General features: G+C 61.8%; 1 protein-coding gene across 2 annotated transcripts; it reads right to left on the reverse strand.

The window, feature by feature from the left end:
- Window positions 1–4,465: 4,465 nt before the first annotated feature.
- JPH3 (junctophilin 3) lies at window positions 4,466–51,785 on the reverse strand. Of its 2 annotated transcripts, XR_013760550.1 has the most exons (6): window positions 51,022–51,785; window positions 35,636–36,413; window positions 14,844–14,968; window positions 10,305–11,185; window positions 5,760–5,938; window positions 4,466–4,709 (listed from the first exon to the last, which is right to left on the reverse strand). XR_013760550.1 is itself a non-coding variant. In XM_079119603.1 (5 exons), exons 1-5 carry the CDS (start codon window positions 51,401–51,403, stop codon window positions 5,858–5,860), a joined length of 2,247 nt encoding a protein of 748 aa, XP_078975729.1. In that variant the 5' UTR covers window positions 51,404–51,785; the 3' UTR covers window positions 4,466–5,857. The 2 variants fall into 2 exon arrangements, 1 of the variants encoding a protein (XP_078975729.1); XM_079119603.1 differs by having other exon boundaries at window positions 4,466–5,938.
- Window positions 51,786–69,221: the final 17,436 nt, after the last annotated feature.

Genomic DNA, 69,221 nt, shown 5'->3' on the forward strand with positions numbered 1-69,221 from the left:
TGGAAGTGCCAGCAGCATAACAGGTGGCATGGCTGGTGCAGGGACCAGGGTGATGGCTTCCTGGATCCACTTGTCTCCACCCCAGGGCCCCCATGGCTGCAGAACTCCCAGGGGCTGGCCAGTGCCGCAGGCAGGATGCAGAAAGGCCTGGGTGGGTCCTGAGGAGAGGTACTGAGTAGCCCCAGAAACCACATGGTCTGAGAACCTTTAAGTTGGTTTAAGAGACTGCCTGCCCTGCTTGGCTTTTGTTCTCTGCTCACAGAGGAGGCCCATGCAGTGGCCATGTCACCTGTTGGTGCCAGGGAGACCTGGGCATCCTGCATCCTCATCAGCCTGTGGAGAGTTGAGCCAGGCTTGCCACCCAGAGAAGGGACAGAGAAAACTCTGGGGTGGACAGCGGTGGTGGGCTGAGCCTCAGCCTCTCTCCCCATGCTTTTCCTGCTCAAAAAGCAGTCCTCCAAGCCACCAGGAGCAAGGTCGTCGGGTAACAGAAGCACAGTTCCTTGAATAGGAATTGGCATTTATCTAGCCTGCAGCTTTTGCATTAGAGGGAACTTCAGTAAAGACACCGGTTTGTAAAGGGGTGAAACAAGTTCTCCATAGTTTCAAATGGTGTCTATTACTAAAAGGAGCAAACTTTTCCTGTGATTCTGGTAATGACCTTGCTTTCAGGTGGTGAGATACATAGCAGTGGCATGTTAAACAGTACATCGTTAGAGAAGGTTCGCTTCCATTTCATAAGTAACACACCATTTCCATCTAAAGGAAAGGAGCTGCAGTAGCCAGCTGCTCCTGGAGAACTCAGGGCCCAGCAGACCTTCGCCCGGCTGTGCCCATGGCAGTGCACTGTTAGCAAGCCCTATCCCTGCACCAGGGAAAGAACTGAAGACAGGAGATGCAGGGAGACTGTGTTAGGTCAGAGTTCACACAAAGGCATCACACCTGGGGCCAGTGGTTCCACGTCTGCAGTGAGGGCCAGTAGCCATGTGAGGCTCACCCACACCATGTTGATCTCAGGCAGGCTGCACAGGGTGGGTTTCTTTGGGAACATGAGTGGTGCAGGCCAGAGTCCAGCACAGTCAGGGGCAACTCAGTGGAAAGGCGGGGCAGCTGATGAGGGTCAGGCACTCCAACCCCTGGGGAGCTGCTGTCCGCAGGCTGAGTGGATGGCACCTGGCCCCGATGGCTGCCCACAGCCTGTGGCTGCAGCTTTTGGCGTGTGGCGTGCTCAGGAGGGTGGTCTCACACAAGGACCTACATATGAATAGTGGGGGGCTCTTGGGTGCTTGGCCTTAGAGGGACTGACAGAGAGTGCCCTGCACAGCACTCTCCCTGCTGTGCCTTCACACCTGTCTCCTCCCTCCAGCCTGAGCCCAGTTTCTGAGGAGCCACCCTGGGCAGTGGAGATCAGCCCTCCTTGCTGACCAGCATCTGCCAGTGGACCCAACTATGAATGGTCATTTGTGAACGTGAGCTGGCTGGACAGTGTGAAATAGATGACATTCTAGAGAGGGAGACAGCCCCTTGGCGTGAGCGTGGTGCCCTGTCTGAAGCTGTGTCTGTGGCATATGCCTCATGGGAAGCCCCTGGGTGCCACCAGCCCAGGTGCTGGTCTGACCTTCACCCCAGGTGAGCCAAGGTCACCAGGACAGGCAGAATGCAGGTTGCTAGTGGTGCTCCTGCAGGGAAGGTGAGCAGCACCAGCTGAGACCCTCCCTCAGCCACTGTGGGTCTGGGAGGCTTTCCTGGTTCGGACTGCAGCTGTCACCAAGCAGTGGCGGCACGTCCTGTGCACCCCTGGGTGCAGACCCAAGGGCCCACTGGAGCCTGGGTCCAAGTGGGGTGTGCCTTCTTGAGCAAGGGTGGCAAGGCAGGCAGGCAGGCAGGCCGGCCAGAGTGAGGTAGTGTAGGTTGCCACCCGCTCCCGGCCTGCTCGGCCCTCCCAGCGCCCAGTCTCTGCAGGGAGTACACCCGGTGGCCGCGCGCTCCTCTGAAGTCTGCACCTCGGGAACGTCCCCCCAGGCTTTCACAGAAGTGAAAGGAGCCTTAGTACCTCACGGGACTGGAGTTCCCAGTGTCCCAGCCTCTCCAAGGATCACACCCGTCGCCCTCAGGTTCTACCTGTCCTGCCGGACACCTGCACTTTCCCACTGCTTCTCTTCAGGTGCCAGCGTCCTGCAGCTCCCCAGGAAGGGCCAGCAGAGGGGCTTAGGGCTGCAGGCTATTGTCCTGTTTTTCAAACACCTCTGTCCCCAAGTCATACCTCAGGCACAGGGCTATACTCGGAAAATGCAGATCAGTGTTTTTTTGTTTTTTTTTACTTTTTCCCCCAAACAAAGGCTTCTTTTCTTGCTTCTTTTAAGGCTGAGTTAGCAACAGGGCTCGGCACTTGGGGACAGACTGTTTTCTCAGTCTGCATCTCCCATCCTGCAGGCCTGGGCGAGGGAACAGAGCTGGGTGCACACCTGGGTTGATGGGCAGCGGGGCTCAGTCTCACTCCCTCCTCCATCTGGAGTCCAGGAGGCGATCCTTGTCCTGCACAAGGTCAAAGAAACCACCTGAGAACAGCTGTCTGTTCACTCGGCAAGACGCGCTGCTGTGCCTTCCAGTTGGCTGGGAAGCTGAGAGCCACGTAGCACGTGGAGCTGTGGAGATGCTGGAGGGTCTCGTAGGCACCTTTATGCTGATTTTCAGACCAAAGGCAAGAAGGGTTGGAAGATGAGACCTGTGAAGAGTTAAAGAAACTGAGCTTCGCCTAGAAGAGAGGTGCCCTTCAGCTATTGTCTCGAAGTGTTTTATTGCACAGGGGAAGTGACATTTTGGAGCGAATCAGAGGTGCTGACCTGTGTGGCACTGTCAGCCCCCTGGAGGGCAGCCATGGGCCACTCCAGCCCGCAGGTCCACATGGGTACAGGCCTGCCTGGAGAAGCAATACTGCTGCTGACTCAAAACGTTGGTGTGTCTTTAAAGGATGGCCCAAGACCCTCACTAAACAAGCATGGAAAGCAGAAATGTTTTGTGTGTCTCCTGGATGCTCTTCTGCTTGACACCCAGGTGCCCTGGGCTCGGCCCCTGCAGGCTCGGGGCCACATCCCTCCCTCTTCATGTGGGGTGCCCTGTAGCCATTTGGCAGGTGAGCAGGAGCAGGGAGGGTTGGGACGATGGTGTGTGGCCACCCTATCCAAATGCCACAGCCTGAGGGGGTCGTGGGCCAGGGGAGCCAGTGCAGCCTTGCCTGAGCTTCACCGGGGAGTCTTGGGCTGTGTGTCCAGGGGGAATCCCGGGGTTCTGCGTGTATATGTCTGCTCACACCTTGTGCAGCAGGAGCATCAGGCTGTGTCCCTGTGGTCCCCACCCCTGAACAGTGACCACTGCCCTCGGGCACCATGCAGAACTTCCCGTGCCACTGCTGCCCTTTCTGTCACATCAGGCTCTGCGGCAGCCCTCTTCCTTGGGGAAACCTGTGTGCTAGCACTCGCAAAGCCTAGAATCCACAAGAAGGGGCGAGGAGCTCTCTGAAATGGCCCATGCACTCAGTATGCCTGACCCAAGCCCAGTGCGAGTCCTCAAAGTCTCCATGAAGGACACTGCTCAGCTGTGGGGACAGAGAGTCGTCCCCACTCTTGGCGGCCCAGTGGCAGGTTCTCTCTGCATCCGGTTTCCCCTCCCAGAGCAGCCTCAAGGCTGATGGGAAGAAAGTAGTTCTTAAGAGGCAGCTCTGCACTGGGAGCCAGTGTGGGACCCAGGGCTTTGCCCTGCCTGCTGCTGTGCTTGTCTGGCCTCAGGACAGGCCACCAGGACCCTGTGGGGGGAAGTGGGAGCCCTGGACAGGTGGGAAAGTGTGCTGCCATGATGCATGCTGTGGGGGACCATTTGGAGACCAGCTGTCAACACCCAGATCCAGTGGCTCTTGGCCTTGCTCACATCCTCAGGACATACCAGGAACAGGGCAACAGCTTCACCTACTGGTCCTGAGAATGCAGGGGAAGTGCTGTGGGGTCTGACCATGCCGGTGCTGTGCTGGCTGGGCGCCTGTGAGTGGGCGTGGAGCTGGCCCCTGCCCTGCCTGGCGTCTGCTCTGCTTTCCATGCACCCCTGGCATGGCCTCAAATTTGCACGCTGCATCTGCAGGTACCCTCATGTCATGTCACAAAAGAAGTCTATCATTCTTACAAAGAGTTGCAAACAATTACAAAACACATATCCCAACATGGATGATTCTTAGAGCTGCAAAGAGCAGGAATCTTTATTTGGTTCACTTCAGGTCTGCAGCAACCACTTGATATTAAAAAAGGAACGGAAAAGATGTACAAAAGATGTAATATCCCTTTAGAAAGCAACATTGTCAGAAATGGATCATCTGCGGAGCCTCCCTCCCTCTCCTGTGTCCCCCAAACCAAACTGTGCGAAGGAACGGGAGTGAATGGATAACGGAAAACAATAGAAACTGAATGTGACTGCAACATGCTCTGATCTTTAGTTTATTTCTGGTTAAAAATATAGCAATCCAGTGCAGTGTAGTAAAGAAGCTCTGCTCGAAAGGCAGCAGAGACGCTAACGTAAGCAAAGCAAGGCAGGGTCCATGAGGCGGACGGGAGTCGCCGGGCCCCCCAGGCGTGCGCGCAGGGCTCCTGCCTGCGGACACGCCTGGGCTGCTCTTGGCCACCAGACGCTCGGCATCCCTTGTTTGTTTGGATAATGGAACGACCCTGGTAGAGAAGGCAGAAACGTAAGGACCTGTTTTCGTTCGACCGGAACAAGTTGAACATTGCACATTGGGGAGGTGTTGGTATGCAACATCGCCTAGGAAACGTCAAGCCACTGGGTCTCAATGACATTCCTGTCCCGGGACCAGACTGCTCTGGAGTAGCACTGAGGCATCTGGAGGGAATGTGCATATCTGCTGGGGAAGTGGAGGCAGGCACAGTACAAAGATGTGAGAACCCGTGGAGGTAACAGCGAGAGGCCGTGGCCTCTGGGGCGTCACTGCCAGGGACGGAAGCCTGAATGTACATCCTGCATACTAAGTGCAAAGTGCCACATGCTCAGAGCCCAGGCGTGATGTCAGACTGTCCATGGCACAGTGGGCCCCAGCCTCACGGCCCTGGGGCACAGCCCCGCAGCACTGGGCTGTGCCAGCCGGATTGGGGTCAACCCCTGGACGCCTGCAGCACAGCCTCCCTGTGTGTGCTGGGCGGACGGCCGGGGGGCAGACAGTGAGTGAGTGGGGCAGGGCGGGGAGGACTCTGCGTTAAGACTCGGTGTGGGGAGGCGGCCTCGCAAGGAGGCCGTGGGGCAGTGCCGAGAGGAGGGAGGCCGTGGTCTGGTTCGTGGGAAAAGAGAAGCGTGGCTCTCCTTCCCCTTGAGGATGCAGCACAGATTTGAAGTAGAAAAAGGCCTGGGCTGCTCCTAGCAGGACAGGACACCCCACTCCCAGTGCCTGGTGCCCGTGCTTGAGGCCAGCTGTTCAGACAGGAAAGCAAAGTCACTCGGCCTTCCAGGTCAGCCTGGCTAGCTGGGCACCCTGCAAGCGCTTCCTCGGCCACCACCTCTGTCCACACCCAGCAGGAAGGGCAAGGACCATGACTTCTCTGCCACCGGTGTGCCGGGATCCCTTCTCTTTCCACGTCAAGCGGGAGGGTGGGCGTGCTGGCCGCCCTCTGCCATGCCACACAGCAGTGTTACACAAGCAAAGAATTTTGGCTAAAATCCAAAAAACATTACCCAGAAAAAAAGGCAAACTGTGAGTAATACCCAACCGTTTTGTTCTTCTGTGAAAAGACCGGAAGTCGCGGGGCGTCCGAGCTGGGCGTCCCGCTCCTGTTTGCATACCGTCACTTCTGCCAGCCGGACAGTCTCAGATGAAAAAGTTAATAAACAAGATGGCGACTCCAATGTTGAGCAGGATCACCATTACCACCAGAATGGGAGCCGAGCCCTGGAAGAGAGCAGAGGTGGGGGTGAGCAGGCATGCGGCCTAGGGGGCTGGGCACGCGCCCAGTAGTCCGCAGCAGCATGTCTGCTGCTGGCGCAAGGTGCATAGGCGCTGGGCTCCTGTGGCCTGAGGGCCTCGGCACAGCGCCCTGGCACCCCTCGTCAAGAGTCCGGGCTCCCTAAACACCCTGTGTCACGGTGGCCAGTCAACAGGTGCCTCTGGCTGCTAGGACTTGGAAGCATGGCGGGTCCAGTTTCACAGCACCTGCGAGGTTGCAGTGGCCAGCCAGCACCAGGTGGGCCCCACCCCCCAGCGGTCGTTAAGTTCAGAGCCCTTCAGCAGTCCTCCATGAAGTCACCTTCCCATTAATTCAGTCACACTGACTTGCCACTGCCCCCAGGCAACTGCGCTGGCTGACTTCAAGGCCACTGGTCTCTTCTAGGAGCCCCATCTGCCTGCCAGGCTGCACTTGGGGTGTGCATCTCAGGTGCCATCCAGCCCCTCCCTGTGCCCTGCATCGGGGCCTGGCCTTGGCCCTGAGCCTGCAGGCTGCCATGCTGGGCAGGACAGGGGGAGGTGAGGCTCCTGAGGTGGACTCTGGAGAGGATGCTGCCAGCTCTGTCCCATGAGCTGCTCCTCAAGACCAAGCGTGCTGCAGTGCCCTGCTGTGCTGGGGTGGGGTGGGCTGCCCCAGAGAAGACATCTGCCCATCACCCCACCCTGGCATCATGCTGCACCCAAATAAAGAAGTGGGCGGGAGCCCCCGCATCTCCCTGGAAGGGGAGGTGACCTGTGCTGGGGTCCCAAGCTGCTTCCCAGTCCCTCTCCCCTTTGCAGCCAAACGTCAGAGCCATGATGGGGTTGCCTTTCCCTGGCCGAGCGCCCTGTGGCTCGTGATCCCAGGCGAGTGCGGAGGCCTGGGATACCTCTCCCCGAAAGGGAGGCGCCTGTGCCTGAGTCGACACTGGCTCCGCCCCTCTCAGATGAGCCTGGTTGGGTCTGGCAGTCCCTGGGCTCCCTCCTAGGACCCAAGAGAAGCCAGCTGAAACCACATCCACGAGGCCACGCGTCCCAGAAGTGAGCATGGGGTTGACGGTGCTGCCGTACAGAGGGCACCACCACAGAAAGGACTGCCACCGAGGCATGCCTCAACGGGTGGGCAAGAGGCCCCGTGCCCCGTGAGGCAAGCCGGGCGCCGTGTGGTCATGAGTCAAAGGTCCAGGAAAGGCGGCCCAAGCAGGGTCCCTGGTTGCCTGGGTGGGCAGAGGGACTGCTCGGTGGGTCAGCAGTGCCTTTGCAGGGGATGGAAGTAGTCTAGAGGCAGATAGTTGTGATGGGTACACAAATCTGAATACACCAAACCGCCAAACTGCACACAATAGACAAGTGAGCTGTACGGAACATGCATTCTCTCAATAAAGCTGTCGGCCAGAATGGTGGGTGCCCAGAGAATGGGGCTTCCTTCCCAGATGCACTGCCAGCAGCCAGCCGGCCTGGGGTGCACCCTCAGGAAGGAGGAAGCTCCTTCCAGAGGCCTCTAGATGCAGCCTCCCAGGGGCACCTGACCCCTAGGGTGTCTTGGAGGCACAGCCGCGGCCCCTCCCCATGCACATGTGGCCTCCCCACACCCAGCCTCAGAGCAGCAGCTGATCTCACCCTCACCTTCTTCCTCTCTGGCTGCCAGCCAGCCTGTAGCTCTTTCTGTCCCCTGGGTCATGGCCGGCTGAGTGGCACTGTTGCCCTGGTGATCAAGGAAGGTCCCGCCCCGCCCCAGCTCCCCATGCTCGCTTTCCCAATGCCCGGATGGCCCTGTGCCCTCCCTCCCCGGGCTCACAGAGCATGTGCTGCTCTCCTCTCAAGAGGCTGCCCACCTAATGCTGCTCACTGGTACCCTATGGTGACACGGCTCCTGTAGGGCCCGCGACACTGAGGCCAGGTGCTGGTGGAGAGCACACCACCATGCTACTCCTGAAGAGGGGTCTGTGACAGCTGGAAAGCTAGCAGCCACCTCACCCTCCATGACAAAAGATGCCTCAGAAACCAGCCTCGGCCTCCAACCCACTGAGATCTGGAGCCGGGCCACTGGCCCCACTTGGCTCCATCTGCATCGTGGGCTGTGGCACCCTGGTCTGGCCACCTGCCCCTGCAGCTTACATCCTGGCATTGGGTTTGCTCAGCTGACTCTGGGTGGCAAAGAGATTTGCTGGGGGATGGTGTTGGGAATTGGACCAACGGTGCTGGACCTTAGCTACTCCCTGCCAGGCGGGAGCCAAGAGTAGGGGGCCTGTGCCACGTCCCTCGTTCCACAGGGAACAGGCACAGGAAAACCCAGGGATCGAGTGAGGGCTGTGGAGTTCACTTGCTGGCAGAGCTGGAGGGAAAGCCTGGGCATTCCTGCCCACAGTGACCTCACCCTGAATTGCCAGGACCTGAGCCAGAACCCTGGGGCCTTCCGTGGCCAGGTTCCTTACCACCTCTGCTGCCCTCACGGCAGGGAGCACTGGACGCCCTGGAGAAGCGGGGGAGACCAAGGTGCTTTCCTCGGGGCGGGGAGCTGCCTTACCAGCCCATGTACTCTGCCTGTGGTGAGGGGCAGGGTTCCTGGACGAGGGGAATGCTGCTGGACAGGACACGCATCCCTGACCCTGCAGCCAGCCCATGGAGAGCTGTGCCCCTGGGAGGGGACACAGCAGGCCTCGAGGACCCCAGCACCTGTGTCACCCCAGTGGCCACTGATGTCCCCACCATGAACACTGGCAGAGCAGGCTACCTCCCTCAGACCCAGCAATGTGGCCCCAGGTTCTGGAGAGCTAGTGAATGAGACCCTGCCTGCTTCAGGCAGGAGGCTGGGCCCCCAGGGTGGGCCCTAGAGTCTCCTGCTTGGCTTCTGGGGCTGAGGGGATGTACCAACCATGGCCAGGCTGGAAGCCCCCGGCAGGGTTGCCCAGAGCAGCAGCTCCTGCCTCTGCCTACAGCCACCACATGCCAGAGCTGGCCTGAGGCTGGCCCCACGTTGGCACGCCGACCAGATGAGCTTCGCTCGAAAGCACCCAGAAGAGCCAACAGGGCTCAGGGGGCTAAATATAGCGCCGGTTCTCATCTCCCACCCCTGCCCATCACTCCTCCATCCCAAAATAGCCACACGCAGTCACCCGGGCTGCCAACAGGGAGGATGAGCCCTGAGTGCGAGCGGAGCCTCGGGCTGCTGTGGGCGTTTGGAGGAGGGCAGGGGAGGCGCCGCAGGGACCAGCAGTGAGCAGTGGCCTCAGGCCGCAGCGCCTTCTGGGGTACCAAGAGACCATGGCTCCTGCGCCCTGCTGCGGCCACGCCAGCATTCCTACAGCGCCCCTGGAGCCAGCACCATGGCTCCCACAGCGAGCCCATCTCCTGTCTGCCCTGCGGGGCAGGAGCCTTAGCAAGAAACTGAGGGCTTGGGGCAGTGCCTGTGCCCACAGGCAGGCAAGCTGGGGTCCTGTGGGAGACCTCTGGCCTCCTCATTTTACCTGCCCGCCATCCATATGGCCCACAGCCCAGGAAGCAAGTCTGGGGCAACAGGGCCCAGGAGGGGCACTCTGGGTGGAGTCGACGCAGGGCAAGACTCCGGGAGCCCCCGTCTGGGCTGGCCCTGAGGCAGTTTCCCCCTACGCCCACCTCAGCAGAGAATCCAGTGGGAAGGTCTGCCCGCATGAAGCCCGAGTCTCACGTGAGGCCCTCACGGGGAGCATGCCGGCCTCCCACGGGGAGCATGCCGGCCTCCCACGGAGCGAGGAACCTAGATTGTCCAGCCTGATCCTGAAGGTCAGGGCGGGGCCTGAGAACCTGCATTTCAGCCACCTCCCCAGGGACTACAGGCCCTGCACTCGGGGACCATGCTGGGAGAGCTGTCACGCCACGTGAAGGCGGCCAGGAGAGAGGACTGCCAGGGAGACCCTGTGGAGACCCCCACCCGGGTTGTCCTTGGCAGACACTGGCTTCCGCCTGTGACCAGGTGAGTGTCTGGCCCTGCGGCCAGCACACTGAGGCATCTGACCTGGTCCTCTGCCTTGCCCTCCAGGACTGGGCACTCGCCACCGACCCGGCGCAACAGGGGGTCCTCTGAGCAGCAGGGTCTGAGCAGGCTGGGGACAGCCTGCACCACCCAGTCCTCCCTCCCTTCTGAGCCTGGGCGGGGCTCTTCTGCCTGAAGGAAGCCTGACCCTTCAGGGTAAGGGGCCAGCTCTGGGGAAACACCAGGGCCTGGGGGCCATCCCTCCTGGCCGCACCCCATCCCTGGAGGAACACTGGACAGAAATCTTCAGGAGGCCCCCGGTCAGAGCCACTGGGGACAGTCCTGGGTGCCGCCCCCGGGGCCCTGCAGACCGCCACTCACCGAGCCAGACTTGAGGTCGTCCCCATTCTCCTCGTCGGACTCCAGCGCCACAGGCAGAGACTTCTGGGGTGGGGAGAAGGTCAAGTCCCAGCGCAGCAGCCGGGGCTCGGGCCCGTCCCCCAGCCGCAGGCTCTCCAGCTTCTGCACCGTGGGCTCTGCAGAGGAGGCTGGCCGCAGGTTCTCCTTGTTCTGGGACTTGGACCTCAGTCTCTGCAGCCCGAAGCCCCGATCCTCAGGGCGCCGGTCGCCGCCCGCGCCCCGGCCGTGGCGCCTCCTCGGGGGCTGCGGCTCGGGCGTGCAGGAGTCCATCCTCAGCAGGGGTTTCATCTCCAGTTTGTAGTTGCTCAGCTGCTCCTCCTCGGGCTCCGGCAGCCTGGCGCCCCCCGGGCCGGGGTTGCCCGCCCGGTGGTGGGAAGTCCATGAGAACACAGGGGGGGACTCCGTCCGCCGCTCCCGGGGCTTGGGGTTCCCGGGCTGCCTGTGGCCCGCGCCCCGGGTGCGGAAGTCCTCGGTGGCCTGGCCGGGGCGTGGGGCGCTGCTGCGGACGCCCCTGCAGCCGCCCGCCTTCTCCTCACCCCAGCTGTTCCGGGCGTAGTCCCCTCCCCGGCCCTCCAGGAGCATCTGGATGTCCCCACCTCGCTCCTCATCCACCGAGACCTGTCGTGAGAAGTGGGCTGCCCTGCTCCTCGCGGGGGCCGGTGGCGGCGTGGCCGCGGGACTGGCGGGGAAGCTCTGCAGCGGGCTGTCGTCCGGGGTCAGGTCCGAAGGGGTGGTTCCCTTGCGGTACAGCTCGGGGCTCTCCTGCTGCAGCGGCGTGCCGGTGGACAGCACCTCGATGTCGTCACAGGAGCCCTGGTGCTTCGGCCTCTGGTACTCGAGCCCTTGGCGAGGAGACAAGAGTGCACAGTGGTGTCGCCCTGAGCCTGCTCCTGCAAGGAGCCCGGCGGCAGGCGGAACCCCAGGCCGGGTGCTCCCTGCTCACGACGGCGCGGGGCCGAGGGAGGGAGAGGCCGGTAATAGTGGCTCGCAGAGCCCTTCCATGGGGCGCCTACCCCGGGTGCACCCTGAGGACGCCTGGGCAGTCCCAGGTCAGGGCGGAAGCAGTGGACAGCCCTCAGCCCTGGCCCCTCGTTACACTGGCTGACCTCCTACAGGCCCTGAGCCTGGAGAGGCTGGGCATGGCATGGCACGGCCACCAACCCCACCTGCCTGCCTCGGGACTGAGAAACAGCCTGGCCGTGCCTTCCCAGGGATTGGCACCAGTGTGGCCCCGGCATGAGGCCAGACCCAGCCCCGCTCCCTGCATTGCTCAGGCCGCCATAGCAAACCGACGTTTGCCTCCACTGAGTCCCAGTCTGAGCCCAGAGGCTCAGAGGGCCCAGGTACCCAGCACTTGCTTGGTCAGCAGATTCCTGTGGGCTGGCATCCGAGCCTCTGACCTCTGTCCCACACAGGCCAGGCCCCATAACAGAGAGTGGCACATCCACACAAGGCCATGTCCCTGATCCCATCTCAGAGCCCAGGCAGCAGTGAACAGAGCAGGGCAGTGACCCTGGTGAGTGGCTCTGGGCCAAGGGCAGCCCCCTAAATTGGTGTCCCCATGTGTCATGGGGATGTGGGCCAGGCAGCCTCAGGGCCTCAGCTAGTGACTGCTCCTCTGTGGTCATGGGGCTGGGGCTGTGGTGGTATCTCCACATAGAGAGCCAGGCTGGGGAAGGGTCCACACACGACTGCACTGGTACAGGTATCCACTCCCAGCCCTGGGCTCCCACCACGCCTGCCTCCCTCTGGGTCCTTAACCGTGCTTCACCAACCACCCCCTTGGTTGGGGTTGGGCTTCTGAGGGCCAACATTCCTGTGCCCAGGCACCGGGGACCCAGCAAGCTGGGCCACAGCCTGCAAGCAGTCCTGTGACCTTTCCTGTGAGGCCACTGTCCAGCACCTGTGCCCTGGAGGACAGCTGGTACCCCACTTGCAAGTACTGCCACATGGGGGTGGCTCTCAGCTCAATTAACTGCACAGAGCGTGAGGCTCCGGAGGCTCACGTGAGGATCCAGGCAAAACAAAGCCCTGGCAGCTCACGGCGAGAGTCTTCATTCTGGTCTGTGTCCTCCAGCCCTTGGGCTCTGGGGCATGGGCAGCATCACAGGAGTGTCTTGGGCACTGGACACTGCCCAGCAGAAAACCAGGTTCTCAGAGAGTTTGGACATCCCAAGCCCCTAGGTGGAGGCTGCAGGGTCCTCCGGGTTTCACTGGGGGGCCACCTCCCCTGCTGGAACTCTGGTAATTTGCTGTCGGAAGCAGGTGCAGCTCAGGGTGGGGAGCCAGGCCTCCTGGCTTCCAGGTCCCTGGTCTGGGCACATTTGCCTCTAGTGCTTTCTACACAGGAACAGGAAATGTCTGATGTTTCCTGAAGGATGAGCACTAATAAGAGATGCAGGATCCAACGCCCTGCAGGAGGCGCTGTGGAGGGAAGGCCAGGCAGCTAGGAGCCACGGAAGCTCCTGGAAGCAAGATCCAGGCGGACAGGAGGGAGGGCGGGCCCAGGTGCCCAGGTCCCTAGGCCAAAGCTGCCATCAGGTGAGGCAGCAGCTGCGCTGTCCTCTGTAGGGAGCCGAGGCCCAGACTGTCTCCGCAGTCGCTAGCCTCAGTTCTGTCATAAGGAAAAGGGACGCCTTTCCAGGAGCCAGCTTCTGAACCAAAATGGCAGCCAAGGCCTGCCCAGCAGGACCCCGTGTCCCAAGCCCAGCATCTGCCTCCCAGGTCCAGCTCTGAGCACCCGGGGCTCCAGCAGCCATGGAACAAACAGCAGGGTGCGCAGCAGCCTGTTCTGTCTGAGGGGCGGAGCCAAGCCGTGGAGGCGGGGCTCTGCCAGGGCTCTGGGGGAGCCTGCTCATAGTCTCTGCAGCTTCTGGTGCGCGCTCCTGGGCTGCGGCCATGCTCGCCCTGGCCCAGGTGTCTCTGTGCAGTATTTTAAGAAAATACATTGGATTCAGGGCTCTGCCTGATCCAGAATGATCCCACCTCCCCCTCCTGGCCTCAACTGCACCGATGCAGGCCTTTCGCCCAAGGAAGCGAGGTTTGGAGCTTCAGGAGGACCACTCCCCTGGGCGGTTCAGCACCATGGGGAGCCTCAGACACTGCACCCCTTCTTTTCCCTTACGGATGGGGAAACTGAGGCTCTGAGAGGTGGAGGACAGGCCCCAGCGGTGCAGTCGCTCATGACCCACGTGTAGGACCCAGGAGACCCATGGGCGGGGCACCAAGCATTAAGTCTGCTGCGTGTGGCTGGCCGGGCTGGTACCACAGGCGCCCACTGGTCTGAGCACAGGGCAGGCATCCTACGGTGCCCAGCTCACACACTCCGGAGCCCCCTGTGTCTGGAGTTGGAGGAGGAGGCGGGGTGGGTGGCTCACGAGAACAGAGCTGTCGGGAAGCCATTCCTAGCCCAAGGCCACAGCTGAGGTCCCAGTAGGGACAAGGCGGAGCCCACCAGCTTAGCCATGCCAGTGGGGACCAGGGGTGCTTTGTGTTCCTGACTGTCCCTCTAAGCTAGGAGCAGCAGGCTCATCACGGGCCCTTCACCCAGCCAGGGCAAAGGTGCAGGGGGGCAACAGCCACATTCCCTGTCCCAGGCAGAAGCACCTGGGAGAGGTGCCCCATGGCCAGCGCACAGGCAGGACACCAGAGCTGGGTCCCAGGCCCCATCCCAGAACGAACAGAGAGTGAAGACCAATCTGTCTGCTGGTGCAACCCTGGCCCCTGGCCCCTGGCCCCTGGCCCCTGGCTCATCCCTGCCGAGAGCAGAAGGCAGCTCAGGGCTGCAGGTCAGATCCACTCAGACTCCAGCAGCCTTCACACCCCTCCCCCGTGGCACTGGTCAGAGGTGTAGACGGGAGGAACTGTGGTCCCACCCCGTCCCCCAGAGTTCCCAGTGGGGCCAGTTTGGGAACCAGTGGGCTGTGACTGTGGCCTCTGCCCCTCCGCCACACACCACGTCAGGCCTTTGTCACGCCTGGGGCTCGCAGGATAGCACCCAGAAGAACACACACCCAACACAGGCCCCTGGAGGGAGGCTGAGGTTCCCGGACCTGATGGGATGCGGCAGGAGCTGCTGTCCAGGACCTATGCTACGCCACTGGCCATGTGTGGCCGTCTGCATCTAAATGCAGACAAGTTAAGACTAAACAAAACTAGAGTCAGCTCCCTGGTCCCTCTCACCATGCAAGGCTAGTGGCTGCCATGTAAGACAAGCAAGTAGAGTATTTCCATCATCACAGAATGTTCTAGAAAGATAGGAGCAGGTGGGGAGAGGCAGCAGCCTGGAAATGAGGCTCGTGGACCTGGGGCACACCCACACATTCAATGAGACCCCGCGGGGGCCTGTGACTCCAGGAAGGGCGGTGGCCGCCAGTAGGATGTCAGCTTCTGGGGCAGAATCCAGGTGAGGCCAGGTGGACTGCAGCCTGGGGACATATCTGATGCCCCAACCACGCAGCATGCACCCTGCCTTTGAAGCCTGGTGGGCAGCAGACTCACCGTTCTCCCGGTGCTGGAAAGAAGGTGAGAACTCTTTGGCAGTGATCCTGGCGATCCGGGCTTCCTCCTGCGCTTTCTGAGCTGCGGTGAGGGCAGCCTCGGCCTTGGCCCGTGAGTGGGAGGTCCTGGGGGGATATGGGAGGAATGAGAAGGGGAACAGGAAGTACAGGAGGTGGGGTTGAGGCCTCGCGCCCACAACCGTGTGCACCCAGTGGGACCAAGAAAGGAGGCTGGTGCTCTGTGTCTGCCCTTGGACCTCAGGATCTTTTTCACTCACTCATTCATTCAACAAACGTCACTGGCACCAACCAGCCAGCCCCGACATGTCAGATGTTCTGGAGAATGTGTTTGTTCTTGTTATAACAAGCATCCTGCACACGTGCATAAGGAGCCCATGCTAGGGTGGTGCCACGACCTGGGTGGATGCCGTGACAAGGGACACCAGTGAGTCTATGCTGCATGAGCTGCCCTGATGCCCTCCTGTCAATCACCCCCTGGCAACTCTGGCCCAGGACGAGCCTAGGTGTGAGCAGGGGTGGGTTCCCGGGCTGACAGAGGGAGACACGAGCCTGCATGCGGGTGAACAAGCCAGGCAGCTGTGGGCTGCCTGCTCTGCTGGGGTGGGCCTTTCCCCGCTGAGTCCGGCAGGCAATGCCAGCTCCACATGCTGGCCACAGGCTGCGTGGTCAAGACACCACTGCCCCAGTTCTGGGGCTGCAAGTCCAAGGTGCTAGCAGGTTCCGAGTCCGGGGGGCCCACCTTCTGGCCTATGGATGAGCCTCCCACTGTGTCCTTGCGTGGAGAAAGGGGCAGTGAGCCTTCTTGGGCCTCCTCTTATAAGATGCTGATCCTGTTGTGAGGGTTCCACCCTCGTGACTGGCCACTGCCAAAGGCCCCGCCCCTGACCCCATGTTCAGGACTGGGGACACGCTGAGTCCTCTGTAGTCCTAAGCACCTGTCACTGGGGGTCCACGGGTCAAGCCTGGAAAGCCTCACACAGCCTGGAAAGACTGGATTTGCTTTCCTCAAAATCCTGTGGCGCTAACAAGACCAATTTCGCCAGGAGGAAGCGAGTCAAAGATGTACTCAGATACGGAAAGACAAGCCACCACCACGCACACGCTTCCGGCAGGTGAGCAAGCTGCAGAGGACGTGGCTTCCCAGGCGTTCCTCGCCCAGCCTGCGCAACACTGCGGGGAGGAGGCCCAAGAACCTGGGAAGAGTCCCTGTGCCAAAATTTAGATTGAGAAAATTCTCTCCACAGTTTTACTTCCTAGAAATGGGAAAATCTATAATTTCTCAGCAGAGTTATGGCTCCACATCCCATGGAATGTGAGAATCACACCTTCTAAAAGAGTCCTTGAGAATCTGGTGTTTGTAATTATAAGAAAATAGGGGCAGGGAAGTCAGAGGTGAACCTATTAATAAGGCACTAATCAATACCCGATTTACTACCAGTGATGAGTCTACTGATAAGCCACTGCTGCAGGCACTGGACTCTCTCCACCTGGTGACAGGACACCTCCACTCGCCCTAGTTTGACAGCCCTAGGGGTCCACCCCCCGCCTGCTCCTGCTCAGTGCCTCCTCTGCTGCCCCCGATGAGCAGTCCCCACAGCTGGGAGGGCAGCAGGGCACCCCGAGGATCTGCAAGGTTCTGGAGTTGAAGACGCTGCTCCAAACACGGCCTGCCCTGGTGGAGACACAGGCCTGGCTGAGCCTCGCGGCAGCCCAGACCCAGGTGAGCGGTGCACCCTCAAGTCCACCAACAGCCCAGCCAGCGGCCTCTCCCTGGTTCGGTCACTGGGTCTCCTTGGCTACGACAGTTTCGCTGAGCCTGCTCCCGCCAGGTGGTGGTTTTCAGGCACAGAGAGCTGTACCCAAGGGGACCCGTGGCCTCTATCAGTCACCCCTCCCCAGCCAGAGGTCCACTTTGTCTCTACTCATTCTGGAAACTTCATGTCAAATTGATTTTTTAAGTTTTTCTTTCTTTTTACTTTTCCCTGACCAGGTGAAAGTCACATGACATGCAAGGAGCCACATGGAGGGACACCACCCGTGGCATTCAGTGTCCTCACGACAGGCACAGCCACCACGTCCAACACTGCCTCACCCCCAAGAGAACCCTGTGCCTCAGTTGTCCCCCAGGCCCCGCACTCTGTGAGGTTCTAAGCGACCGTTCAGCACAGACAGAACACCTGCGGCCGTCTCGGGGCCCAGCCCTTTGCCGCAGGAAGACCACCCCAAGAGGGTGGGAGAGACAGCCACGCAGCAGACCTGACCCAGCTGGCCCTGAGGACCCCACCCCAAAGCCTTCGCACACCATGGCTTCCGGAAGCCTCAGGCCTGCCTGCCACAAACAGCCCTCTACAACTGCTGGTGTGCACAGCAGCCCCTACCACCCAGAGTCCCAGGAGAGCAGGGTCACCCTGTCTGTGTCCCACCAACCAGCACCAGACAGCAGAGGGACAGGCATCTTGGGGGAAGAGGTGACACTTTTGAAGGAAAGCTGGCGGGCGGGAGCCAGAATCCAGGGGAGGCAGGCGCACGGGGTAGTCCTGTGAGCAGAGTCCTCTCCACGGCGGGTGGCCGGGGCCATCGACCCTCTGTACGCGTTATTCAACCCAAGGAGCTGCTTCCAGCTGAAGAGCAGCGTCTCAGTGGACGGGCTGTCTGCGGGAGGACAGCAGCATGTGGCCAGAGCAGCTGCCCGCTTCAGACTGCTCCACCCAGGCTCCCGCTGAGCTGAAGGAGACCACCATGTAGCCCCTGGGTCTGCAGTGCACTGCTGTGCATCACTGTCCTGCTCTAACCTCCTGGCCAAGGACCACAGGGGACACGCAGGCAGCCCTCTGTGAGGCCTGGCAGGGCCCCCGCTCTGCTGTGGTACCTCGCATGCAGCCCACATCCCATGGGCTCAGGAGGGCCCCCACTCTGCAGGTCAGAGTTGAGCTGCTTGTGGGGGCCCAGGAAGAGTCCAGGACGAGGGCAGGTGGGGCCACCTGGACAGTAACAGGGCCACCTGGAGGCCAGGCGGAGCCTCTCACAGAGCCCAGGTGCTCCTTCCCTCCCCAGCCCACTCCGCCTCGTCCACTCCCGCCTGGGTGGACATGTGCTGTTAGAGGAGACAGGGCTGGAGGTGGACAGGCTGTGGACCCAGAGACCCGTGGGCTGACCGACAGCCCCGTCAAGAGGGCGATGCCAGTGGCGGTGCTGAGGTCAGGGACCAGGCCGCTGGGAGCACGGGCAGGGTGGTGCCCCACAGCCCCTCAGGTGAGGCCCGTGAACGTGGAGGGACACGCCAGGTGAGCAGGGGCGAGAGCTTCAAGCTGAGGGCCTTGGGCCCCGTCACTGCAGACCGGGCTGCACCTGGGGGAGGACGGACCCGCCTGCACAAGTGGCTGCTTTCGAGGGGCACAAAGGGTGGACGTGAGTGCCAGGGTGGAGCTGTGCCCCGGGACAGACTTGCCGGGGCGCCAACCCTGTGCCCACGCGGGGACCTTGCTCGGGGGCCGAGAGGTTGTTGAGCTGGGTACTAGCCCAGCAGGACTGGTATCCGCATGGCCAGGGGCCCTTGGACCCAGCGTCGGACCTGACAGGAAGGCTGAAGCCAAGAGCCAGCCGCCTCCTGGGAGGAAGGACTCAGGCGGAGACAGGGTCCCCTCCCTCAGTTCTCGTTTTGGTTCCGGCACTGGGGCTGGAACCCGGGTGCTCCACCACTGAGCCATGCCCAGCCCTGGTATTGTTTGAGACAGCACTTAAGTAGCCCAGCTGGGCTTGGTGCTGAGGTCCTCCTGCCTCGGCCTCCTGAGCCCTGAGGTTGCAGGTGTGTGCCGCCGCGTGGCCCTCACAGCCTCCCAAAGAGTCAGCCCCACGGATGCTTGGGTCTTGAACCTCTGGCCTCTGAGCAGGGGCATGAACCTGTAAGGCCCGTCTGGGGCCCTCTGCCTCAGCAGCATGGCGATGCCACGTGAGTGCTGGCTGCACATCACCTGAAGACCTGCTCAGAAGTCTCACTGGGTCCGTGGCCGCTGGCCAGCCCCGCTAACCTGGTGGCCCAGGCAGGCTCTGACTGAACCAAACTCCGGGGCAAAGAGGAGGAACCCCTGCCCTGCCAGGAAGCCCGGCCTGCCCAGGACTCTGCTGGAGACCAGGAAACAGCCACCGCCCTGGGCTGCAGCAGAGGAGGGCCCATGCGGTGAGGGCACGGGGTGTAGCAGGCCCTGCCCTGTGCAGATGTCCAGCCGTGAAGGCCAGGGCTGGGGGCCTGACTCAGAGGTGGGTCCCAGGTCGGGGTTAGGACTCCCCAGGCCCTGAGGGCCAGCGCCAGTCAGGGAAAGTGCCGCCCTGGGTGGTTTGCATAGGCAGGTGTCAACCCAGCACCCATGAGGGGCAAGCATGCTCCTCAGGCCCCCTGGGCTCGCAGCTGGCCCTCCCCTGTCCCTAGGCCAGCCACGGTCACTGCAGGTCTCAGACAGGAGCCCCCATCTCGGCACCACCCGCCCTGGAGCGCAGTCACCAGGGTGCCAGTGTCTGTCCCAAAGGTGCAGAGCTGGACCACCGACAGCTCAGCAGGGCCACCCCACAGTGTCCCGGTGTGATCACCCATCCTGCTGCAGGTCAGAGGCTGGCCGCTGAGGCCAGAGAGGGGAAGGCCTGGGTTGAAGTCTCTCCCACAGCCATCTGGCTTGAGTACTGAGTTAGGGACAGATGGGGAACAGACAGGCCCATCCTGGGCACAGGAGCTCGAGGGAAAACAGCACTGACATCCCACGAGGGTTAGGACCCCCAAAGTGTGCGGGCAGGGGGCTTGCCCTGCTAGGGAGGGCACCTGCAGGGGTGGCAGAGAGCCAGGTGTGGTGAAGGCTGGGGCGCCGGGCTGAGGCAGAGAAGGGCCTCCTTCCTCCAAGGCCAGCTGGAGGGGCCGGCTCACAAGCAGTGGGCATGCGAGAGGGGCCCTCGCTGGCCAAGGATGGACTGGGCATGAGTGTGCGGAGGGCTCACCAGTCGGGGCAGCAGGACTGAGGCACCTGCGGGGCACTGGCCCCAAGCAAACTCCTGGGCAGCCCACGTGGTAGACCAGGGCCCTCAGCAGAGAACCCAGACCCCACAGCAAGCAGCCCCCACCGGCCATCTGTAGCACCTGCGCCCTCACACCTGGACGGCACCTGTGGTCTACCCCGACTGGTCGGCACCACCGAGGCAGGGGCTGGGCAGGATCTGCCGGGGAGATGCGCAGGAGCCCAGCCTCTTGGGTGAGCCCAGCCTCTGTGTGAGGCCTCTTCATGTTTTATTTTGAGACAGGATCTCACCAAGTAGCCTGGCTGGGCTGGGCCGCCCCTCCTGCTTCAGCCTCCAAGTGGCAGGGTCCCAGGTGCAGCAGCACCTGCAGTGACAGCCGGAGATGACAGTCATGAGAGAACCTGCCCCAGAGCTGAAGGAATAAAACAGAATACAGGTCCCTCTTGCCATTATCGTGATGGGATTTCCCCTATGTGCGTCCCTGAGGCGGCCCCTGTGGTACGTCACCGAGGTGGCTCCTGTGTATGTCACCAAGGTGGCTCCTGTGCATGTCACCGAGGTGGTCCTGTGGTATGTCACTGAGGTGGCCCCTGTGGTATGTCACTGAGGTGACTCCGGTGGTATGTCACTTAGGTGACTCCTGTGGTACGTCACCGAGGTGGCTCCTGTGGTACGTCACCGAGGTGGCTCTTGTGGTATGTCACTGAGGTGGCCCCTGTGGTATGTCACTGAGGTGGCCCCTGTGGTATGTCACTGAGGTGGCTCCTGTTTATGTCACTGAGGTGACTCCAGTGGTATGTCACTTAGGTGACTCCTGTGGTATGTCACTGAGGTGGCCCCTGTGGTATGTCACTGAGGTGACTCCTGTGGTATGTCACTGAGGTGGCTCCTGTTTATGTCACTGAGGTGGCCCCTGTGGTACGTCACCGAGGTGGCTCTTGTGTATGTCACTGAGGTGGCTCCTGTGGTATGTCACTGAGGTGGCTCCTGTGGTATGTCACTGAGGTGGCCCCTGTGGTATGTCACTTAGGTGACTCCTGTGGTATGTCACTGAGGTGGCCCCTGTGGTATGTCACTGAGGTGGCCCCTGTGGTATGTCACTTAGGTGACTCCTGTGGTATGTCACTGAGGTGGCCCCTGTGGTATGTCACTGAGGTGGCCCCTGTGGTATGTCACTTAGGTGACTCCTGTGGTATGTCACTGAGGTGGCTCCTGTGGTATGTCACTGAGGTGGCTCCCGTGTACGTCACTGAGGTGGCTCCCGTGTACGTCACTGAGGTGGCTCCTGTGGTATGTCACTGAGGTGGCTCCTGTGTACGTCACTGAGGTGACTCCTGTGGTATGTCACCGAGGTGGCTCCTGTGTACGTCACCGAGGTGGCTCCTGTGTACGTCACCGAGGTGGCTCCTGTGTACGTCACCGAGGTGGCTCCTGTGTACGTCACCGAGGTGGCCCCTGTGTACGTCACCGAGGTGGCCCCTGTGGTATGTCACCGAGGTGGCCCCTGTGGTATGTCACCGAGGTGACTCCTGTGGTATGTCACCGAGGTGGCCCCTGTGGTATGTCACCGAGGTGGCTCCTGTGGTATGTCACCGAGGTGACTCCTGTGGTATGTCAATGAGGTGGCTCCTGTGTATGTCACTGAGGTGGCTCCTGTGCATGTCACCGAGGTGGCTCCTGTGTATGTCACCGAGGTGGCTCCTGTGTATGTCACCGAGGTGACTCCTGTGTATGTCACCGAGGTGACTCCTGTGGTATGTCACTGAGGTGGCTCCTGTGTATGTCACTGAGGTGGCTCCTCTTTTACATCTCTCTGATTGCTCCTATTATTTTTATGCCTGCATTAGGCAAGTCGAGCATCCCTATTCTGAAACCTGAAATTCTCCAAACTCTGATGAGTTTTGAGGTTGACAGAACAGCACAATGAAAAAAATCCACACCTGAACTCACAGGACACAGGGCAGTGATGATACCGACTCAGTAAAAACTGTGAAACTACCCTCAGGCCCTGAGAGAAGGTGTGTGGGAAACACAAACAGATATCGTGCTTAGACCCTCTTATCTCCAAAGCATCTCATTATACATATATGAACATTTAAAAATCTGACGAAATTTGAAATCTGAATCACCACAGCCACTGTCCCCAGGATGAGGAGGGTCAGCCCCGTCATACTGAGGGCCCCAGTTCTCCCGCACTCACAAGGCGAGGGACTTGGGACACAGACATCATGGCTCCACAGATGTGTCCTATCTAAGGATTTGTTTCCAAAACCTCATGCTGTACCTCGGAGACTATTCCACACCAGCAAATGCAGAGCACAGAGCTTTCTTGTTCCTTTTAATGAATGTGCCAAAATTCGTGGATTCTGTCCAACTGATAGGGAGCAGCTCTCTGCCATTCCTGCAACTTCCAGTCATGGTCCAGCGCTGACCTTGTGGGCTTGACCTTCTGTGCACAAATCCATCTTCAGCATCAGTTTCCAGAAGTGCAGATGCTGCATCTGAGATGGACCGAGGTGTCCCTCGGCCTCCGCCGTGCTGGAGACGGCATGTGTTCTCCTGGAGATGGTGCCAATTCCTGTCCCCAGGGCCATTCTCACACCTGCTCCAGATGGGCGGGTTGGGATTCGGCCTCTGGCCTTCCCCATGCTGACCGTGGATTAGGGCCCTTCCACGGGAGTCGTGCCCCGCACGCCTGTGGTCAGGTATGCAGCAGACATTTTTCTCGCTGACTGGCCCGTGTTTCGTGCAGTAAGGAAACCAGCTGTGCCGTTTTACCTGCTTGGAACTGGCTTCCATGTGAGGACGAGGGAGGGCTCCGAGGCCCCTTCACCCAGGAGTCCTGGTCAGCCTGATGCCATCCCCTAAGCGTCACCCTCTGCGACCGCCTCTGCTGCCCTACTCCTCAGCTCCTCCTCTGGATGCCCGCTCGCCGCCCACAGAGCCTTCCCAGGCTTCAGGGCCACAGGAATCAGGGACACCCAGGGCGGACTCTGGGAGGGGTCCGAGGCAACACTGAAGATGGCCACTCTCTCCCACAGACAGGCATCGCCAAGGGCCAACCTCCTGCTACCTTCGGCTCTGCTCGGCATCCTCTCCTCAGACACGGGCTGCACTGCCCTGTCCCCAGGCCACGGGTGGGAAAACGGGGGCCTCAGGATGTGAAGCCTGGCCCAGTGGCTGACCACCTCCAGCTGGGAGCCTGGCAGCCCAGAGAGAAGGCCCTGCTGGGCCAGCTGCATTCTGGGGGTTGGAAGGGATGGAGAGGGGTGCACCCAGTCGCCATGACAACCCTGGGGGCTCTTGGTACAGGAGAAACGCAGACACGAGCTGGTGTTCAAACATCCCGCATGCTCCCTCCCAGCCTCCCCTCTCCTTCAGCCTGCCTGGACCCAGCGCTCCACTCCTCCCTCACCCCACAGCGGCCCGCGTGCACCAGGAATAGCAGGCAAACTGCGCCTGCGCCAAACCAGGACCCACCAAAGGAGGTGCTGTGTCTGCACCTGCCGGGCTGGGCTTAGGCCACAGCTGCCCTGCTCTCACCGGCTGGGCTGGCCAGGTCTGTGCGCAGGAGGGCGGGCTCCACCTAGGTCTCCAGCCGGAAGGGAGGCCTCCCGTCACGGGACTAAGAAGGGGACCAGTCCCCACGGTGCCTGGAGAGGGCCAGGGCCTGTCGGGAGGGACGGCTGTCCCCATTGCCCTAGAGAAACCCTCCCCACCCCACAGAGGCCTGGAGTTCTATCCACATCTCTGTTCCCGGGAGCACGTCCACACCAGGAGCAGGCCTGGCCAGGAGAGCCCCACGGCGGTTCCCCCGAGGCTGCCTCCTTGGTGGCTGGAGACAGAGCCCAAGGTGCTCAGTGTCTTCTCACAGTGCCGGACGCCCAGCGGGGGCCCCAGCAGCCCTGTCTGAACAGCCAGCAACCAAGAGTGGCTCAGGAGGACCCACAAGGCTGAGCAGGGCCACTCCCCAGCCACATAATGTGGATCCTGGTACCAGCACAAGGCTGCTGACAGAACAGATGAAGGAAGACCAGGCTGGCTGCGGGGACCTGGGACAGCAGCGGGCAGCAGTGAGGCCCCAGCTTTGACCCCGGCCTCATGGAGAACCCCCCACAGGCCCTGGAAGTCTGACCGGCAGTTTCTCCTTGGAGGGTCTCGAGCCCAGGACAAACAGAGGCTGTTGACAGGCAGTATCATTCTGGCACGTTCCATGATGCTGGTAGCCCTGGCAGAGTCCCCCTGGCCACTGTCCCTGCTGCTGAGCTCTGGGGGTGCAAAGGTCACTGCCGCGCCCTCTCTGCTCCTAGAGGCCTAGGAAACAGTGCCGGAGGCAGACTCCATGGCCAGATGCCCACCATGTCTCCATGCCTGGGCCCTAGACGCAGCCCTTGCCCGACAGGCAACCCCGTGCCTCCACCCAGGGTGCCAGCCAGCCTGGCCTGGGCTCTGCCTGCTGCTCAGGCACTCACTATGGGACAGGCAGGTGACCACAGCCTTGCTGGGCCCCAGCTCCCCAAACAGGACAGTGGGTCCTGAAGGCCCATCCTGGGGGCCGCCCAGTGCTGACCACCACGCTTCAGTCCAGGCCTCCTCCTCCCACTGTGGAAATGGTGCCCAGCAGGGAGGGAGCTCTGGCTGAGGCTGACCCCACAGGACACACCCCATCACGCTTCCACATGCGCCATCTGTGGTCACCCTGCCTTGCAGGAGAGCACTCTGAGGCCCAAGAGGCAGGGACTCACCCAGGGGGAAGCCCAGTGGCCCAGAGGGGACAGGCCTCAGGCTAAAGTCCCTGGCCCTGCTCCTTGCAGCTGCAGCAGGGAAGAGAGCCAGGCCCAAAGGCACCCGGGCCTGGTATGAAGGAGAGCAGCGTCACTCCCAGCCTACACCCTGGGCAGCACCCTGCCCACCACACCCTGCAGGCAGACACCTAGAGTCTCAAGTCCCACCGATGTGATGGAGGGTCCTGCTGGAGAGGAGGGGTGCCAAGGGCTCGAGATCAGCCCCAGCCCAGAGACACAGCCATTGCCAGGCCCCAGGTCCAGTGCAGCCCAAGATGGGAGGCAGGCAGCAGGACGCAGCTGGGAGCCACTCCTGGCCAGACCTCAGTTCCCTGGAGGCAGCGCCACAGCAGGCCGAGGACTAATGAGGTGTTTGTCACTGTCTGCAGCTCCCTGGAGACAGACTCGGCTCGTGCCAGGTGCCCGCCAGAGGCTCCGACTCAGCATCCCAGGTGGCTCAGCCTCCCTGGAGCCCTGAGCGTGGGAGGAAACACCACCTCCTCGGCCCTCAGTGGGTCACCAGCCAAACCAGCAGGCAGCGGCTATGCCACCCAAGCAGGCCATGGACACTAACCACCTCAGAAGTCCCAGAGGCACCAGGAGCATCTGCCCCGAGGAAGGCAGCTCTGGCCACTCTGCAGAGGACAGGCTGAGTGTGTCCCACAAGAAGAGGCCCTTAGCAACTCCCTCCCCAAGGCCAAGGGGGCCTGGGGGCTGGGAAGGGAGTGGGCAGCTAGTGCTTGGTGTCTCTGTGCAGGAAGCAACCCCTGATGCCAATGGTGTGCCAGGAATGAGACAGATGAGCCAGAAGTGGGCAAGATGGTTCCAGCAGGCCAGATGCCCTGGGCTTTCTGTGGTGGAGGTTTGGGGCAAGGGTCACCCTGGATATGCAGTAGCAGTGACCTGGACCTTGAGATGCTTTCACAGGCACCCAAGAGCAGTCCAGTCTGCCACCAAGGGGCTAGGGCTCTGGACAAGCCACCACATGTGCCTCACCTCAGCCCACGAGTGGCCAGTGCTGGGAGCACAGAAGGGAGAGCCACCAGCACGGGGTTGTCACTTGGGGTTCCCTTATGCCACTGGCCAGCTGGCACAGGCATCTCCTGGTGATGGTGCCCACTGGGGGCCCAAGGGCAATCCTGTCCGGCTGCTCAGATGTGCTCAGACCACGGACCCACCTCCGGTCTCAACCCTGCCTTCAGGAAGCGTCTGCGCTGACAACAGGGCCATGCTGAGCTGCACACCTGGGTCAGGAGGTACCACAGCCCTGGCCCTGAGCGACAGACGGAGCCCAAGCTGCCAGCGCACACCAGCCATGTGGCAGAACGGCCACGTCGCGCGGGGAGCAGCCAGGGCAGGCGAGTGCTCCCGAGACGGTCCCCGCAGGCCCTGTGGAGGGCGCAACAAGGCTCTTCAGCTCAGCCCTGGAGCCAGGTGAGGCGCCCCAGCAGCGCTGAGGAGACACACGCAGGAGCCGGGGCCGCGCCTGGCTGCTCGCCAGCACGTACGGGCGTGAGAGGAGCTCAGGAGGACCGCCAGGCAGAGGCTCTGCACGGGCCCAGGCACGGAGGCCGGCCGCCGTTCTTTCCTGAGACCACGTGAATAGCGGGCACGTGTCCTGTGGAGAGCAGTCATGAGAAAGATGCAACGACGTCAGGGGGACAGTGTGAATGAGCCCATGGGAAGATGCCGGGAGCTGGCCGTCGCCCTGGAAGCCCGGAGCTTGGACTCCCCTCCCCAGCCACCCGGGCCCAGCACTACGCTGGTGAGGGAGCACAGGGCTGGCCGTGGGGAGTCCAGGGTCCTGATGGGCGTCGTTCCCAGCCCCCAGACGCTTCAGCGTGTGTTTCTAGGCACGGTACCGCTCCCTTCAACGCAGAGCGGAAGGTTCTGCTGACCCGGGCATCTGCCCTCCTAGGGGTCACCACACAGGCACCACCGAGACCACAGGGCTGCGGCAGTGGACACGCAGAGGGAACTACATCAGAACAACAGATACAGGAACCAGATAAAAACGGGGCTTCAGCTGTGTCGAGTGGCCAAGAGGTGCAGACAGGACCTGGACGTGGCCGGGGGCTGCTGCTGGGAAGGGCAGCAGGACAGTTGGCTGAGCTGGCCGTGAGGTCAGGGCTCCAGGCACGCTGGGCCTCAGAGCCTGTGTTCCTGTGTCCCCACGTGGCAGGCGGCGTTTCTGGAGGATGAGACCACGCAGTCTGTGTTGTGGCCGCGCTGGTCTGTGGTTCAGTTCAGAACCAGTGGCTCTGCGGAGCGTGCTGGGCCACTCTCCAGAACAAGCTCTGCCACCGTCCACTATCGCCTTGTTCAGACACGTCGCAGGATCACTCCACCTCGAGCCAGCAGCCATCACTGCATCCACGGCCCGGGTCAGATCCACCCATCCTGCCCACACTGGCATCTCTGTGGTCAGAAGAGGTCACTGGGTGCCCACCAGAGGTGACAGTTGGGACAAGTGAGCCCAGGGTTTGTGAGGCTGGCAGCACAGCCATGGTCCTGCCGCTGAGGGACGCTGGGTGCCTTTGTGATGGGGCAGAGACTGCAGCTGAGACGGGGTTCCCACCCTGCAGTGGGACGAGGAGGCCCTGAATTCACCTGAGTGGCAGAGAGAGCAGAACAGAACCCGTGCCCTGGGAGCAGTGGCTCAGGGTCTCTCTGGGCTGTGGGCATCAGGGGAGCCACGGACCCCTCCTCAGGTGACTATGAGGACTTAAGTGCCTGGGGTTAAAACAGAGTTTGCTGAAAACATTGAGTTATTTAAAAGCCACATTTGCCAGTTGCAGCGGCGCACCCTGTAACCCCAGAGACTCAGGAGGCTGCGGCAGGAGATCACAAGTTCCAGGTCAGCCTAGACAACTCAGCAGGGCCCTCCCTGTCTCCAAATAAAAAGTAGAAAGGGACAGGCCATTGGCAGCGGTAGGCCACCCTGGGTTCCATCCTCAGTGTGGGGGGTCATTTTGCATTTGTGAGTCAGGCATGTGCACCCCGATCAGCGTATGAAATGACAGTAAGGATGACAGGCAGGCCAATGCTGAGACCCTGCCCTGAGGCCTGTGGAGCTGTCCGAGGTGCTGATCCTGCAGGCTCTCCCCGAGCAGGCCCCTCCGACCCCAGTTTTGCAAGATGCAGAGAGTTCTAGAATGGGTGGTGGCGGCTGCATGACACATCAAACACAGCGGAACTACATGCAAATGGTTCCGGTGGCAATTTCATTTCACACAGATTTTACCGCAATTCTAAAAATTGAAAAAAAAGTTACAGGCACCTAGGGCCAGAGAAGGGGAGCAACTCACTTTCCAGAGCTTCAAATCCACACACCTGTCCGCTGCCCTGGGAAGCCCTCTGAGAGGCAGGATGAACACCACACAGGGTGGACCACACTCAGTCTCTCTTAAACCCACACCCTGTACGATCACCACGGACATCACTAATCAATAGAGGCCTGCTCCCAGCCCAGAGCGACCTCGGAATCCTTCTCAACCCAGCGCATAGGCAGCCCCCACCAATCAATCTGAGATGCTCTGGCTGCACGTCTAAACAAGTGCAGACGCCGGGCTGGGGCTGTCTGGGACCTCGCTGGGGTGTCCCAGCTGGGCTGAGCGAAGTGGTAACTGAGGTCGCTAGACTGGCACCCTGCTGGTAATCGCTCCCTCCTTCAGACACTTCATGTAATTACTCCTCAGGCGCCAGCCTCAAGCCACCCCACTGGGTAAATCACTAACAGGATCCTGGGTTAGGGGCGGGAGGCCGCGGCGCTGCACAGACTGGCCGCTGCACAAGAGGCCCCAGCTCCCCAGGTCAGGAGTGCGGCTGCTGCCCCTGCGACGCCCTCCCAAGCCACACAGTGGTATCCTGGACCCCTGGATGGCAAATGGGCGCTCCTCTCTCCGCGGCAGCCGTCCTGGTGCACACTGGGCTCCCACGGGGGAGGGAGAGGAGGGAAGGGGAGAGAGACGGGGGCACCTAGCAAGGGAGCAGACAGGGAGAGCCAGGGGCAGGGGAGGAGAGCCAGGAGGCCAGCGAGTCCCCACTGATCCTGTCCTCGCAGGAGCTGAGACGGAAGCCAACCGTGGGCTTGTGACCCAGCCCTGGCGTGCTGCTCCCCAGCTCTGCAGCCCAGGAATCCCCAGATGTGCCCACTCTTGCATACCCAGTCAGTGTTTGCTGAGTGTCCCCCAAGGCCGGTGTGGCGTCAGGAATGGTCTCCACGCTCACAGGCGCAGTCTGGTGCAGGTGGGCCAGGTCGGGCACTGAGAGAAGACTCTGCAGAGGAGGGGACACTGAGGTCCTGGAGAACCACCACCCTGGGGGCCACTGGCCCCTTCCCCCCACCGTACTGAAGTAACAGACGGTCAGTTGGGCCCATGTACCCAGATTACCGAGGCTTCCCAGGCCCTGCAGCCAGGTCTGGCGGCCTCGCAGCATGCTGCACGTTCCCCTCCTCCCTGGGGACACACATGACTGGTCCCGGCCCAGGGACCGGGCTGCTCAGACAGAGGGGCCTGAGCACCAGGGACCTAAGCATGCCTTTGAGAGAACCAGCCTCTATGGTGGGTTGGTGCCCCCTTGTTCACAATGTTTGATGTGACACAAAGCCTGCCTCTATTTTAAAGAGCACCTCAGGATGTTGTGTACATTCCCTCCCAGAACTACCAGCCAGGCTGAGGTCCTTCCAGAACATTCTTCACCTGGACAGAAACCTGCCCCGAGTGCTCACTCCCGCCCGCCTGGCCCGACAAACTGCTCTACCTCGTCTCCCCCTGTGGCCTGCTCTGGGCCACACAGGATCAGCCTTAGCCACTGTCCCTCCCTGGCCAGCATGTCCTCGGGGCTCACTGTGCAGATGCTGTGATCTGGGCTCTGGGCAGTTGGCTCCTAACACACCAGGCACTGTGGCTGACCTCATGCCCCACACCCCAGGGAAGAGCCAGCCCCTCAAGACTGCGTTAGGGGTCTCAGTCCTTCCACGAGCAGTGAGGAACGGAGGGCCTGGGAGGAGTCTGCCTGGATAGGACCCCTGGGCCTCTAGGAGCAGGGGGAACCCACCACGCCCAGGGAAAGGCCAGGAGGGGACGGTGAGCTGAGGAGACCTGGCCCTGTGGGGCCTGTGTCTCAGGCTCCCCGCCTCAGAGCCACGAGAAGGAGCCCTGGCTGCGGCATGGCCCATCCTGGGTTCTGCTTCTGTATACAAGCGACGCGGAAGCCGGGCATGAGGGAGGGGAGCATGGCGGGCGGGAGAAGAATGGCATGCAGGTGGCAGGCGGGGAGCCCTGCGGCCTGGCAGCCTCCCTCCACACACACAGGCAGTGCCCTCCTGAGGCTGGCCTCACACAGCCTCCCTCTGCACACATGGGCAGCGGCCTCCTGGGGCTGGGCCGGCCCCACGCAGCCTCCCTCTGGCAGGCCCAGACCCCAGGACAGGCCTCCGAGGAATGCACCTCAGGCAAGGCCAAGAGCAGCAGGCCCAAGCAGGGCATGGGCCACCAGCTGGAGGAGACCGGGTTGGCAGGATGCAGAGAGACTGGACCCCGGGCACCATGGGCAGGCAGGTGAGCGGCGCAGTCCATGAGAGCACTGGCAGATTCCGGGAAGCAGGGCCTGTGCAGGTGAGTGGAGAGAATCGCCAGCCACGAGCCCAGCTGTGGGCACTCACACTCATGGCCACGTCCAGGGCAGACAGCGGGCACACAGCGCAGGGGAACGAAGTGCTGGCCCCACAGGTGGAGCACCACTCAGTCACCACAGGAGCCGGGTTCCCCTCCTGCCACCGAGGACATGGGCCCCAGTCCCTGACGGACTGAGGCGGGCTCTGCGGTCCCCAGACGACCACAGACCCGGTGTGGTGTGCAGGGAGGGGTCCAGCAAAGGGCTCCTCCCCTTTGATAGCTGTCCATCAGGCCCATTGGTCACAGCAGTGCCAAGTGACAAAGAAGCCCCAGTGGAAAGCAAGCCCTCATGGTCCCCAAGCACTACAGCCCCAAGGTCCCCTCCTGGCCTCCCTGGGGACATGCTTGTGACATTGGAGGAACTACAAGGTGTGTGCCGAATCCCACCCAGCCTCCCAGGCCCCGGCCAGGCCCAGAATCACGCCTGGACCACAGGAACCACGTGTCCAAGCAGGAGGAACCAGTCTGGTGACAAAGGACAGACTGGACCCAGGAAGGGGGCAGCTAGGAACCAAAAGCAGGCCCCCCAGGGCCGGCTAGACCCAGGCTGGACTGAGACGTCACGAGTTCAGCCGCTCCCACCCCCTCGTGTGGCCAGCACTTGGCAGCCGCACCCTGCCTCACTTGGTGGGAAAATGGGGGCTCCGGCATGTCCATCACAAGGAAGGACAGCGAGTGCCCCTGCCATGGGGTCTCCTGGCAGCACGGGGGCTGGGCCGTGTGCCTGGCGAGGACGGCACCTCATGGGTACACCGTGAGCTGTGAGAGGCGTCTGACTCAAGGTAGAGCTGGCCCTGGGACAGGCCATCCAAAGACCAGCTGCCCTGGGCAGGAAGGGGCTCCAGGCCACGAGGACCAGAGGCCTGTGGGACTGGGGCTGAGGGTCCATGGGTCAGCTTGACCTAGTGACACTGATGGAGACCCGTGACCAGGGCGTGTACTCAAGCCGGGCTCTGATCCAGGAGCCTCTGCTGCCTTTACGCTGGTGTCAGCCCAGTCCACAGGGCGGAGGGTGAGGCCCAGGACTCAGGCGCCTGCCCAGGCCTCACTGCCGGGCAGCAGCTCCTGCCTCCTTTCCTGCTGCACCAGGTTGCTTGGGGTCAGAGTCAGGGGACCCAGGCCCCACCAGTCACCAGGTCCTGCATCCCTGGGGCCTTTTAAGTGGCAATGACTCCCCTTGGGAAGTGGGAGTCGAGGGCGTGGGCCCTGCACCTCCCCGGGCTCCAGGCCCCAGGCCGACGGCTCACTGGACACGCCACCTCAGGGCTGGCTCCATCGCCAGGGTCTCCTGCCCTTCTGAGCCAGGCAGCGGCCACTGTGAGGCCACTAGAGTCCCCAAGCTGCCACTGAAGCACAGGAAGGGACAGGGATGGTGACCATCCTAACCACGGCCCCTCAGGGCGAGGACCAGGAGTAGTGAGGTGTGGGTGGGCACTGGCGGCCCCCGGGAGCCCCCAGACTCGGTTCGGATGTCCTGGATGGCTGGGACGGACCAGCCTGAGGCAGCCGCCCGAGCAGGCCCGACGGCTCCTCGCCAAGCCTCCTCGTTGCCCGGGATCTAACACCGCGCCTGGCTCTCGCTTCAGTGTCCTCTTCCACGGCCGGGCCATAGCCGGCAGACGGGCCGTCGCCTGCCGGGAGGGCTCTGCCAGCCTGTGGCGGTCCTCCCACGGAGACAGGAGGCCCGGGCCTGGCAGGTACCGCCCTCAGGCCTGGCAGTGCTGCCGCAGGGCATGACGGGAGGGACCAGGGGAATACGGCCTCGCCAGGCCCGCCAGGCCTGACCAGCGCCCTGCAGCTGCCCTCACAGAGGCCTCACGCTCAGACTGAAGCACTCTGGGGTCTGAGGTCAGAGGGTAAGTGAGCCCCAGGGCCGCGGCCAGGCCTGCAGCTGCTCCTCCCACCAGCTCCAGAGCCTCTGGCCGCTGGTCGCCCCTCTGCCCCGTCACAGCACATGGCTCCACCTCTGCTTTGCCACCATGTCTCCTCTGCCTCTGACCTCCCCCACTCATGAGGACCCCGACGGCACAGGACCCCTGCTGCCCAGCCAACCTGCCTTTCGCCGTCCTCAGATCCCCTTCGGACACGTGAGGTGACATGTCCGAGGGGGATGTTTTCCATGGTTCGACTCCGCCCACTACCTGGAGAAGCCCCGACCACACGGCCGTTGGTGCTGCCTCCCTGTCGCCTGCTCCTGGAGCCACCCCAGCTGGCACCGGGCACCATCTCTGTGCCCACTGCAGGGCCCTGTGCAGAAACGCCCTGAGCAGCAGCACAGGCAGATGGCGAGCACGGCCCCTGCGGCCCTGTTGGTGAGGCCGCTGGAGGAGAGGGCGCCCCACGGTGTCCCCGGGAGGCGCCCACGTCAGGTGGCACTGCACAGCCCTTAGAGCAGCAGCCCTGGATACGGTGAGTGCAGGTGAGCAGGGAGCCCTGGGAAGTCGGTACCCCTGCGTGGGAGGCGCAGCCTGCCTGAGCCCCAGGGCCACAGGATACGAAGGGACTAGCACCACAAAGCCACCGGAAGGACACACGGAGAAGGGGCAGTGGGCAGCCTCAGACCACAGCGGCCTCTATCCTCCTCTTGAGCCTGGCCCGGCTCCTAGAGATGCAAGGGCCACATCCATGGCAGGAACAGGACCGTGGCCCTGCCCTGTCCCCAGAGCGCCACCTGAGAGCGACCACGGCCCTGCCCTGTCCCCAGAGAGCCACCTGAGAGCGACCACGGCCCTGCCCTGTCCCCAGAGAGCCACCTGAGAGCGACCACGGCCCTGCCCTGTCCCCAGAGAGCCACCTGAGAGCGACCGGCCCTGCCCTGTCCCCAGAGAGCCACCTGAGCGCGACCACGGCCCTGCCCTGTCCCCAGAGCACCACCTGAGAGTGACCACGGCCCTGCCCTGTCCCCAGAGCGCCACCTGAGAGCGACCGGCCCTGCCCTGTCCCCAGAGCGCCACCTGAGAGTGACCAGAGCGCCACCTGAGAGTGACCACGGCCCTACCCTGTCCCCAGAGCGCCACCTGAGAGTGACCAGAGCACCACCTGAGAGTGACCACAGCCCTGCCCTGTCCTCAGAGCGCCACCTGAGAGTGACCACGGCCCTGCCCTGTCCCCAGAGAGCCACCTGAGCGCGACCACGGCCCTGCCCTGTCCCCAGAGCACCACCTGAGAGTGACCACGGCCCTGCCCTGTCCCCAGAGCGCCACCTGAGAGTGACCAGAGCGCCACCTGAGAGTGACCACGGCCCTGCCCTGTCCCCAGAGCGCCACCTGAGAGTGACCAGAGCACCACCTGAGAGTGACCACAGCCCTGCCCTGTCCTCAGAGCGCCACCTGAGAGTGACCATGGCCCTGCCCTGTCCTCAGAGCGCCACCTGAGAGTGACCACGACCCTGCCCTGTCCTCAGAGCGCCACCTGAGAGTGACCACGGCCCTGCCTTGTCCCCTGTGCGCCACCTGAGAGTGACCAAAGCGCCACCTGAGAGTGACCAGAGCGCCACCTGAGAGCAACCATGGCCCTGCCCTGTCCCCAGAGCACCACCTGAGAGTGACCAGAGCGCCACCTGAGAGTGACCAGAGCGCCACCTGAGAGTGACCACGGCCCTGCCCTGTCCCCAGAGAGCCACCTGAGAGTGACCAGAGAGCCACCTGAGAGTGACCACGGCCCTTCCCTGTCCTCAGAGCGCCACCTGAGAGTGACCAGAGCGCCACCTGAGAGTGACCAGAGAGCCACCTGAGAGCAACCACGGCCCTGCCCTGTCCCCAGAGCGCCACCTGAGAGTGACCACGGCCCTGCCCTGTCCCCAGAGAGCCACCTGAGAGTGACCACGGCCCTGCCCTGTCCTCAGAGCGCCACCTGAGAGTGACCAGAGAGCCACCTGAGAGTGACCACGGCCCTGCCCTGTCCTCAGAGCGCCACCTGAGAGCAACCACGGCCCTGCCCTGTCCCCAGAGTGCCACCTGAGAGTGACCAGAGCACCACCTAAGAGTGACCAGAGTGCCACCTAAGAGTGACCAGAGCGCCACCTGAGAGTGACCAGAGCGCCACCTAAGAGTGACCAGAGCGCCACCTGAGATGACCACGGCCCTGCCCTGTCCCCAGAGAGCCACCTGAGAGCAACCATGGCCCTGCCCTGTCCCCAGAGCGCCACCTAAGAGTGACCAGAGCGCCACCTAAGAGTGACCAGAGTGTCACCTGAGAGTGACCAGAGCGCCACCTGAGAGTGACCATGGCCCTGCCCTGTCCCCTGTGCGCCATCTGAGAGTGACCAGAGCACCACCTGAGAGCAACCACGGCCCTGCCCTGTCCCCAGAGCACCACCTGAGAGTGACCACGGCCCTGCCTGTCCCCTGTGCACCACCTGAGAGTGACCACAGCCCATTGGTTTCCCTGCTGCAGGCCATGGGGCACGGGACGGGGTGCCAAGCAGCTGTGTGCTCAGAATCCCACTTCCTCTGCCCCGAGACGCTCGGGCACTCTGCCAGCATGCCTGTGTTCCTGCCCTGATCCAAGGCCATGGAGACGGCACCAACGGGCACCTTCCAGCTGCAGCGAGGTCGGGCTGAGCGGCCTGAGCAGGGAGCTTGCCCCAAGACCGCAGGCCCACTCCTGCCCGGGGATGCGGACCATCCAACACTCAGGCAAGGGCCTCCCGGAGGCCCACAGCAAGTCCTCCACCCATGACCCTCCATCAGACCCTGAGGGCCCCACCCGTCCCAGGACAGCAGAGGCCCGGGGAACAAGCCCGCTGTGTCAGACACCTTCCAAGGCCTGGGGACACCTCTGTACCTGCCGGTACCAGAAGGCCACCTGCAGCGCCTGGGCTCATGAGGCAGCTCCCTCCTCCCACAGCCCCATGGGCACCAGGCCCGCGTGGCCTTCGCAGCGCCCAGGAGCAGGCCCCAGCACCCTCCCTGGCTCGAGGCCCCGCTCTCTGCCACACCCAGAGAAAACTTGAGTCTGCGTGGCACCCACCCACAGCCACCTCTGAACCCGCTGTGCAGGGCCAATGGCCCTCTCAACCTGGGCTTTTGCTTTCTCACGGCCCAGCAGGGCAGCCGCTGGCCCAAAGCACCAGGCCTCGCCCAAGCCCCTGCTGGCCGCTCACTGGGCCGACTGCAGAGCGGTGGCGGGCACACTGCAGCCCTGCTCAGGCAGCTGCGGACCCACATCTGCCCACAAGGCGGCCTCTGTCCCGGTTCCCGACTTCCCCCTGAGCACGTGTAGAGCGTGGAACAGGCACGGCCGCCACCCTCCCTGCCCACGGCCCCCGAGAGCCCGAGGACTGCAGCCGGCCGCCACGCCCCTACCTGGACGCCGCGATCTCGGCCTTCTGCTTGGCGATGGTGGCCGCCCGCTCGGCCGCCTCCACGGCCCGGTCCACCTTCTCGCGGGTCTTGCTGGCGCGCAGCGGGATGAGGTTCTTGCGCTTGCCGCTCACCAGCACGTTCTGCTTGTACTTGCCCTCCTCCTTGGTGCCGTCGGGGAAGGTCATGCAGCCGTAGCCGTGCCGCCGGTTGCCGGCCCACTCGCCCTCATAGCTGAGCCCGTCCGAGCGCTGGCTCACGCCGAAGCCGGCCCGCTTGTCGCTCTTCCACTCGCCCACGTAGGTCTCGGTGGTGGTGGCGTCGATGTCGTCCTCGACGGCCGCTAGCTCGGCCTCGGCTTCACCCAGGCTGATGGTGGAGTGGACGTCGCTGGCCGTGGAGCTGACCGTGCTCAGGCCCGCCTCACTGCGGAAGGAGCTCTGCTTGCTGCGCTGGCTGGCCAGGCTGCTCTTGGACTCCGACTTGCGCAGCTTCAGCCCGCTCAGCAGCGAGCGCCGGAACAGCCCCTTCTTCTTGCTCTTTAGGGCCTCGGAGTCGCTGTGGGCCACCAGCACGAAGCCGCCCCGGGACACGGCTGGGCTGCCGGCCAGCGCCGGGGAGGCATCCGGGTGCAGCGCGGTGCCGTTGGTGTGCTCGCTGCGCAGAGAGTTGATGGACGTTCTCAGGGGCGAGCGGATGACCGCCGCCATGCCGTAGGGGACGCTCTGCCGCACACCATAGCCTTGGCGCATGCCGCCAACCCACTGGCCCTGGTATGTCCCTGGGGAGGCAAAGAGAGAGGGGTTAGCGCCCAGGGCAGCAAGGGGGCCCCCGTCACAGGGCCAGGTCAGCACCCCCTCCACAGGACAGCTCTGTCTGCACCTCCCACCGCGGCTCAGGTGGAGGCTGACGGACCACAGTGCATCTCACAGCTTACACTGGACGGTTGCTGTGAGACACCTGCCTCCTGACCCCAGGGGTGCAGCCCGACGTCTGAGGGACTGGGAGGGAAGGAGGCACCGGAGTGCGCCTGAAGCCCTGCAGTGCAGAGGGCGGCCTGGAGGAGGCGCGCAGCCTGGGGCGCAGCCATAGTGCCCTGCCCACGCAGCAGCAGGGCCTCCACGTGGCTGCTTCCCCTGCTGCAGGCACCCGAGAGGATGGCTCTGTGGGGACAGGGCAGCAGGCAGAGTGTGGGGCAGTGAGTGTCCTCAGGAGACCTCAGGGCAGGACCCCAAGAGGCCAGGGCTAAGCTATCTGGACACCTGGTTCTCCCAGCACTGCTCACAGGAGCAGGAGGAGGAAGTGGCCACAGAGGCGTGGCCAAGGAAGTGCCACTCGTCCAGGCGAGGGAACAGCAGGCCACAGGAGGGCAGGGGCCCCGAGACCCGCAACACCAGAAACCCGACAGCACCATGCGGCAAGAGGAAGCCAGACGAAGGAGGTCAGGTCCAGTGCTGCCCGGCAGGGTCCCCGGAGGAAAGGAGGAAGGGCGCATGGCCTGGGGTGGGAGGGGGCTGCTGCCTGGAGGGCCGAGGTTTCTCCTGGGGTGAGGGACATAGCGTGGTGGTGCTGCTACACCCCGAGTGGACTCGGCGCCTCTGCAAGCTGACGGAGGCTGGAGAGCCCAGGGCGGTGGGCAGCCCCGGAAGGCCAGGCAGAGGACCACGCGAGCCCAGGAGTCCCAGGCAGCCCAGGCAGCACGGTGTGCAGCATGGCTCCATTGCAAAGGGAAGAGGCGGCCGAGATGGTGGAGCCCTCGCTACAGAGCACACGACAGGAGGGAGCCCAGCAGGCCTGGTGAGATCTGCCTGCACTGACTAGCTGAGTGACCACGGGCCAGTGTCTGGAACTCTCTGACCTTCAGTTTCATTATCTACAGGATAGGCACCAACACTCTGCAGCCCAGGGGTCACTGTGACAGCTGCCTGTCGGCATGGTGCCCGCTGTGCCCGTGGTCGGTCATCATCGCCAGGCCCCACGAGGTCTCACACCTGACAGGGCGCAGACCTCCGGTCGTCACACCCCCACTCCTGCTGTCTGCCGCCGAGCCACCTCCTCCACCCCCCCCCCCCGAGGGTAAAACCTAGGAGCCTGGCCCTGTGGCCCGGGACTGGCTCCGTCACCCTCCCCAGCTCCAGCGCAGCATCAGAAAGCACCTGACCCCTGTGGCTCGTCCACCCCTGAGACTGTCCACGCAGACTCCCTTGCTCAGGCTGCCCACCCCATCCCAGCCCCCCAGGCCAGGCAGCTCCTGCCCTGCCCGATGCCCTTCACCCACTGCTCTCGGGCCCACATGCTGCAGACCCACTGGGGACAGTGGTGGGCCCTTGGGGGTTCCAAGTGCATCCTCCCCGCTCAACTAGGCTCCCAGCTCCCTCAAGGGCAAGGGCCGTGCTGCAGGCTCCTCACTCTCCACACAACAGGCAGCCCATCCTGGGCAGAGGACAGGTGCGCACAGAGCATCCATCTAGCCAGAGCCACGGACCAAGGCTCTGAGAGCCCTTTGCACCAAGAGGCACTGGCATCACCTGCACCTCAGCTTCTGCTGAAGTGGCTGGGACAGGGGTCAGAGGTCAGCTTCTCCACACAAAGGGCCAGAGATGGGCATCCTGGAGGACGGGACTCATGGAACTGGGCACCTGCAGGAGGAGAGGGGTGCGGGGCAGGAGGAGGGCAAGGCGGGACAGAGCTGAGCGAGAAGACGGTGCAGCAGGTGGGGTTGATGTGGGCACGTCCGTGCTGGTCACTGATACCCAAGGCTGGGTCGGGAGACACACACGGGGAACTCTGGACATGGGGCAGCACTGACTCCAATAGAGACCTGCCCAGGGGGCCGTGGGGGTGATCTTGCCAGGGACAGCAGAGCTCCTCTGAAGGACCCGAGGCAGGCCAGCGGCAAAGGTCACGCACAGAGCTTCTGGTGCCAAGGTCACGAGGCATCAGAACCTCCGCAGGGAAAGAGGCCAACAGGCAAAGCTACACGGGAAGGACGGACACAATCAGGAAAAGGTCAGCAGGGAGAAGACGCCAGGAAACCGAGACCTGGCCCTCCAGAGATGAGCAGCTGTGTCCCCAGACAAGAGGAGGAGGCAGAGAAAAAGGAAAGGTCGGAAAGAAAAGCACTCAGGACCCACAAGATGTCGGCTGGCACCCGACCCCGGCGAACGAGCTGCAGGACGAGGTCAAGAAGACATTTCAGAAACCAAAACGAGAGAAGAGCAGGAAGACACTGAGAGGGTCGAGGAGGCCCGAGTACAGGACTCAGAGAGCAGCGGAGCCCGAGGACCAGAGACGCGGAGCGGCACCCAGGGCCCACGGGTGCCACACGAAGGGCAGAGCGCCCAGCGAGGCGTGTGGCACGGAACTTGGGGGGCGGCTGCATGCAGACCCCTCGGCCATGCCCAGGCGGGAGAGCAGGCTGCGGGTGCTGGACTGAGGAGCAGAAGGCTCCAGACAGCCGACACCAAACCTGGAGTCGCGGGGGCCGCCTAGTCCTCAAGCCAATGCCGTGCCAGTTCATCAGCGAGCAGCCCAGGCACAGCCACGTGGTCCTCCTCAGCCTCTTAGGATGTGCTCCACCAACGCGGGAGGAAAGCCAGTGGGAGGAGATGGAGCCCGCGGAGCCCAGGCCCAGGGGCTCCGGGAAGACCGCAGGGGTGGGGGGTGGTCACTTGTGCGCAGTGGACACACGCACAGTTGGAGCTGCACGTCACACTGAGCGTCTGCGCGGGGAGGAGAAGCCACTGACAGGGACTGCAGCCGAGAAGAGATGGCTGGACGGCACAGGGCAGGACGGCCCAGCGTGGTGCCTGACAGGGCGGGCGCAGGGAGACAGCGGCACTGTGGACCTCGTCCTTCATGCTGTGGTCTGATACAATCGAGACAGCGAGGGAAGGGCGTGCTCAGCGGTGAGGGTCCTCTGCCTCAGCAGAAGTCACAGGCGACTCGCTGCACCCTCCATGTGCACAGCGGCAGCGCCCATCTCTGAAGGGGCTGAAGCTCTGGTCCTGGGAACGGGGAGCTGGCGGGTGTCCCAGGCCACCTGCCTCTAAGTGCCACCTTGTTTCCAGCAGGTACCTCATCTTAAACTCTGGGCGGGTGGCCCTGGGCCAGGGCTGAAGGTCCCAAGGGGGCAGGGAAGATGGACGCTTCCAGCAGAGCATTCCGATGACACTGCGCCTGGACAGGGTGGGGACCTGAGTCTGGCTGCGGCGTGCAGGCCTGCGCACCTGCAGGAGGCTGGACCTGGGGCCCATGGCCCGTGTTTCTAGGAGGTCAGAGGAGAAAGTCAGGAAAAGCAGGCCCAGAGGGCAGGCCTGGTCCAGAGGAGCCACAGGAGGAGCTATCAGAGCCGCAGACAGCACGCAGAGGAGGCCAGGAGAGGGCGGCCGCTCCCGAAGCCACGGCCGGGGCCGCGGGCCTCACAAGCAACAGCAGACCCCCAGTGAGCGGCACACGGGACCGCACCCCCACCCCCATGCTGCCTGGCATCGGGGACCAGAGAGGCGTGAGGAGCCACAGTGGTAAGCCCCGTCGGCCGCGTGCTCCCAGCGTGAGTCCCAGCAGAGCCTCCACCCTGACTATCCGCTCTCCTCGCTTCACTGGGGAAGCTTTGCAGAGCAGCTTCCCGTTCAGGGAAAGACAGGACAAAGGACAGCGTCCACCACACTCTCGGGCTCCCCACCCGGCCTCCCTGCTACATGGCACAGCGAGCCTCAGGCCTGGCAGCCCAGACACTGGCCTGGGGACGCTGACGCCTGAGCCAGGAGGGAGGCCGAGGGCTGCGGGGGGTGTAGGAGGCAGCTCTGACACGGGACCAGAGGGGAGGGCCAGCCCGGGAGGAAACCTGGCCAGCCAGGCACAGTCCTAGGTGACCACCAAGGTCCCTCTTGCTGCTCAGTGTCCCCGGGGAGACGGGCTGGATGGAGGGCAGCCGAGTGTCCTGCCCTGCCTGGGAGCTCATGGCCGCCTGTTTCCTGTTGGGCATGAACACCTCACAGAACTCAGCGGACAAGGTCACTGCGAGATCAGGACTGAGGGAGATGAAAGCAGGTCACTGTGCCATCCACGAGCACTAGCCACACCCTCCTGGCTAAAGGAGGGTGCTGCCTCTTGACCAGTCACAGCCTCGCCCTGGGCTCCCCCCTCTAGAAGGCAATGGAGACACCCAATCAGAGAACTGGCCCCTTTCCAATAGCACCCAGTCTGGAGTAAACCCTACTGGCTTAGGCCCCCCAACCACCACCCAAGGCCCAAGGCCCTGGCCCTTCCCAATACCAGGGAGTGCTGGGTAGTTCCACAGAAGTGCCCACTCTGGCAGCTGTGGGTGGTGGCAGGAAAGCCTGGGCAGGCCACTGACCATCCTGGAGGCAGGAGGCACTGAAAGGCTGCAGAAGCCCAGGGCCCAGCAGGCTGGCCTCCGACTCACAGAAGACCAGCCCACTCCAGACCATTCCTGAGACCCTGCCGATGGGGTACACCTGAACCCCCTTCTGCAGGACCCCCGGGCAGCCATCTCCCAGCACAGACTCCAGTCCCACCCAGCGTCCCTGCCTGACAGGAGAAGGCCCTGCTGCCTGTTAGCGCCAAGCCCCCAGAGCTTGGGACCCAGTTTCCACTGAGGGTCCTCACAGCTGACAGGCACCGCATCCGCAGTGTGGCACGGGAAAGCCAGGGTGCCCTGCCCGAGCCCTGGCACACAAGGGGCCAGCTGCAGGTGACACCTGGATGCTTGGGTCGCAGGCCAACTGCTGCTTCTCTCGCCTCAGTTTCCCCTCCAGTACTTCACAGGGTTGCTTTAAAGGAGGGGTGGGGAGCCCTCTGGGCAGCCTCGCTACCCGAAGAGATGGAGGCTCCTCCTCCTCCACTCAGCCTCCCTGCCTCTCTTGGGACTTGCACATCCCTTCTCTTCGCCTCTGCACCCACAGGACACCCCTCCTGTGTACCTGACATCACTTCACCATACCACCCCCAGCCCTGAGCAAACCCGCCTTTACTTCTGCTGCATCTCTTGGGGATATGAGTCATCTCAGACAGGGCCCTGCGGCCTGGACGCAGCCCCTTTCCGGGGATGGTTGGTCCTTACACTGGCCAGGCAGGAGCCTGGGGACTAACACATTCCCTCCACAGCGAGGCTGGTCCCTCCACAGGAGGAAGGCCTGGGGCCTGCCCCCACGCACCTGGGTCTGCGCCCCCTACCCTGGGGATGCACGAGGCCCCTCCTGCCACAGGGCTGCCCACCCTCCCTCCCCACCCTGCCTCGCCCCCTTGCCAGACTCTCCTGCCACGCTCAGCCTCCGTCCGAGCATCGTTCCTGGGAAGGCTTTCTCCAGGCCCTAGACGCCCACCAGCCCCTGGCCCCCTACGCTGCCCCATCTGCAGCAATCAGGGGGCCCCGGGGCTGACCGGCATGGCCCCAACCAGTCCAACAGCCCAAAGGCTCTTTGTTTACCACCATCCCAGAGCCAGCTAGATGCTGGGTACACCGTTGGTGCTTGATAAAACGCCTGCATGGGGCCCTCCTTCCCCAGACACCATGGCTCTCTGAATGGCAGCCACGGCCTTCAGAGAACTGAGCTGGGCAGCAGCACCCTGGCCCTGGGCTCCCTCTGAGGGGAGGGCTGTGTTCCCCACTCTGTCACTGACACATTCACTGAGCACCTGCCATGTGCCACGCCCCTGCTTGGGGCAGCTAATCTCAGGCAGCACTCCACCCTGCCGGCCCTCGCACGGATCTGCGACCCACAGGAAACCCCACGGCTCGACAGGAAGACGAGTACCCGGCTGTCAAAGGGGCAGGGTCTGAACAGACGCTGCTCCCAAGCAGATGCACATCAGCCAAAGAGCACACAGAAAGGTGCTCCTCAGCAGCCCTCGGGAAACAGATCAAAACCCGAGACAAGGGGTGCACCCAGCGGGCTGGCGTCAGGAGGACAGGCGACGGCCAGGGCTGGCGAGGAAGGGACAGCTGGACCTCACACCGGGAGGTCTCTGGGCACAGAGGGGGTGGTGCACCGGCACAGCACCATGAGCCTCCAAGCCTCGCTCAGGGAGGAGCCAGACACAGGGCTGCGACTGCAGGACTCCCTGCAGGGAAGGGTCGGAGCAGAAGCCCACAGGGACACCCCTGCACCGAGGGGCTGGTTGAGGGGAGCAGCACTGGCATATGCAGATTCTCTAGACCAGACCCCGGCGAGGGCTGCCAGTGAACGGGGCTGCCTGGCCTCTGCAGGGCTGAAGGTCACATCTCAGCGAGGCACGCATGCTTCCACTGAGCCATACTCCCAGCCCTGAACTGCACGTTTTAAAGGGACCAACTTCATGAAAAGTGAATATTTTACTGAAGATGTTATCAAAAATGCCACCAAAATACCACGGGTCACCAGCCAAGGTATAGGCCCCACAAGCCACACCAGCCGAGCCCGCCGGCTCAGAGCGCCCGGTAGGAGGTTGGTACCTGTCAGCAAGGCCGGCACCCCAGAACCCCTGGGAGGACCCTCCTGGCCCTCAGCACCTGGGCTTCCCCTGAATTCCCTCCACCACCTCCACCTTGGGCGCCCAGTTCTTATTTTCAAAGGGAGATGGGGGAGGGGGGAGGCTGGCATGTCTCCGGGGTGGGAGTCCCCAGGATGGCAGCCCACCCAGGTCAGGGGACTTGATGTGCAGGGCCACTGTCCTAGGTTCCCCTCATCCTGCGTCCATCACCTCTCTGAGCCTCGGTTTCCCATCTGTGAAGTGGGGTGTCCGCTTTCCTCCTGGGGAGACAGCTGCCTGAGGCAGGGCGGCCCTGTGCAGGAGAGGGTGGCAGCGGCTGCCAAGCCCACATGTGTCCACACTGCTGCGCTGGGTGGCTCCAGCTGGAGGTGGCCTGATTGTGGAAGGCTGGTGAGCAGGGGGCCTGGCAGTGCCGGAGGGACCTCGGCCTGCTCAGGGGCGCCTCAGCCCAGGCCTGGAGCCCTCTGCTCACGGCACACCGAGGTCCCTGGGCCAGGTTAGGTGCTCACAGAGAACACAGGGTTCACGTACGGGGTTGTAGATGCGCCTCAGGGAGTCGGACACAAGAAGTGCACAAAGCATCCCAGTCTGCAGGGACCGGCTCTCTCCTGGGAGACAGGGAACAGCTGTGCCCCACTTGCCATGAGCTCAGAGGACTCACGGGCTCATAGCTGCTGGGCAGTGGCCCACCAGAGACCTGCCTCCTCTGCTTCGCTCGAGGTGGTGGCCAAGTGGCCTTCCCTCTGGCCCCCGTTCCCCATCTACGGAGCGTAGGGGTGGCTGAAGTGACCCTCCTCAGGAATGCCATCACAGAGCCTGGAGACCAGGGGCCACCGGTCTGCGTGAACCACACACGCCTGTGGCCTTGCTCTTCTCACCTCTAACAGGAATGCCGTGCAAGCTTTCCACTGCTCTGAGAAATGCCTGAATAATCAATTTATAAAGAGGAAAGGTTTGTATCAGCTATGCTCAGTGGGCCCTGTTGCTCAGGGCAGGGTTAGGCAGCACCTAATGGTGGTGCTTAAGGCAGAGTGAAAATGCTCGCCTTACGGCTGGGAAGCAGAAGAGACAGAAGAGGGGCTGGGCCCGCGGCCCTCCAATGACCTAAAGACCCCACCTCCAGAAGGTTCCACCACCTCCCAATACCACAGGGGACCTGGCTTTTCAGGCATGTGCTTAAGATCCAAACTTATCTCAAAGCACCATTTAAGGAACAGAAGAAACAGCGTCATGATAAATCACCCAGCACAACAGGGACCCAGGCAATATAAGAGGGAATAACCTCCTTCCAAAGGCACCTACCTGGTTTCGAGGGCCTGGGTGACCATGTGTGTTCCAGACTTACAAGATCATAGTGGGTCAAATGTATTCAAGCCCAAACCCCTGGTTCCTGTGAATATGGCCTTTGTACAAAGAGTCTTTGCAGGTAAGATTGACTTAGGGACCTTGAGTGCAGCCTGGATTTAGGCTGAGCCCAAAATCCAATGACGGGTGACCCTATAAGAAACAGAAGACAAAGACACAGAGGAGCAGGCCTCATGGCAACTGAGGCGCATGCGCACAGAGGAGCAGGCCTCATGACAACTGAGGCGCATGCGCACAGAGGAGCAGGCCTCATGACAACTGAGGCGCATGCGCACAGAGGAGCAGGCCTCATGACAACTGAGGCGCATGCGCACTTAACTGCTGGAACATGGGTATTGTGGTGGAAATTCTCTAGTCAAATTTCTTCTTTCTTTTTTGGTACCAGGAATTGAACCCAGGGGCACTTAGTCACTGAGCCACACCCCCAACCCTTTATATTTTTTATTTTGAGACAGGGTCTCACTAACTTGCTCAGGGCCTAAGTGGCTGAGGTTGGCTTTGAACACGCGATCCTCCTGTCTCAGCTGCCCAAGCCACTGGGTCTGCAGGCGTGGCCACTGCACCCAGCTCACGTTTCCTTTCTTTCTTTTTCTCTTTTTGGTTATGTTTTGTTTTGATTTGGTTCTGGTACCAGGGGTTGAACCCAGGGGCACTTAGCCACTGAGCCACACCCCAGCTCTTTAAAAATTTTTGATTTTGAGACAGGGTCTCACTACGTTGCTGAGGGCCTCGCAAAGTTGTCCAGGGTGGTCTCTCACCTGTGAGCCTCCTGTCTCAGGCTCCTGAGCCACTGGAATTACAGGCATGTGCCACCACACCTGGCTTTTTAAAAATTCTTCTGGTACGAGGGATGGAAAGGGGGGCTCTGCACATGACAAGCAAGTGCTCTACCACTGAGCTACACTCCCAGTCCTATTTATTTATTTGTTTGCTTTTAGACTGGGCCTTGCTAAATTGCCCAGGCTGGCCTTGACCTCGACATCCTTCTGCCTCAGCCTCCCCAGTCACCAGGATTACAGGCGTGGCCACCACGCTCAGCAAAACCTTTGTGTGCATGTGTGGTGCTGGGGACTGAATCCAGGCCTCTGCATGGGAGGTGGGCACTCCACCACTGACCACACCCCAGTCCTGTGTTCAGGACTTTATGAGTGCATCACAGTTACACACAGTATTGGGGCTCATGCTGATAAATCCTACATCTTTTTTGAATGAAGCACTATGACCACTTCATGAGTAACTTGACCCAGAGTTTTAAAAATTCTACCTAAAGCAACAATTCTTGACCCCACCTGCTCTTATCAATCTCCGAGGCTGGCACGTGGCCTCTGCATCTGGCTTCAGCGGTGTTGGATGAGCCCCAGAGCTGAGGCTTCCAAGGTGCAGGAACCTGCTCTGGACCAGGGCCTTCGTCTGAGCTTCAGCCTCACCCAGAGCTGCCTGCAGCTGGACCTCCATCAGCATTGTGGGTGGGCCCAGGCATTAGCACCAGCCTGGTGGAGCTGACCAACCCTAGGGCGCGACAGCAGCACCTGCCCCCGACCACCTGAAACGTGGCCAGTGCGGCCAAGTCGGCTTCTTACATTTCACTTCACTTTAATTAATTTGATTTTAAATTCACAGAGCCACGTGTGGCTGGGGGCAGCGGTGAGTGGAATCGGTCTGGATGACCGCGGGGGCACTGATGCTGACCGGAGCCAGGCCTTTCCCTGTCAGCGCACCTGCTTCACCGCGGGGTGCTGCGCACAGGAGCCGGGGCGTGGAGGGCCACGGGTCCCCCAGCCTGCTGGCGGCCAGCGACTCTCTCAGTCCACCAGGAGGTGGCGGCACCTGGAAGGCGCTCCGCCCTCAGAAGTGACACGGGCGAGCGCCAAGCGGCGCGTCCCGCGGAATGGAGCCCGCGCGGGCGGAGCCCGGCTGGGCGAGTCCGCCGGTCCGGGGCAGGAGGCGCGCTCCAGGGCACCTGCGGAGAACCTGCGCCTGCGCGCCTGGCGCCGCCGCTCTCCAAGGTCCTGAAGACCCGCGGCCACCTGCGCGAGAGCCCCAGCAGGACCCCGGGCGGTGGCCTCGCCCACACCAGGACCCTGCGCCCTGGCAACACGACCCACGAGGGGCTGCCCCGGAAACTCCGGCAGGTGTCCGTCCTCCTGGCATGCGCGGACCTGGATGTACTTGTCACTTAAGGACACAAGTCTTCCATAAAAACCACCAGCTGGAGGCAGATGGCGAAGTTCAGCCCTGGGGAAACCCAGGCAGGCCAGGCCCATGAGGGGCCCAGGCGCTCCTGCCCCCAGCCTTCCAGGTGTTCCTCTCTGAAGGCCCCACGGAGGATGGGCTGGGGCCCTCCTGCCTCCACCAGCTGCACTACAGGCTGGCATCAGCCAGGGCTCCTGTGTGCCTCCCTGCCACGCGCTGCCCTGAGGTCCCCCAGCTCCCGCGGGCTCCTGGGGCACAGCCTCAGGTCTCCTGCAGGGCAGCTGCAGGGGGGACACTGCCACCCGCCCCCCTCCCAGCTGTGAGGGGAGGCCACTCTCTCCTTCCTCTCGGCCCTGCAGCCTCTCAACGCCCCACCCGAGGCTGAAAGAGCATTGCTGAGAAACGCCCTCACCTCCACCCCGCCAGAGGGCACTTGCTGTTTTGGAACGAGTGTCTACTGGAGCAACCCGTGTCCAGGGGCTGCTCCCGCCTGACCTGGCATCTGGACTCAACGAGCACCATTCACAGTCATGTCACAAAACAATGCCAGTGGCAGTTAATGGTGTGTGGGTGAGAGGACCGGGTTCCCTCCGCAAGGGGCACTAAGCACACAGTGTGTCTAAAATGGAAACGAGGCACACCACCGCCTGTGCCAGCTGAACTCCCCATGGCAGGAGTGCCGAGACGTGAGCACTGGGTGAGGGGAGCAGCCACGCCAGGAGGGTGCACGTGGCTGCTGGGGGTGGGGTGGAGACGTCTCCGGTGGCAGGTGTATTGCGCGCGCAGGCGCCTGAGTGGATCTGAGTCTGGCTGTGGGTGTGTGTGATTTGTGTGGGCTGAGGAGTCTGGGCCGGGAACGGGTCCTGCGCAGGAGGGCGAGAGGCCGGGCGTGAGATGACTCATCCCTCTCTGGTGTGGGCGGGACTATCAGAGGGGGTGACTTTTAGTCCAAGGGGCTCTGCATCCATAGCTCCCAAGAGACCCAGCTACCTGCGCAGCAAGCACGAGTCCAGCCAGTGGGGAAGTGCGGTGGGACTCAGGGTCCCAGGTGGGATGGCATGGGGTGGAGGCCTATACTCGGACACTGACCCAGAGGGAAGGATGGACGTGGAAGAATGGAAGGAACAGGAGGCATTCCACACGAGGCAGTGGACAGTGGTGATGCCTGAGCATCAGCAGACTCTGAAATTGCCACCCGAGCACGGATCTGCTTCCCCGCACTCCAAGCCCTGGCTTCCCTGCACCCAGACAGGACCCGTGGTCACCTCTACAGGTGTGGAACTGCAGCCCCACACGGACAGGCACTGACTGCCACCTGCTCCGTGTGCATGGCATCCCTGTCAGCCTGGCCAGGGGCTCTGATGACAGCCATCACAGTGGCTGCTGCTGTGAAACCCAACAGTAGAGACGACCACAGCGCACGAGGGGTGCCGCTGCGTCCCTGCACAAATCAGCCACTCTCACACTGTCATCCCCAGCCCTCTGTCAACTGAGGAAACTGAAGCTCAGAGAGGTTAAGTAATTTGCCCAAGGCCACAGCTCGGAGCTGGCAGATTCAAGGCCAGGTGGCAGATTCTGAGGGAGCGTCTGCCCTGCCACCCAGGCCCAGGCGCACCACGCAGGCTGTGGGAGCTGCTCGGCTCACTTCAAGAGCAGCGCCTGCCTGAGTCCGGGGGAGGGTGAGTCGGAGGAGGAGCTGGCAGAAGCGTCCCCGGCTGAAATGCATCCATGCCCATCCAGCTCCACGGAGAACACATTTGCCACTCCTGCATTATTCATGAAGCCGCCGTTTCCCCAAGTCAGCACTGGGAGCCGTGCTGAAGTTCAGGAGCTCTGCAGATGCCTGCCCCAAATTCCCAGCTCCCGCACAAAGGCGAAGTTGGACTGGCAGTGGGACCTTCCCTCATGAAGGCACCATCAACCCCTGACACGGGAGCCCTCGCCACCCGGTGAGAGAGAAGGGAGCAAGATCCCTGCCTGCTCCAGCAGGTGACCACACCCGACTGTGGACACAGAAGACTACCCAGGCACCCGAGTCCTGAGCAGTCACTCCGCCCCACGAGAAGCTGGGACCACGCTCAGAGAAGTGGCCCCAAATACCTGGCCCGGTCATCCCAAGCCAGGGGGCCAACTCAATGTTCCCTCATGCTATGTGGCCGTCCCTGAAGCCCGCACCTGTGCTCCTGCCTCAGCAAGCCTACAGATCTGAGGATCACGGCCCCTTGACAGAAGGTGGACATACCGGGCTGCTGGCAGGACGGTGGGGTGGAAGCAAGGGGGCGTGGCCCCAGACTGGAGCCCAGGACTCCAGCTGGTGTGGGCACCTAGGCTCACTGGCCTCACCGGTAAAACGGGCAGGACCAAGCAGGACACACCAAGCACTTAGGGAACTGGCTGGGTACAAGGTTAGACAGCTCAGGTCTCCGTGGAAACTTGCTCACCTCGACACTGCAGGTCCCCACCCACAGCCAGCCCCAGCACAAGCTCCCTCCCCTGCAGAATCGCCAGGGAGTCTCCACGCTTCTCCCCAAACAGAAGCTCCTTGAGGGCAGGGATGCCCATCCACTTTGCTCACTGTTCCCACAGCTCAGAGCACCTCGTCACAGCAAGTGCCGAGAGGTATTTGTTCAGTGAGGGGAAGAATTCCTCAGGCCACTGGAGGCACTCAAGGCCTGGGGCATGACTTCACCCCAAGATACTCCTACCAGTGTCACAGGCGAGGAGAGGCCAAGATCTCTCTGCCCACCTGCCCCAGGAGCTGGCCTGCACAGGGCCACGGAGCACAACTGGGAGCCCCTCTGGGGGACTGTTTTGCAGAGCAGTCCAGCCAGAGCCCCGGGGGCAACAAGAGCCCAGCTGGGAGTGCCAGGCTGCCTGCCTGCCTCTGCCACCCACAACCGCTGCCAGGCCTGACCAGGCCCACCTGTGCAAGCACACGCACACGCAGGCCCACGCCTGGAACGGAGGCAGGGCTGTCCGCTCCCTCCTGGCCCTCAGGCCTCAGGGCAGTGGAGCTCTCCAGCCTCCTCCGTGAAAACAACAGCACAGGCCGCCTGGGACGCTGGGCCTGGAGCCGGCAGGCAGGAGCATTATATAATTAACTGCCCAGACTCCGCCTCCTCTTTGGGTAATAACGAGCCCTGCCTTTCAGTTGCATAAGCCAAAATAATAATTACTCTCCAGCCCTCCATCACTCCTGGATGTGGCGGGGAGCAGGTGCTCTGAGCTCCCTTCCTGAGACTCAGAGGCAGCAGGCAGGCAGGGCGAGTGAACATACACTCATGATTTTTATTCCCGGCAGAAGCACAAGTCATTGCTGCGTCTCATTCCCTTCCCAGGCATCCGTGCCTGCAAAATAGCAGAGCCGCCCCAGGGAGGCCCCGGAGCCACTTCAGGGAAGAGCTCCCGGTGGGGGAGGGGCTGTGGACCCCACATGTGTTTGGGGTCTGGCTTGCTATTGCTCTCAGAAGCACGGAGAAGCACGGGTACTGGAGAGTCTAGGCAAGAGGGCAGCTGCCAAACCACCCAAGGCTTCCTGCACAGAAACCACCTTGCAGGCAGTTCACTGGCTCCCAGCACCAGGCTCTGCCCCGAATGTGGTGGCATCTGAGAATGAAGCCACAGAGCTATTCCCTGAAGTAACGGTAAAAAGGGTCCAGCCACTGAAAGGAGAGATTCCTGGGCTCTCGCTAAGCAGATGGGCCTCCCTCCTCCCTCCAGCAGCCTGCTTCGACAGCGCTAGCCCGCGTCCAACCACCTAGAAGTTTATTGCCTGGCTGTTTTGGTTTGGGTTGGCATCCCCCCTCTAGCGCTCCCAGTCTCCCTCTCCATTGGCTTGGGTTGATTCAGGACTGAGGGAGGCCCTGGGCACCGCAGGAAAACAAGCAGGGAGGCTGGTGCCTGACTCCAGCTACGCCAGAGGGCAACAGCGCCAGAGGGGAGTGGGCCTCTCCAGCCACCCCCTCCACCCCTGGTGGGTCCCAGAGGTGGCCACTGGCCCCGCCTGGCCTTTCCAGCAGGTCTCCGGCCTGCTCTTGGATGATGTGCTCATCCACCGCTCTGGGCAGCAGCCCCCAGCCTGGCTCTGCTGTTGGAAAGCCCCCAACACCCTTCAGTTGGCATCCTGGTGCTGCCCCCCACCAGGCCTGGGGCAACCTGTAGCCAGGGGGCCCTGAGGCCTCCAGGAACCCAAGAAATGCTCTGAGCTCCCACAGCCCAGCGGGAGGAAGAGGCTCAACTTCCCTGGAGATAAACAGAGGGAAGACTGGGGAGGGTCCCTCCTCCGCCCGGCCCAGCCCCATCCCGGCCCCATCCCGACCCGACCCGCGAGCACCTACCTCCATCCGAGTAGGTCTCCGTGCCATATCCGTCCTGCAGCCCGTTGCTCCAGGTCCCTTCGTATTTGGCCCCGTTGCCCGTGCACTCCCGCACCCCGTAGCGCCCCTTAAATCCGTGCGTCCACTCGCCCTTGTACACCCACTTCCCCTTGCTCTCCAGGCCGATGCCGTGGCGCTTGCCCTGCGCCCAAGTGCCCTGGTACGTGTTGCCGCTGGGCCAGGTGTAGACGCCCAGCACCTCGAAGCCGTGGCTCCACGAGCCGGTGTATTCGCCTTGGCCCTTGGGGCCGGTGCAGACGCCATGGCCGTGCGCCTTGCCGTCCTCCCAGCCTCCGCAGTAGGACCCTCCATCGTCAAAATTAAACCTACCCCCACTGGACATGCATGTAACGCGGCTCGCGAATCCCGCAGGCGGCGAAAACAACAAGGGAGCGCCGAGCCCGCGTCTTGGTTGGCTGCTGGCTTTTTGTTTTGATTCGCTTTTCGGGAGCAATGGAGAACGAGCGCGGCGGCCGGCGCGGCGGCTCGAGTCAACGGGGGCGAGTGCTCATTTTCCGCGGCGCCGCGGAGCCTGACCAGCGTCTCGCGCTCCCGCTGGAGACAGGACCGGAGGGGCGGGGGAGGGGAGGGGAGCGGGCGGCGGGGGGGCCGGCGCGGCGGCGGCGGCCGCGCTCCACCTCGGCGCGAGCCCCTCGCCGCGCCCGCCCGCGCTCAGCCCCGGGCCGCAGCCCCCCGCCCGCGCCTGCCGCGCTGCGGGCGCCCGAGGGCGGCGGCGGGGCCCGCGGGCGGCGGCGCGGGCGGCTGCACCATCGCGGGCCGCGGGCCGCCGGGCGGCGGCGGCAGCAGCAATGCGGCGGGCGCGGGGCGGCGGCGGCGTGCGCGCCCGCCCGGCCCCGCCCCGCGCCCCCTCCCGCGGCCCGCGCCCGCCGCCCGAGCGGGGGTCCCGCGCGGCGCCCCGGCCCCCGGCCCGGGCCTGCGTGCGGAGGGACAGGAACTGCGTAACGGGAAGGCGCCGGCACCCCGGGCGCCCTCTGCCACCTCCCGGAGCCGGGCGCAGCGGGCTCGCGCGAGCCGGCAGCCCGGGCCCTGCCTGCCGCGCGGCGCCCCGAGTCCGGCCCGCGAGGGCGCCCCGATCCCGCCGCTCGGACCCGCGAGGCTCGCCGCAAACCACAGGTGTTTCTGCCTATGGCAAATAATCCATCCCTTTTCCTTCCGGACCGCTGGGGTCCAAGTGCAGGGGAGGGGAGCGCTTTAACCTCCAGAAAACGTGCATCGGTGCGCTCCTTCCCCCACAAGCTAAGTGAGAGTCGGGTCACGAGAACAGATCTTGGAGCAGAACCCCCGATCCCGCGCGCCCTTGCCAACAGGTAGCCCCCACCCCGGGGCGGGCGCTTCGGGGAGCCCAGGGGCATCGCCACCATGGCTCACGGGGTCTCCACGCTCTCCCTCTCCACCCGGTCTCCCAGCAAGAGATGGTGTCTGATTCTTGGATCTGAGCTTCCTGGGACTGACTGAAGGTGCATTTCCTGGACCATGAATTACAAGCAGAGGCCCAGGTCCCCAGCTCTGGTAGTAGCCTCCAGGCAAATGGCAGCAGGGGGTGGGGGGGCGGCGCCAGGAGCAGAGGCACCAGGACTCGTCAGGCCCAGCCTTGGGGTGAGCCTGGTGAACCAGACTCCCAGACCAGGCAGTGGACCCCGACCTGAGGGCAGGAGAGGAGGTGTGTTCCAAGCCTCCTTAGCCAGAGGCCCTGCACACAACTTCCCAATGGGGATGTCACCTTTGGTTAAGAGGAAAACCTAGAGTTCCACCTTAGCCTCTAGCCCTGGCACAAAGCCTGCTCCCTAAAGACCACCAGCCAGGAGGGTGCAGGGCCCCCTTCCCGCCTGGGGCTGTGTGAGCAGTACAACCATTCATGCACCTTCTAGTGGGCTCTAAGTACCCATAGGCAGACAGTTGGGTCCAGTTATCTTGGACCTTGTTGGAAGGAGCCAGATTGCTCCCAGGTCCACCTGGAGCCCTTACCTCTCACCCACAGTGTACCTGTGTGTAGTTCTCCACTTTTCCAGGTAATGGTGGGGATTATCTCTTATTTTGTTTCAGCTTATTTTCTTTTGTTCATCTAAATGGGTATGAAGTACTATCTCATGGTTGTTTGGTGTAAATGAAAAATCACATATTGTAAATATGTAAGCAAAAGAGCTAAATACTTGTCCTATCAACATTTAGGTTTGAGTCCTAGCCTCAGGGCCCTCCAGCTGTGTGGCTCTTGGCAATCACTTAATGTCTCTGAGCTCAGTGTTGTCATCTATAAAATGGGGATAATACCCATTCCCACAGGGTTGCCGTGACAATTCAAGGAGCAGGGTATTGGCCCCTAGAAAGCATTGGGGAGCGGGGAGCAGAGTTGCTGCTAGGAGATGGAAGATTCCTCCATGAGGAATCCTCCCAGGCCCTCTTTCTTTGTACATTCTGCATTTCCTTCCTTCCATTTTATTTCCAACCTTTTTTGCTGATGCGACATCCCTTTCTAACATAGCAGTGGATTGCCACTGAGATCCCATTGGGAAGTGGTGATTGGTTCCAAGCAATCACTGGCCAGCGCCTTGCACCCACGGGCAGTGTGCACCCCATCCCTTGCAGTCCTGATCCTGCCCCACCTCAAAGACCCTCCCTCACCTCCTGTGATCACAGGAACCCCAGCGACAATGGGCTCCATTCTCTGGAATGCAGATTTTAGAGGCATTTGTGCAATTTGGAAATCATTCTCCCATAAAGCAGGGCTGACAGTATTGATTTCATTTTGGAGGCAACTCTCCAAGGCTGTAAACACAGCACCACCCAGCAACTTAAAATCCAGCATCAGGAGGCAGAGAAACTATGGCCACATGCAGAACTCCACAGCCTCTGAGCCCAGGCCAAGGTGCTGCCTCGCTGCAGCGCCGCAGGCAGGTGATGGGAACTCACTTGCTCCTGCCTAGGCCTGGTCGGACCCACATGGCTGAATAAAGCAGCCGCCTTGCCAGCGTTGGATGGTAACAGGTAGGGTGCCCCAGCTGCTGGGGTCCCAATGGTGCCTCTCTGGCCTTGTCATCCACGCCTGCGTGTACCATGAGGGGGATTCTGAGCAGGACCTCCTGCAGTATGGCATTGATGCTCCTTCCACCACCAGGTGAATGTGGGCTGGCTGGTGAGCGGGGCTGCCTCACACCCTGAGACCCTTGACCTTAGAAGAGTCTCCACACTGAAAGGAAGCCCCAGCAGCGGTGGACAGGCCAACAGGGACAGAAGGGGGCTCCAGCTGCGGCCCCAGCTGACGCCACGCAGCAGCCAGCACCATGAGTCTGCACTGCCTTAGGAACAGGTCCCCAGACCCAGACTGTCACCCCGCTAAAGCTGCAGAGCAGCCCCCACCACACCTTGTTATAGTGGAAGTTTCTGAACAAAATAAATTATTGTTGTTTTAAGCCAGGGATTGTGCAAACTGCAGACTGCATGGCAAATCTGGCTCCTGCTCATCTTTACGGATAAAGCTTTATTGGAGAGTGACAGTGCCCTCTACTCCTGGCTGGTGGTGGCACTATGACAGCAGAGTTGAGCAGCTGTGAGAGAGGCCAGAGAGCCCCTAAGGCTGAACACACGTGCACACTCACCTCTTTGCTCTTTCGAGAGAGAATTTGGAAGCCCTGTGTGCTGGCCTACAAGGCTTGCCATAGCAACACTCCACAAACGGGTTTAGACCACAGACGTTCCTGGAGGCTGGAAGTCGAGGGTCAGGGTTCCAGCTGGCATGGTTTCTGGTAAGCACCCTCCTCCTGACTGGCAGCCAGCCCCCTTCTCCCTGCATCAGGACCCAAGTCTCCCCCTTTTCCTGGCCCCACAGCCTGTCCTCTATTGGGCTGCTTGAGGTCCCTGCTCTCCACGAACCAGCTTTCTCTGCTACTATGTGCTCTTTCCATCCTGACTGTCACTGGCTGATTCCTGATTCATGGAAGAGAGATTCAGCTGGGGTCAGCTGGGGCCAGGCCTCCACTCCTGATGCAATCAGATGTGGTCAGGGAGTGGGGTCTCACTTGTGACAGCAGGAGGAAGACATGATCAGCTTTTCTCGTGTGAGTGGAGGAAGCACATTCTGAGCCAAGAGCTGGGACGTGTGTTCTGTCGATGGGACAGATGGTTTGAAATCGAGAGTGAAAAAGCTTTGGAAAAATGGGAGGCTAATTCCACTTCTTACTTAGTGAGAACTAGAACCTTCCAGAACCCCAGAGACCACTGTCATCACTCCTTCAATTTCAAGATGAAGACGATGAAAAGAGAAGTGGAGGGAGGGGGAAAGAGGAAGAGGAGGATAATGTAGAAGATATTCGAGTGGATTAGCAAGAAGGAAAAAGCTGTGATGGTAGTAGAGCAGATATGATGGTGATGATGATGGTGATGGTGATGGTGGTGGAGTGGATGTGATGGTGGTGATGTGGTGACAGTGACGATGGTGGCGACGGTGATGGTGGTGATGGTGATGGTGGTGATAGTGATGGTGGTGAAGAGAATGGCAATGATGGTGGTGGAGCAGATGTGATGGTGGTGATGTGGTGACAGTGACGATGGTGGCGACGGTGATGGTGGTGGTGATGGTGATGGTTGTGATGGTGGCGATGGTGGTGATGGTGATGGTGGTGATGGTGATGGTGGTGAAGAGAATGGCAATGATGGTGGTGGAGCAGATGTGATGATGGTGATGTGGTGACAGTGAAGATGGTGGTGATGGTGATGGTGATGGTGATGGTGGTGATGGTGAAGGTGATGGTGATGGTGATCATGGTGATGGTGGTGGTGGTGAAGAGAATGGCAATGATGGTGATGGAGCAGATGTGATAGTGGTGATGGTGATGGTGGTGATGGTGGTAATGACAGATGTGATGATGGTGATGATGATGGTGATGGTGATGGTGGTGGAGTAGATGTGATGGTGGTGATGTGGTGACAGTGACGATGGTGGCGACGGTGATGGTGGTGATGGTGATGGTGGTGAAGAGAATAGCAATGATGGTGGTGGAGCAGATGTGATGGTGGTGATGTGGTGACAGTGACGATGGTGGCGACGGTGATGGTGGTGGTGAGGGTGGTGATGGCAATGATGATAAGGAAAGTGAAGATGGTGATAATTATGACACTGCTATGATGATAGTGATGGTGGTGACAATGATGATGGTGATGTAAAGAATCATGTTTACGTGCCTGACTGTACTGAGCACTTTACATTCATTATATTTAATTGTAAAACAACCTTATGAGGCAGATATTATCATTATCCTTATTTTAAAAATGAGAATCCTGAGGCTTAGACAGATCAGGTCACTTGCTCACAGTGGAAATGCAGAGCACATTTTTGCAGCTGCTATGCTCTCCTCTACATCAAGCGTGTGGATGTCCTCTTCCCAGGAAAGACAAGTCATTGTCTGTGCTTAAGCTCATATTTGTGTAATTAGTGCATTATTATATAGCAAATGTCCACATCGTGGCCACCAAGTCAGGAAGTTAAGCACTGTCTGCATCCCCGACCCCCCAGGTGCCTCCCCCACCGCAACCCCTCCTCCCAGCTGGAAGGGTCCCTCTGATCTGTCATCACCACTGCTGTGCAGCCTGGGCACCATGGCGTACTTTCTACTGTTTCCGCACATCATGTAACTGGAATTGTACTTTATGTACTGTTTTCTGCCCGGCATTGCAGTTGAGTTCCTCTACGTGGGTTCATCCATTCTCTTCACTGAATGGTGTTCCGTGGTATGAACAGACGACATCACTCATGCACTCCACTGCAAGAAGACATCCGGGGCTGTATCAGCCTCTCACCACCACAGCAAAGCACCGGAAGCAGCGCTTCACAAAGAAACGTCTTGTTTAGTTCACCCATCTGGAGTTCAGCTGTGAATCTACATTGGCTCAGTTCTGGCCAGGGGCACTGTGGGTTGAAGCACATCATGGCAGAGGCCTGTGTGTGTGGATGAGCTCGCATCGCCAAACAGGAACTCGGAGAACCTGGGTTCCCAAAATGCCCTCTGAGGCCATGTCCCCAGTGACCCAAGGACTTCACCAGACACACCTCTCAAAGGTCCCACCACTGGGGACCAAGTCTTCAGACATCTTGGGTCCTTGGGGGCACAAACATTCAAAGATGCTAGTGGCTAGTCAAACAGCTGACTCCCCTCCCTTCTCACCTGGTGGCCAACGGGGTGCAAGGCCTTTGGCAGGAGCTCGGCTTCCCTCTCAGGACTTGCCTTGAGCCCCGCTCTCCAGGACCCAGGCCAGGTGGGCTCTCTCCTCTGAGCCTCGTCGGCCCGGTTCCCTCCCACAGTCATAGCACCTGTCACTCTGCCATGTGATCACTGTTTGCTGGTCCTGCCCACTGACCAGGGAGTGGGAGGCTGCCGGGTGGGGCCTCCCCTGGGCTGGGCACGTGCCGGGGGCAGAGGCTGCACCGTTGGTTTTGTCCGATTGGCACGTGAGCAGCAAAGGAATGGAGAAGCGCGGCATTCCCAACAGTCAGTAAACCTGAGCTCATCGCATAGTCAAGGTCCCAGGCGCCTTTGGGACCCTCAGCTGTGGCTCTCTCTGACCTGTCTTGACCTGGTGTGACGCCAGCTGAAATCACCAGCACGGCACTTGGGGACACAGCCTACGGCCTGTGGGGAGAGCTACCAAGGCCACACGCCCCTTCCGGCTCAGCAGATGGTGTGTTGAACACACAAAGTCTCCCAAAACCGTTCCCACGATGCCTTCTCTTCTTCCCCCTCCTTGTCCGCCCCCAGGGCTAAGGCGTGTGAGCAGACTCCTCAGAACAAGGCAGACAGTGGCTTCCACCTGTGGGAGATCACCAGCAGGTGGGAGGCCAGGAGAGCCCGGGACGCTGCGGGCTCATCAGCGATGCGGAAGGTCAGAGCCTGGGTCAGCTGTGGGAGCGGCTGCCACCGTGGTGGGGTGTGTCCAGTGGTGCCAGGGCGAGGCTCTGAGGCTGGCCAGATGCTTGCAGAAGTCGCAGTCCTGGGCTGGGCCCTGGCCAGCCTGGCCCAGCTGCCTTTGTGTGCAGGACAGGCCAGCAGTGCATATGCCTGAGCCAGCCAGGATGGGCTCCTGTGTGCTCCCTGGTCAGTGCTCTCTGGCCTTGGGCAGCGCCCTGCCTCCTCAAGGCCCCCGTCCCAGCCTCTGCTGGGCCCTCTGCCCTTCCCCTCCATGCCAGACTTTCAGATCCTGCACCCCTGGCTCAGCTGGGTTCTGCCTTCCCACGTCACGCTCTACCCGTGGTCTCATCTTGGTGACCCCTTCCTTCAGGAGGGCTGCCTGGCTGCCGACCCCCAAAGTTAGGATGGGTGCTCCTGCCCTATGCTTTGTGGCCAGCGACCGTCCAGATTACAGCCTCTGGCACTCCCTGCAGCCCTGGCTGAGTGCACGGCAGCATCTGCTGCCAGGAGCCAAAGGACAGGGACCAGCTGGCCGAGTTCACTTCCAGCCCCAACTCAGCATCTCTGTGCCCTGGACACACAATACATGCACTCGGGTGGAGCGGAGGGTAAGGAGGCAAGGAATCGCCTGGGATCACAGAGCCCCTAAGGGCAGTGGGGCCTGGCTCCTCTTCCAGGCCTCCCCACCTCTGCCTCTGCCTGACCAGGCAGGAGGACCTCCTCTCCATGCTGCAGTGCCCACTCAGGCCTCCTGGAGCTGCAGCGGACGGGGCACCAGGACCCACTCCCCTCCGCACAAGCTCCCGCCTCTCCCCTCTTCTCGACCTGCGTGGAGCTGGGTCTGCCCAAGTACCACCTGCCTGTCTCAGGCCTTGAGCTGGGTGGGCCACAGCTGCCTCCAACCTGCCCACCTACCACAGGAGAGCAGCAGATTTTCTTTTTGCCTAAATCCCTTTGAGATTTTGAGAAGTAGCTTCATCTTTGAGGAAAAAGTTTTACAGATAAACTTCTCAAACCATATCCTTCACTCTGCTGAAGTGAGCAACTCAGGGTTTTCAGGAATTCTGAGCTGTGAGCAGTCACTGTGCAAGCCCACCTTCTCAGCCCGAAACGCCTCCCTCCCGCGGTGCCTTCCGCCACCCCCGGCCCACAAATCCACTCTGTCCCGCGGGTCCTGGAACCCTGCGGCACGCGACCGTCCCTGCGGCACGCCGTCCATGCCTGGCAGCTTTCACATGGGCTTCTGTTGTTGAGGTTTGTCCGAGTCGTGGTGTGTCCACACTCGGCTCCTCACTGCTGAGAACGGTGCCATCCTGTGGATGGACCACAGCTCACTGCCTTGCTCAGCGGTGGGTGGACACCGGGTGTTTGCGCTCTGGCTATTGTGAACCTTGTACAAGGTTTTAGATGGACCTAAACGCTGACTCTCTCTGGTGTGTGCCCAGGAAGAGGGGTGGAGTCCTCAGCCACTGCTGCTGTCCAGCCCCGCTGGGCAGGAGGCTCCTTCCTCCGCATCCCCTGGACGCCCTCTCGCTGCCTGAGGACAGCGTCCTAGCGAGGGCAGAGGCACCTCTGTGGGGCTGAGCTTCACGTTGCCCTGGTGACCAGGAGCTGAGCACCCTCCTCGGTGCCTGCTGTTTGTCCGCAGAGGCTCTGAGGAGAACCGCCTGCGGGACCTTGGCCCACTCTGACGTCGGGCTGCTCTTGCTGAGCGAGGAGTGCTGCCCACGTCTGGATGCGAGTCCTCGCGGGCTCGCGCGCAGGCCCTTCCCTCCGGTGAGTTCCTTCCCTCCTTCACGGCGCCGTCCCAGCACAGCCTGTGATTCCCTGTCCCTCTCTCCCTCGCATTGCTGGCTCTTGCGATGTGTTGCCCAGGACCGCCCCGCCCAGCGTGGTGAGGCCGGCTCGCCTTGGCACATCCCTCAGTCCTGGTTGGGTGAAGAGATTGTGCGCCCACTGTGCCCTTCGGGTGGCCTCTCACTCTGAGGATGGGGCGTGTGTGAGCCGGCATTCTGTCTCCTCCCAGCCCACGATGTGTCTGTGGTCGGGATGGACCAGGCCCTGAGCCAGGCCGTCCTGTCCTCGCTGTGGCTAGAGCTGAACAGACAGGCAAGGGCCCGTACCAAGATGCAGGATGGCCCTCTGGAGGCAGGAGGTGGACAGCAGAATCACAGAAAGACCTCAGGACAAGTCCACCTCTCTGGTGGCCAAAGATTCTGGCATTTCCCTGAATCTCTGCAGTTCTCCCTTCTCCACCCTCGTCAGCCTCTGAGCTCCGCCCACCCCCAGCTGGCAGAAGCTGGCCTGCCTGGGGCCCAGGAGGGCTCCCAGTGCTCTGGATCTCCCGCCTGCCCCTTCACCCCAACACCAGCCCACCAACCTCCCCTGCAGAAATTTGAAACTGAGTTGGCAACCCAGATGACATGCCTTGGCCAGTGTGGCTGAGCTGGGGCTCCGAGAAGCTCAGCAAGTACCCCTGCTGGTGAAGGGGAGGTGGTCGGCGAGGAATCCCTGAGTCACCGGGGCTCCTGGATGGCTGGCAGGCACAGACGAGCTGTGTGCAGTCCTGACTCTGCGCCTGACTGGCTGTGTGGCTGCAGGCAAGTTGCTTGGCCTTTCTGAGTCAGCACTTGTCAAATGTGCCTGGGGCAAAGCCAGGCACACTGCCACTGTGACTGTGGCTACTGACCTGGTGGCAAGTGGCAACGGTTGCTGTTGCTGGACAGCCATGTGCAGAGACCACTAACCTGGCCCCACGTAGAGGCAGCCGGGGGGGCGGGGGGAGTGGAGCTGGGACAGGGAGCCTGGCCAGCCTCCCGTCCTGACCCCTTCGCCCAGGGCCAAGCCACAGGGCTCCTCAGGGCCCCTTGGACCTCGGCTCTCCCTTTGCAGAACAGGGTCTCAGGGCAGGCGTCATGGTAACCATGTTGGTGTCAAAGAGATAGTCAACCAGTTACCCGCAGAGCAAGCGCCCCGTCCCTGCCGAGCGGTGAGGGTGGGCGGCAGTGCGCTGGCCCCAGCCACTGCCCCGGTCGACACAGGTGTGTGTCTCGGCGCTAGGACCTGCCGAGGCGCTGTCTTGCACCGTCTTTCCACTTTGCTATGCGGCCTGGACCCCTTCCCGTTTCGTCAAGCTGCCCTCAGGAGCCCGACGTGGTGGTGGCGCATCTGTTGGCAGCCATAACAGCAAGTGGCTGTGTGCTCCTGGTTCCCGTGACACGCAGCTCTGGGAGACAGGAGGCAGGAGGCCCCAGCACTGCCTGCTCCCGGGGTGTCCTGCAGCTCTGCATGACGTGTGTGGAGCACTGAGTCCCCAGGCTGTCACCCAGAGCGGGGAGGGCCTCACGTTCTGCTCCCAACGCCCCTCCCCTGGGTCCAGCACCACATTCTGGAATGAGGACTTCCCAGCCGCCTGCAGGCACGCGACTTAGGCGGGCACAGACTTGGTCCACTGCCCAGTGGGATCAGACGCAGCAGCAGCACACAGAGCGCAGAGAGCCGGGCAGCAGTCACTGCGGAGCCACCGGCCCGGGGTCAGGGACCCTTCTCAGGGAGGAGCTGCTGCCCAGGAAGACACAGCTGCTCAGTGTGGCCAGGCAGTGCTGGGCACGGGGCCTGGGGCCGGCCGCAGGCAACCACTGTCCCTATGGCCTGGCCCACTGCCATTGAGATGGCCACGTGGGAGGTGAGGGATGCTGGCTACTGCAAGGGTGCGGGAAGCTGCCTGTCTGAATTTGACTCTGAACTCTGCCTCGTCCTGGTGGGGTGACTTGGGCTCTTTGGCTTTCCTGAGCCTCAGTTTCTTCTCCTGGGGCTACCGGGAAAGCAATATGGGACGTGTGCAGGCCAGCGGAGGACAGCCACAGTGGCACCGAGTTGCTATTCCAAGTCCCACCTGGGGGCTCTGGCTGCTTCCGCCAACAGATCCAGAACCCCTGGGGAACGTGCAGGGTGCGCTCTGCACACCTCCTGCCCTTGGTGAGGGTCCTGCCTGCCAGGGCCCCGCCCAGCCTTCTGCGCACAGCAGGTCACCTGGACTCCTGCTCCCTCGCGGGTTTTGGTCCCACAGGTCTGGGCAGGGCCCGGGCATCTGCATTTCTCAGGCACACTGCTGCCCCTGGCCCGCAGACCACACCCTGAGCAGCAGGGGCCCAGGCCGGCCCAGTTCCTCTCGGCATCCCTCTCAGGACGTCTGGTGCACCCGACAGCCAGGGAAGCATCACAGCCAGGCCAGAGGCATGGGCATCCCATGCCTGGATGCAGCCCGTGTCCGGCTTGGCTCCTGCCCTCTCTGCAGTACCCGGATCTCAGTCACTGCCCTGGTCCAGCGTCCAGCTGGGCTGTTTATATAGCCAATTCTTGCAAACCTGATACACCCCAGAAAGAATCAAAGGGAAGACTCTGCATGGAGGCCAGGTGGCAGAGTCCCAGCCTGAGGCAGCCCGGTGTGCAGGGGCTCAGGGGCTGGCCTGCAGCCTGGCTCCCTGGTGGCTGCAAACTGGATGGAGGGAGACCCCGTCTGGCTGCGCAGCGCTGCGTGTGAATCAGGAGCCAGGGCCACTGCAGCTGACCGAGTCTGCAGGCACCTGCACAGCCTGGCGCTGTGGTGGAGCAGTGCAGTCAACCCCTGGTGAGTGGGAAACGTGAGGCCGCAGCTGTCTGGGCACCAGCTCGTGCTCCCGAGGACAGTTATCGCTTCAAGGTTGACCCTCATGCAAACCTGCAGGGCGGCTTCTCCAGCTGCCCTGATGCCAGGACACGATGCTGGCGAGTCCAGGTGCAGACAGACAGGCCCCCCGCAGCTCTGGTGCTTTGCCACGTTCCATGGACTCCAGGATATCTCCAGCGGGAGAGCTTGGCTCCTTTGTCCCCCCAGGCAGGACATCTTCTGAGGGTGCCCGCCTCTTCCAAAGGGCCTCGCAGGCCACCTTTCAGACCTGCTGTGCTACGCATACAGGCCCCAGGGCCACCTACCCATGAGGACCAAGAGCCAGCGCAGGGCAAATAGCCCTGGGCCCAGCATCTGTCCCCTGTGAGGGTTGGTCCTGGGGAAGAGCCGTGGGGTGGGGTGGGGAGGACAGGCCAGACAGATCTCTGAGAGGCAGGAGCACTGGCCTGGGGAGCCGGCTAGGCACAGCAACCCAGGGGTCGGAGAACTGCCCAGACTTCCAGGTCAGAGGGCGGAGCCCCACACCCGGCCTCATGGCAGCCACTCCGAGGAATGTGGTCAGACCCACCGGGAGGTTCTGGCGAGGAACGCTGGTGCCACACACCAAGCAGGGGGGTCCCACCCTCACAGAGAGGCGCCTGGGGAGCAGGCCGGGCCTCCCTGGCCGGGGTGCAACCTGAGGGCTTCAGCGTGGCAGGCGTTCAGGACCCACACACTCCTTCCCGTGTGTGGGAAGGCGCCCGGGTTCCAGCCTCTGGCAGCACAGCCTGCGGGGCGGCTGGTCCTGCTGCAGAGGGCAGGCCCAGCCGAGGGCCAGGCTGCGTCACACTGCCACGTCCCCATTCCAGGTCCGCCCTGGAACTCCGAGTGTCTGACGTGATGCTCAGAGACCCGGGTGACCGCCATGTGTCCCCACGGAGCACCTGCCATGCAGGGAGCGTGCTGGCGTGGGGAGTTCCCCAGGCCCGAGTCTGCTCCGGGCGGGACCCTCCGTCAGAGCACGTGAGAGGCTGAGCTGAGAGCAGCAGGGCCTGCTCAGACCGCCCGCACCACCACCCAGATTGACAAGCGCTCGTCTTTTCCGTATTTGCTCTGAGTGTTTTTGAAGATCAAAGTTGGAGAGAACTGACATCTCCCCAAATCCTTTCCCTGCCCGCGCCCTGATGGAAGTTCTGCCCAAGTTTCTGCGGGCGGTTCCCAGCACATGCCCACCACAGCTCTGTGAGCCGATGCCCAGCAGCCCCGTCCTGTGGAGCTATGTGAAGGGCAAAGCGTGGCCAGGGCCGTGAGCAGCTCACTGCACTCAGTGGAGGCTTGTGTGTCCACAGTGCTTCCTGCGGCTCCCGGGCCTCCCCTGCCCACTTCCGCCGTGGAGACGCCTCAGGGCGAGGGCGCTGTCCCAGCAGTCTGCAGGTTGTTCCTGCTCTCGCTTGGGGTTACCATTCTTAGATGAAGAGTGCCACACTGGAGTGGCAGGCCCTGGGGCTGGACAGCCTTCAGACTGTCCAGGGTAGAGGCAGCAGAGCACAGGGTGCCCACCAGGTCCACTAAGGTGCCATGCCTGCTGGGGTCCCCATTCTGCTGGTTTAAAGACGGCCACACGTTCTGGGCGCTCCGCCTCCCCGCTCCTTCCTCCCTCGGGATGGCTCACTGGGAAGCCAGCTGCCTGTTGCAGCCTCCCCCGGCCTCCCACAAACAGCCGGTGAGGATCTGGGCCTGCCAACAACCCTGGGAGAGCATGGGGGTGGAGCCTTGGCTGTGGTGCCGCCTGCCTGCCAGCCCAACCCACGCCCCCTCTGCGGACCTGGAGACCCTGAGCCAGAGCCTCTGAGTGGGCAGCTCCATTTCTAGCACACAGAAACCCCGAGGTACTCAGTGACTGCGGGTTTAAGCCAGAGCTCCGGTGTTCCTCACGCAGCAGTGGATGACCAGCACACCCATTTACATCAGCCCTGAAGTAAGCTCAGGCCAGCTCCGGTCCATCGCAGGACTTCCTGGGGGCCCTGGGGATGTCCTCCCTGTCTGGATCTGCTCTCCCATGCCACTGTGTCTATGTGAAATTCACTTAATGTAAAATTTACCACTTTCACCATTTTAAAGTGGACACTTGGTGACATTCAGCACAGTCAGTGTGTCCATCTGGGTCCAGAGCTCTCCCATTGTCCAGGAAACCCGTCCCGTGAGCAGTCACTGCCACCCCTACCTCTGTCCCCATGCCCCCAGGAAGATTCAGGTCAAAGTTGGGCTGGGGAGCCAGGCAAGGCTAGGCAAGGCTGGGCAAGGCTGGGCTGCTGGCCGCAGGCCTCTCGTTCTCAGGCAGGACAAGGCCTGGGTTGGTCCTGAGTGAGCACTGCCCTGTCCTGGGGGCCTTGGTGCAGAGTTTAGGTGAGGTTCACACGCACAGACGTGTTGTGCGTCAGCATGTGCGTCTGTGTGTCTGTAAGTATATGTCCATGAGCCGACTAGTATATCTGTGTTTATATGTGCACGTGTGTGCAGGCAGTCATGTGCGTGTGCATACGTGCCCATGTGTGGTGCACATGTATGTGTCACAAGCCTGTGTTGGCAAAGGTGCATGTGTGCACGTGTGTACATGCAGGCGTGTGTGCACATCTTATGGTAGATACTGAGAGCTTACTTTGGGCTTACCATTGTAGTAAAAGCTTTTTATTTAGTAATCTGTCCAATCTTCACAGTGACCCTATGGGGACTCTTACCACTATCCCCATTTTACAGAGGAAACTGAGGCTCAGAGAGGCAGATTAGTTTTCCTGAAACCACACAGTGGGCAGGCGGTGGGCCAGCACACGAAGACTGATAGCCTGGGCGGGAACCCCGACTGACCTGAGCCACTTGACTTGTTTGAAGGGGTGAACAGCCTCTGAGCCAGACTCCCCTCCTGCCTCGTCTGTGTGCTCTTAGCACTCCAGGGAGGGAGAAAGCAGGAGGCATCTTCTGAGGGGCTTTGGGGACAGGCATAGCTCTGGAGCCCCCTGCGGCCCGCAGGGCCTCCCCTCCCGTGGCGACCTGGGCAGGGGACCCAGGAGTCCTGCAGACCTTCCTGTTCCTTGCAGGTGCAGGAAGATCTGCAGGTGCGGTGAGCTTCCCTGGCGTCTCTGGTGGCACTTGCACCTGACTGGAGCCCCACCTGTGGCCAGGGCTGTGACTGCTCCCAAGCCACCTCCCCCTCCTTCCCTGGGAGGGTGGTGGCCTTTGTTCACTGCTGTGGAGCAGCAGTGGAAGCAGAGTGACCGGAAGGCTCCTCCTGGAGGAGGCAGACCCCTGCAGAGCCAGCACACAGGCCTCCCTGGCCGGCCACCACTGGGCCACGGCGCCTCCTGCTCCACAGCAGGGGCAGGGCTGCCTCGTGAGGTCTGGGTCCTCCGTGGATCGACTCACTTTCCCCCGTGAGTCTTAGAAGATGGTTTCGTTGTGTAACGTGTTCGCAGGAGCAGTGAGAAGACCCGGGTCTTAGAGACCCCCCTGCACGCCAGCCAAGAGGAGCAGAGGAACTTCTCATGGCAGGCACAGAGCCGGGGCACCACCATGGCACTCAGAGCTGAAACAGGCCAGCTAACTATGGCCGTCACAGCAGCTACCTTGCAGGAGGAGTTGGAGCGGGAGGTGGACCAGAATGTTCTGTGGCTAAACCTGCTGCTGATCACACACGGAGGTCTTCATTGGTGAAGAGGGCTGGGGTGTGGCTCAATGTGGCCCACATGAGCCCTGGGCTCCATCCCCAATGCTGCCAAACCAAACCAGGCACCCTCGCTGAGCTGCAGGTGTGTGATGTGGGCTCCAGGTTAGTGTCCACTGGTGCCAACATTTACCCAGCTGTCCCCCTCCTGTTCCCAAGCCATCCCCCGCTGGCATTGTGGGGTCCCCTTGCTGACATTTCCTATATATACAGGAATACATAGTTTTTCATGTGAAGATAAAATCATCCTCTACCTCTCTAATTTCCCAGGAGACAGTAAGTCCTGAAGCCGGATGTGGGGACCCCCTGCACCCTCCTACCAAGCAACACCCTCCTGAGTGGTTGAGGCTCAGGCCACAGCAGGACTTGCGACTGTGAACATAGTCTTTAGCTTGTTCTTCCACTTGATTTAATGCAAACACCTTCCCAAACCAAGAAATAATAGTTGTGCCTAAATATAACCCAAATATAGGGGATGCCCAACAGCATCCCCCGAAGTGGTTTTTGTTCATCTTGAATATGTAAATTTTGTAGATGTCAGTGAGTTATAGGCGCAAGATGCTCATAAAATTTCATTCATTGAGTTAGAAATGCATCTTTCCAGGGACCATCTGCATGCTATTGTATTTTGTGTGTTTTTATTGATGCTTATTCCGTAGAAAGGCATTATTGAAGTCTTGAAACAAAAGGAAAACTGTGGCAGAAGCTGATCAAGCTCTACTCCTGGGAATACAGGGCAATGCCATTTCCCAGCCTCCCTTGCAGTCGGGACTGTCATGTGACAGTCTGTCCAGTGGGATTGGGCAGTGACAGCCAACCTGGCCTGAGACACTCCCAGCCCTCCCTAATGGCCAGCTGGATGCCAGGACCTACCCCAGACACTGAGGCCTGGGGCAATGGCAGACCCCCCACCACTGAAGGGATCTGGGCCCTGTGTTGCTCCAGAGGTCACCACCAAGCTGCCAGTCAGGATCTATGACTTCAGGCCAGTGCCCAGGGAGTGGGGCCGGCGGACCTCCTGATCCACGCTTCAGGCACAGAAAGTGCTCTCCACCTCTCTGGAGCCCCGCCACCTCTGCGACCCCCACGTCACCTCTGCGTCCCCCACGCCACCTCTGCGTCCCCCACGTCAGGCACTGCTCCCGAGGTCCCCACTCCATTGCCCACAACACCTCTTCTTCCTGGTGCTTCTGAGCTTGTGTGAGTTCGACCCACTCAGGACGCCCAGGATGGCTGCTTTCCTCCTCTTCTGAACATCCGAATTGCACAGCTGACCCAAGGAGGCCACACAGCTTGGGCAGCAGACCCTGGAACTGGCTGGGATGTCTGCTTTCTGCTTTCTACTCGGCAGCCTGAAGGACTGCCTTCCAGGAGTGGTCCTGGAGGGAAAGGTCAGAGCCCCGTCCACAGGGTTTGAAGGCGGATTTGAAGGTCCAGGAGGAAGGAGGTTCCAAGCAGTTTTCTTTGTCCTGTTACAGCTCAGGGGCCGGCCACTCTGCACAGGTTTGGACGGCACATGTGCAGCCTCTGCCAAGACTACAGGGCTCAGTCCTCGCAGAACTACAGTAGCCATGCCCACCCCGCGAATGAACAGGCGCTGCTCCAAGAAACTCCACGTACCAGCTGCGGGGGGCAGCTGGATTTAGCCACAGTTTGAGACCCAGGATCATATAACCTCCAAGTGAGCACCTCGATTCAGTGGCCTGGACCTGGACAGGAGATAGCTTGCGTGCTCAGCCCTACTGGGGTTCAGTCCCACCTGGAGGCTGACCAGCAGTGGGGCTATGGGCAAGGTCGCTGGCTTCTTCTTGGTGAAAAGGAGACCGCATAAGTCCCTGCCTTCCTGGAGTGCGGGGTGCGAGGGAACAGCCACGTGGTGAGTGTAGTCTGCCCAGCGGCTGAACACTGGTGGATTAGGGTGCTTGTCGCTCAGGAAGCGGCAGGGACCTGCTCCCTCAGGCTGTGGAGGCAGGAGTGAGGCTCTGGAGAGGAGCAGAGGTAATTAAGGAGGCAGGGCCCTCTGGGGCAGGAGGGAAGGAATTGAGAGCAAGCGGAGGAGGCCACACCGAGGAGGGCGGCCACGGTTCTCTGTAGCATGCGGGACACTGCCGATGAGTGGGGCAGGCTGTGTCATTGGGCTCTGCTGTCCAGACAGCAGGGAGCAGGTGGCTTTCAGCACTGTGTTCCCATCCTGCACACTTCCTGGCACACTTCCTGTAGGTGCTCTACAAAGTCATTGGAGGAGTAGATGGGAAGGAAGAAGGGAAGGGTGCATTGCCCTCAGGACTGCAGAGAGCCAGGTGGCCCAGCTCCTTGGGGAATTCCTACAGGGAGGGGAATTGGGAGCCAGGATGGCGGGGGGACCCCAGCTGGGAGAGCGGGGCCAGGCCAAGGGGCAAGCTGCATCAGGGCAAGGGCAGGCTTTGCTTCCAGTTCCTGGCCAACACTGCCCGGGGGCCTCAGGCGGACACAACCGCTCTGAGCCTGTTTCCTCCTCCGAGAAGCACGGCTCCAAGGCCCATCCCGCACATGTGCTCCTGCGTGCAGGATGCCCGCATGCACGCTGCCCACAGCCTCACGGCATTGGTACTGAGCAGAGGCAAGAGCGAGGCCCGAGCCTGGAGGCCCTGCAAGGACATTGGTGCCCCTGCATCAGCTAGGAAGCCATAGGAGAGACCCCAGAGACAAGTGCACAAATTCCAAAAGGAAGCCACTATGCAGTGGTGAGAAGTGGGCCCGCCCCCAGCACAGCCCACCAAGGGTCTCCACAGGGGAGACCCAGCCCCCAGGACGGCCCCAGGCTCTGCCTGGTGAGTCTCCCTTCCTTCCCCTGGGGCTGCTCTGCCCAGCGCCATGGCCAGATTGAATGAGCCTGCCC

The sequence above is a fragment of the Sciurus vulgaris genome (genome assembly GCF_902686455.1).
Source record: "Sciurus vulgaris genome assembly, chromosome: 17".
NCBI lineage: Eukaryota > Metazoa > Chordata > Mammalia > Rodentia > Sciuridae > Sciurus > Sciurus vulgaris.

What these genes read in the sequence shown, in the direction of transcription:
- JPH3 (XM_079119603.1), bottom strand. Translation starts at nt 51,403, where the DNA reads ATGTCCAGTGGGGGTAGGTTTAATTTTGACGATGGAGGGTCCTACTGC. An exon ending in GGAGACCTACTCGGATGGAG is followed by an intron (nt 36,414 to 51,021) that starts GTAGGTGCTCGC and finishes TTGCCTCCCCAG; the next exon opens with GGACATACCAGGGCCAGTGG. An exon ending in ACGACCTCAAGTCTGGCTCG is followed by an intron (nt 5,939 to 10,304) that starts GTGAGTGGCGGT and finishes GCTCTCTTCCAG; the next exon opens with GGCTCGGCTCCCATTCTGGT.